The sequence below is a fragment of the Gossypium arboreum genome, chromosome 10 (genome assembly GCF_025698485.1).
Source record: "Gossypium arboreum isolate Shixiya-1 chromosome 10, ASM2569848v2, whole genome shotgun sequence".
Taxonomy (NCBI): domain Eukaryota; kingdom Viridiplantae; phylum Streptophyta; class Magnoliopsida; order Malvales; family Malvaceae; genus Gossypium; species Gossypium arboreum.
Window position 1 is genome coordinate 123,255,535 of NC_069079.1, and position 71,516 is coordinate 123,327,050.

General features: G+C 29.3%; 6 protein-coding genes across 8 annotated transcripts in view; 3 read left to right on the plus strand and 3 right to left on the minus strand.

Moving 5' to 3' along the window:
- The first annotated feature begins 17,023 nt into the window (after nt 1-17,023).
- On the plus strand, nt 17,024-21,598 carry LOC108486931 (protein TONNEAU 1b-like). Its single transcript, XM_017791100.2, has 8 exons — nt 17,024-17,259; nt 18,537-18,669; nt 19,055-19,143; nt 19,270-19,389; nt 20,380-20,507; nt 20,613-20,638; nt 20,723-20,876; nt 21,240-21,598. The coding sequence occupies exons 1-8, from the start codon at nt 17,173-17,175 to the stop codon at nt 21,289-21,291; spliced, it is 789 nt and encodes a 262-aa protein (XP_017646589.1). The 5' UTR covers nt 17,024-17,172; the 3' UTR covers nt 21,292-21,598.
- A 6,063-nt stretch (nt 21,599-27,661) lies between these two features.
- On the plus strand, nt 27,662-31,666 carry LOC108465932 (probable adenylate kinase 6, chloroplastic). Of its 2 annotated transcripts, XM_053019720.1 has the most exons (5): nt 27,662-28,149; nt 29,270-29,410; nt 30,807-31,079; nt 31,165-31,344; nt 31,472-31,666. In XM_053019720.1, the coding sequence occupies exons 1-4, from the start codon at nt 27,802-27,804 to the stop codon at nt 31,306-31,308; spliced, it is 906 nt and encodes a 301-aa protein (XP_052875680.1). In that variant the 5' UTR covers nt 27,662-27,801; the 3' UTR covers nt 31,309-31,344; nt 31,472-31,666. The 2 variants fall into 2 exon arrangements, with proteins under 2 accessions (XP_052875680.1, XP_052875679.1); XM_053019719.1 differs by having other exon boundaries at nt 31,165-31,666.
- Nucleotides 31,667-36,129: 4,463 nt separating this feature from the next.
- On the plus strand, nt 36,130-39,929 carry LOC108465692 (probable serine/threonine-protein kinase PBL7). The gene is made up of 5 exons (XM_017766073.2): nt 36,130-36,438; nt 37,177-37,370; nt 37,715-37,904; nt 38,023-38,414; nt 38,531-39,929. Exons 1-5 carry the CDS (start codon nt 36,324-36,326, stop codon nt 38,789-38,791), a joined length of 1,152 nt encoding a protein of 383 aa, XP_017621562.1. The 5' UTR covers nt 36,130-36,323; the 3' UTR covers nt 38,792-39,929.
- LOC108465693 (ferric reduction oxidase 7, chloroplastic-like) lies at nt 39,711-43,569 on the minus strand. Its single transcript, XM_017766074.2, has 9 exons — nt 42,967-43,569; nt 42,768-42,861; nt 42,489-42,686; nt 41,928-42,162; nt 41,423-41,750; nt 41,069-41,324; nt 40,711-40,966; nt 40,186-40,618; nt 39,711-40,086 (listed from the first exon to the last, which is right to left on the minus strand). Exons 1-9 carry the CDS (start codon nt 43,196-43,198, stop codon nt 39,917-39,919), a joined length of 2,202 nt encoding a protein of 733 aa, XP_017621563.1. The 5' UTR covers nt 43,199-43,569; the 3' UTR covers nt 39,711-39,916.
- Nucleotides 43,570-51,361: 7,792 nt separating this feature from the next.
- Nucleotides 51,362-60,621, minus strand: LOC108483313 (uncharacterized). Its single transcript, XM_017786638.2, has 18 exons — nt 60,026-60,621; nt 59,073-59,142; nt 58,046-58,660; nt 57,782-57,961; nt 57,551-57,664; nt 57,411-57,469; nt 57,107-57,173; nt 56,918-56,969; nt 56,721-56,813; nt 56,476-56,559; nt 55,954-56,360; nt 55,082-55,143; nt 53,850-53,919; nt 53,315-53,395; nt 53,120-53,221; nt 52,569-52,693; nt 52,235-52,352; nt 51,362-52,041 (listed from the first exon to the last, which is right to left on the minus strand). The coding sequence occupies exons 1-18, from the start codon at nt 60,118-60,120 to the stop codon at nt 51,853-51,855; spliced, it is 2,583 nt and encodes an 860-aa protein (XP_017642127.1). The 5' UTR covers nt 60,121-60,621; the 3' UTR covers nt 51,362-51,852.
- A 10,285-nt stretch (nt 60,622-70,906) lies between these two features.
- Nucleotides 70,907-71,516, minus strand: part of LOC108480476 (probable protein phosphatase 2C 38) — a 4,249-nt gene continuing 3,639 nt past the window's right edge. For both annotated transcript variants that reach the window (XM_017783493.2, XM_053020663.1), the window contains one exon: nt 70,907-71,444. In XM_017783493.2, the coding sequence (XP_017638982.1) occupies nt 71,214-71,444 (231 nt within the window). In that variant the 3' untranslated portion in view covers nt 70,907-71,213. The remainder of the gene's footprint in view (nt 71,445-71,516) is intronic.

A 71,516-nucleotide genomic window follows, 5' to 3' on the forward strand; every position in this document is an offset into this window, starting at 1 on the left:
ATAATTTAACATAATTAACTCAACTAATCAACTAACACACATAATTTGAGACATAAATCTAGGCATTCAAGATTTAGGCTGTAACCTTTACTAACAATATCAAGATTTTATTAACAATTTAAAATTATATTAATTAATTTGTATCTTATATATATTATTATTTAAATAACTGATTGAATAAGTAGTACCACTCATCAATTAGATTTCAGTTTAGTTAGAAAATTATCGAAAAATCACAACTTTAATAAATAACAAACATTATTAAGAGATCCTTTTATCATTTTATATTTCATGTAAAATCTAGAAAAATGCACGTAATGATATTTGAACCTAAAACATCATAATAATTAATATTAATTTTATCATTTTTACCAAATCCCATTTATTTTTTATAGCAATTTTAAATATATTTATTATATATATTTTAACCCGCATTGTAAATGTATCGTAATCTAATAATTATTAATTATACTTATGTAATTCAAATATTATATAATCTCTATAATTATCAATGTGATTGAACTTTGTACTTTTTTTCTTCTAAATTTGATAATATTAATGCATTTTACTAATAAAATTTCACAAAAGTAAAGGGAATGATTAGTAGATATGTGTTCATGAATAGACCTGTTGGTGACTCGGCTCGAAGGTTCGCCCGAAATGTGAGAGGGTTTGGGCAAAGATATAGGCCCGAAAAATGGGCTTAGACAAAAAAATAAGGCCTAATTAAAAAAAAGAGCCGAGCCTCGGGTAAGGCATTTTTTGCCCGGGCCCAGCCCGAATTCACTAAAGGAAAAAAATATGTTTTTTTTTTGTTTTTTAATATTGTTTTCTCCCTAATTTGCTACCATTTTACTATTATGTTGCTATTATTTTGTTGTTATTGTTTGGATATTGTATAAAACATATTTTATTGTTAATTTTGTTATTATTTTAAAGACATTTGTTAATTTTGTTATTATTTTAGAGGCATTTGCTTGTTAAGTTGCATCTATCTTAGTGTTATTTAAGTATACATATTTTTTAAAATTTATTTTCAATTTGTTAGAAAATATTTATTTTAATATTTTTAGTATTTTGATGTATTATATATATTTTAAAATTATATAAAAATAATATAAAATTAATATGGGCGAGCAGATTGGACCCGAGTTTTAACATTTTTATCTATGTCAGTTTGGGCAAAAATTTAAATCCATTTTTCGGGTAGGGACAGCTCAGGCCTAGCAAACGGACTTAAATTTTTAGTTAAACCCGATCTGGCCCATGCAAACTTCTATTCGTGAATCATGTCGGGTCTAACCTAGACCCAAGTTAAAAAAAATTTGTTTTCGGTTCATTCCACTCAAATGATCCACTTTCATTGTTCAAAAATTATAAAATAACTTTTTTATTTAAATTTAATTATAAAATATAAATTTAAGATAAAATTAATTTTATATATTTTAATATTTGAATGGTAAAATAAATTGAATTCAATCGACCTAAAATACATTAATCCAAGATTAAACTTAAAATAAATCGAACAGATTGAACTGGACAAATCGCCCTAACTTAAACACCTCTAATGAAACGTAACTTTGGATTAAAGATTATTCTAAGATAGTCAAACTTTGCATTACTTTAATCAATGAATAAAAAAGTATCTTTTAATATTCTTCATATTTATTTTGTGATTTAAATTTAAATTTAAAATTCATAATTATTTTCTTAACAATTTTTTTAAAAAAATCTACGCACTCTTTTTAAGAATGTACCATTACTGTAACACTAATCGTGTCCACATTAACAAAGATTAAAAATAAAGAAGGTAAAGAAAGAAAGACATAAAATATTACATTTAATAACAAAATTAAAAGAAATTGTGTACTTGTCGGCAAGGGTACGAGGTACAAAAGGCAGTTGGGTGACGTGGCTTCCTGCCCTCCTTTCGTACCAAAGCCTTAGCCTAATTTCTCATCTTTACGGTCACACATTTCCTTTGATTTACTGAGTTGCCATAACATGGATTTTTTTTTTTACCGCACGTGTTTTTAAAATTATGGGAAAACCCGTCCACATCACTCACTGTTTGTTTGGTGGCTTTTGTTAATGATGAAAGACAAATAACATGTGGATTTTTTTCCTTCAAAAGCCTCTCTTTTGTTTTTTCTTTTGTCTTTTCTTTTTTTTTTTTTTGGTAAAAGGGAAAAAAAATTTAATTATTTGGGTGAGTAATGAAGCTTGGAATTAAATTTTCTATTTTTTTCAAAAATTATTTTTATTAAATTTTTAATTTTCAATGAGAGAAATGAGAAATAACTATTCAGGAAATAAATTCAAGACAAGTATCAATTAAAAGAGAAATAATTTTATGGTCTAGCCCAATTAAAAGAGGGTACTTTTTTTTTTCCACATCATATGTACATTTGGACTAAATTTTCAAATCAAAGATGATGTGTTATCTTTTAATTGGACTAAACTCTAATTAGAGGTTTAACATAAATTATATTTATTATACACTTATGATCACCAACCCGAAAACCAAATAAGGTCAGGGTCGCCTACTCACAACCTGTCTAGGACCCACCAGATGGACGCGTGCAAGCCTTATAGTAAAAAACTCGCAGACTCAGCTCGCACATCAGAGGGTGTTCACAATTGGAGCTCGCTGTCTCGGCTTGCATATGCCCAAAGAATGTATAGTAGGTAGCCCAGGGCAATACATGTATTTGGCATGCATAAAGTCTACTAAAAACATCAATTCTATGAATAGTAGCTATGTATATAAATATTTAATTTTCCTTTTAATAAGACACGACGAAAATTACCCAACAATATTGTTTTTATAAATATTAATTCACATAAAAGAAAAAAAAAAAAAGTATCGATTTATAATTTTTTTAATCAAATGGTAGAGATAAAAGATTGTTTGGATTTAAACTCGATACATGTTTTCGAGAGGATCGAACAAAAAATTATTTTAATGAAGTCAAATTCATTATTATATTAGCTTATTATTTTTAAAATTTTAAAAGGTTTGAATTGAAATTTTATTATTAAGGCGAAAATGCAATTTTATTATTGTTTTAATTTATAATTCCAGATTTTTAAAAGGAATAAAATAAAATTTACCATTTAGGGGCGTTTTGAATAATTTACCACTATTAGTTGATAAATTGCATGTCTCAAGCATGTTATTCTTTTTAGTGTTTTTATGGGTGAATTTAGGAAGAAACTGATTTTAATTGTTTATTTTTTATTTTATTCCAATTTTTATTTTTTGATTTTTATACTATATTAATTTAAATATGTAAATAAAATTGTCAAAATTTTAGTAAAGACACACCAAATCTCCATCAATTATGAGGGATGCCCATGCAATAATAGTTTAAAAGCAATACTTTTCATTAAAAATTCATAAATTTTTTGTCTAGTTGCAAAAGATTTTTATTACAAATGCAGCCAAAATTTAATGTTTTGTTGATATATATATATATATATATATATATATACATGATTCTAAATATTTTAGTTTCATACTAAATAATAAAAGTAGTCAGTATTATATTAGTACCGATTATAGTGGTTGATACGTATTGTTATAATTTTTAATCTATACCAAATAATTTAGATTCTATTTTGATCATAATTATCGTTTTTCGATATGATTGCCTTATTCCAACTTTTGTATTAGTGCATACCAATTTGTACATGTTAGTACAAAATTTTAACGATCTAAATCGAACTTGGGTAAAGATTTTTCTCTTTTCTTTTTGCTCACTTGGGAATTTTAAAATTAAATTATTGTATATTATATGAACTTAAAAGATATTTTATGAAATAGAAATTTCTATATTCCTATTTTTTGAATATAGAAATAGCAAAAATTCATAAAAATAAGACATAATTGTAAAAAAAAACCCTCAATGTTTGGGGGGCTTTTAGGTTTGAGTCATTAATTTTTTTTTTTATTGACACCCTCAACATTACGATTTTTGTTAAATAGATGACATCATCTATTATATCGTGTGCTTATGTGGCATCCATATAGGCTACTATATTGACTGTTAAAATTAGACCGAGTTTTGAAAAAATCGTAATGTTGAGAGTGTTAATAAAAGAAAAGGTTAATGGCTCAAACCTAAAAGCCCCCAAACGTTGAAGGTCTTTTTGCAATTATGCCAAAAAAATAAAGCTTAAAAAAAACCCAAAGGCTAATATTTGAGAATTAACATTTGACATTAATTAATTTTATGAAAATTGAAAATAAATTCATAAAATATGATTCTCAATTAAATCAAAATCATTGTCATGATGTAATGTTCCCAAAAGAATAATTTTAGGTTTTCGCATTTGGTCCTATCAAATTGATTATTTTTCGATTTTTATTTATTTATAATTAGAATAATATATTATTTATAATCATACTTGTAATTATAAATATATTGGTATATTCTTAAAAAATTATGACTATAACATAATGATAAAAATAAAAGTCAAATAAAATAATTTTAGGTTTCCAACTTTCCTTTTTCTAAAAAAATTAAGTCAAATAAAATCTTTTGACTGAGTTTATAAAATAAACAAAATAATTCCTTCAACAATAATTGTAGAAGATCATGGAAATGGGGTTTTCCTTTTAAAGCGTTTACCAAAAGGGAAAAGGGAAGAATCCTTCTCAATCTAGGAACAAGCAACACGTCAAACTACTACTTTACTTCTTTAACTTAACCTTTTATTTTCTCCATTTAAAAATAATTTCGGGTTATATGAATATAATATCATTAACGGGAAGCCAATTCTTTCTAGAGAAGTTTTTAAAGACTTGTTTATTCAGAACGTGTCAATACTATATGGATAATTTAAGTGCATTCTCTAATAGAGTAAGAACACCTCATTGAGATGGATGCCCAGAAGGTAGTTCGTTTTACACACTTGAGCTCTCTATAAAGTTAAAATACAAGACCTTAATCGAAAACAATACCAACCTATTGAAGAATTCGTCAACTTCGCCAGTAACACTTCAAGATAGACATAATTGAAGAAGGAAATAAAGAGGTGAAGTGAGAGTTTCCCATACCCAAAAATGGAAAATAGAGGCCCACATGTTGGATTTATGGCACACAAGCCTTAGCTGTAAAAACTTAAGTTGGAATATATATTTGGTTGTGTGCCCAAATCCAATAGATATTGTCAGGCATTTTTTTTTTCCTTTTTCTGTTCATCAATTTTTATGCCCATCCAATGGGAAATGGAGAACCAAATTCCCAATCACCAATCTTTGTTTCTTGCCTTTTCTTTTCATGAAATTGTTATTATTATATTTTTCTTTATTCCTTATGTGGAGTAAATGCAACCTCCAATTTAAAAGGATTAATATTACTTTAATGTGGATATTTTAATTTATTTTAAATATATATTTTTAGGGGATTTTGCCTCTTTTAAATTACTCGACGAGGCTTTAGTATTGTTGTTTAAGGTGAAAGTTTTGTATTTTTTCGCTATTTAAATATGCGAGTCTTTAGTCTGAACATATGTATATGCTATGGGTGAATTTTGTTCGAATATTCGTTTGTTATGCTTTGAACATATATTAATTATTATACTATATTTATGAATATATTATATTTATAATAGTGAATTTTTAAAAAAATATAACATTTTTAAAAATAAATAAATAAAATTTCAAATTTAGCATAACCTTTATAATAATATATATTAATTAGTATAAAACTTAGCATCAATGTGGGGTACTCTTTGATAATAAGTAAATGACACTCCAAGGATGATGCGAAGGTATGAGAATTTAGGGGAGGAAATTCTCATTTTTGCTCATTAATTTTGTGAAAAACAATTTTATTCACTTATTTAGGTTTAAGTTTTATCGTAATAAATTATGTATGAATTTTCTTTTAAATTTATTTTCGTTAATTGTTTGATCTAACCATCTTAATGAGAAATGATTGTATGAAACAAAGAACGCCATCGTCATCTATATAATATTTCTAATCGTTTAATGTCACATCAATATTTTTATTCTGAAAAAAATTAAATTCAAATTAAAATCTTGAAATTCGAATAAAATTACTGATCGACATTAAACTATTGAAAAGGATAATATCCATATTTTATACAATCATTTCTCTCGTTTTAGTGATTTTGATCGAAATTGTTATATAAATAATATTTAAATAATAATAATTTCTCAATTTGGGAAATGAATCAAGAAAAGTAAACATATTTCTAAATTGCAAAATATCATTTTAGCCCTCTACGTTTTATATAATTATTTTATAAAATGTTAAAATTGTAAAAAATTATTATTATGAATCATTTCCTTTCTTTTCACTGTTTAATCAAACCATAATCGTTAAAATTAATTTAATTTTAATTAAATTTACTAATTTTAATCATCCAAATAAAAGATATTATAAATCAGAGCTCCTTTTATCACATTCTATTTCAGTCCCAGACCCAAATCAATCTCATGAATGTTCCAAGTTGGTCCCCTTTTGGGTTTACAGTTTGGACTTCTATATTTGTTGGGTTTTATCAGCCCCTTTTATATGTTATCATAATTTACTAAATTATTTACATCTATATCATATATTAAGTAATTATCTGAATTGATGTCTCGAATCAATCTGATTGATCGATAGAATAATGATGAGAATGTTTTTATTTTACAAACTAAATTGTATTATTTTAAAAATAAGGTCAAAATTGACGGAAATCGTCAGCCTACTAACGATCAACATTTTTTACCAACGTATCATATCACTTTAGATGATGACTCTATTGATATAATGTGACACTTTAGCGGTGATGTGATATTTTTAATTAAATTTATTTAAAAAATTTAAATAAATTCAAGTTAAACTTTTAGGGTCATTGATTTCTATTATGAACTTAAAAAAAGAAAGAAAATTAATTGGAAAATTCCCAATTTTATGAATTTTCATCCTCGTAGTTTAAACTGATTTTAGTCTATGACTCTTGTGCTTTTCATCCCAGGGGTTCAAATTGTTGAGATTTGCTTGGCAACTAGGCCTCTTATTGGAGGTTTGGTCAACCTCCATAAACTCTGCAAATTGCTTCCTCAGAAACCAAAACAGGACTGTGAATAAATTTTTTTATAATAATATTATTATAGTTTAATTTATAAGAAAAATTGAATTTTTTATTTTTCATAATTTTTATTTTTTTGAATTTTTTAAATAAATTTAATTCAAAATGTCATGCCATTGCTAACATGTCACACGGTGTTAGTAGAACCATCACCTGAGGTGGTATGCGACCATTAGTTAATTATCGGTTTCCATCAATTTTGGAGTTATTTGGAATCTTTTGCAATGTTGAAGGTGGATTTGCACTTCTGCCTTTGGATTATTTCAAAATGAGGCAACATTACATCATTAGGGAAATTAACAAGATCATTGTCAAAACTACTGAAATACAATTCATTAGTTATTCTTAATGATGGAATGCCATTTTCAAACACGAGTGAATAGAATTTTAATTTTCGGAAACAAAAATAAAAATGTCACATTCGGAATATTTATGAGTTTTAAATTCGATTCACTCATTTCAAATTTTTAAAGAATTATATTTAAATATCGAGTTTTGAGAATTAATAAATTTTATAGTGTCTCGACAATTTTTAAAGCTTGGTGGAATGTTTTCATTATACACATCGAGAATCCTAAATTCTCTTATGACAGGATTGCAAATATAAAACTGAGAGTTGGTGCGATAAAATAAACAAAACAATCCATCGTTAATAGAACAATAACATGCTTATTTTTTTTGCTAATGTTAATATGTTGAGAAATAAACTTGAGACTTAAAAATAAATTTTCAACACTCTCGAAACGAATGATAGATTTAACAAATAATCTTGGAATGGGTTTAGATGGACGGTGTTTTTGCTTGTGGTTAATGTAAAAATAGTAGCGACGGTAAGATTAGATACTATAGCGATATTGTAACGTGAGACAAAAAATAAATTAAACGCACCACACCGCACCGCACTTCACTACCCATTCAAACTCACCATCAGTGAACAAGTTTATAAGCAGTCAATCCTCACTAACCATCATTTCAACTTTGTTTTCCAACCATTAAATTGAGAAAAATATTTTAGAGTCAAGTCATTTAAATTTAGATTTTTAACTACATAGTTCAAAATTTTCATCAAATTTGATTAAGAGGTTCAATGATTCTTCCTAAGTACATTAATGAAGATTAATGATTTTATTATTGAAAGAATGTTTTTTACCAAATTATTTCTTTTAATTCATCTTTCTGAAGTTCTCAACTTCACCAACATATATTGCATCAAATATTAAATATAGCCTGTAAAAATTGTCATGTGTCGTAATCATATTTTTTCTAGGTCAAATTTGGGCCAAAGACGAGTGAAATTTGACCTAATAAAAGAGAATCCAAAATTAAAAAACTATTCTCAAACATCTTGTAATAGTATTATTTAATCGAATGGATTCTACGGTTTAAGTCAAGACTAATAAAAATATTAAAAATCATTAATTAAAACTTAATTTAAGCTTAATCCATACTTAACCTGAACAAAATATGAGTATTACACATAATATTATTAATGGTTAAAGGCGCATAAAAATATTTAACGATAATAAAACAAACATGAATCATACTTTAATTATTAAAAAAAAACACACATAAAATTTAAAGCTTAAGGACTAAATTTCAAATTTTGTAAACATGTTTTAACCAGTAAAAATGCTAAGTTATTTAATCTAGTAAATTTTTTTTTTGTATTCTTAATATTCGTTTTACTGTCTATATTCAACGTTCATGGTTGTCTCTCTCAACACTTTTTTTTAATGATTACTTAACGTGACTTTCGTTATTTTCCATTTACCTCTTTACATTTTTAGTAAAAGTATATCAACCTTGAATTTTCATTGCCTTCTAATTTATTTTGGTAAAAGATTTCTTAGCTCATATTGTTAATTTCAAAAGTGAGTAATTAAAGATAATTTATCACAACGTTAATTTTTTCATGAATTGTACATACTTTATCTATTGGTGTAATAATAAATTTAGCCCTCAAAGTTTACATATTCTATCAATTCCGTCTTGATTTAACAGATTTACCTTCAACATTTACACATTTTGTCAATTTAGTCTTGATTTAACAAATTTAGCTAGCAACATTTACAAACTATACCAATCAAATTATGTACAATTGACGAAAAACATTAGTGCCGTGACTAATTGTCCTTAGTTGCTTACTTACAAAATTGATAGGAATAAAGTTATTCCAAATTTTTTGAAAGGGATCAATTTGCTTAATATTGAAATTGAGAGGGAACGGAGAAATATTTTTACCATTTATTGTCATCAAATATGATTAATCTATTACCTAATAACATGAAACTGTTGAGATGAGATGTATATGCATTTGATTTTTTTTTAATAATTTCATTATAAGTTTTGATCATGTTTGTTCTTTTTAAGATAATGTCTAAAACTACTCATAGTCATTTTTCAACCCATAAATAAGAAGATAATGCGTTTCAGTACACTCAAACTCATGTCTTATTATATTGACAACAATACTCATGCCAATCGAAATAAGACTAAATCGACGATATATTTAAATTTTAATAATGTTGGACTGGTACTATTAATTTTACATTGTCATTTGAGCATGATTTTAAAATAATACATGCACATTTACTAAGGATTTTCGATTAAGTATCAATATTTTTTTTTCACTTCAACCCTTTTTTTTTCAATCGCGCTCATAATATTGCAAAAAGAATTGAAATAAAGCAAAAAAAAACGACTAGCGACAACATTTTTGTTGAACATGACTAGGTGTGTTTATGGGCTGGGTTTAAGTATGATATTAACATATTTTATGTTTGTCCAAGTTCGGTCTTGTCTAAAATATGAGTTTAAAATTTTGCCCAAACTCGTCCACATTTGTAAAAGACTAATAGAAACTCATTTTAGGCTCGTCCATATTATTTTTTTAATTTTTTTTAAAAATATTTATATTATATGTATATATATTGAAACTGAATTCAAATTGGGTTTTATTAAAATAAATCAAGAATACATAACTTAAAACATAATCTAAAATAGGAAAGCAAATGTGAAAGGGCCCAGAGATAAGTTTTTGACCCATGAAAACAAAAATAAAAAGACGGGTGCACAACCCATCAGCTATTATCAATCAAAGGAAAAGATTATTTTAATATTTAATAATTTTATATATTTTTTTTATTTATTTAATTTTTTTATATAATCATATTAATATTATTTTAATGTTTACGTTAGAGTAGTATTATATATATAGTATAGGTTTATTTTTTTAATGTGTTCTAAATTATATAATATATAAAAATAATATAATATAAAGTATTATAAACTTAAAAACAGGTCGGACTTAGGTCTTGAATATTCAAGCCCGGGCCCTACCTATATTTTAAATAAGCCTAATTCTTTTGCCCAAATCCATTTTTCGAATGAGTCTAAATTGACTCATGAATAAGCCTAAACCATAGTTATATAAACCTATTTCTAACACCATACTAGAATAACAAAATTATAAGAAATCCATAGAAATCGTAAGTGCGGAATTTACACATTCCAAATATGTATTTGTTTGGGTATGAAAATAATTTAAAAATATGGTCCAACTAATAAATGCCCAAAGTGTTGTATTATAAGGAAAAGATCAAATTAGTGCTTTTATTATCAAATAAATTAATTTAATCTTTATATTAAAAGATTCAAATAAACTCAAATTATAACATAATTAATATTTACTATATAAAAATATTTTTTCAATTACTGTTTAATTTCAAACAAAAGTTTTCATTTACAATAACATAAAAATTTAAAAATAATTTGTTAAATAATAAATAATAATTTTTAAATAATAAATATTAACTCTATTTTAATTTCACCTTATCTGTTTTTTTTAATAATATAAAGAATAATTTAATATGGACCTTTTAAATACATTCACGGGTAAATAAAAAAGGTCAAATTGTTGAGATTTGCCTCTCAATCGGAGTTTCATCACAACTATGCAAATTACTTCGTTAATATTTTAATAATTATTATTAATATTTTTAAATTTTTTATTATTTTTTATTTTTTTATAAATTTTAAATAATTTTATTTTAAATTTTTTAATAAATTTCAATGAAAATGTCATGTTGTTATTGATGTGCCGTTCAAAAGAGCCATCACTTGAGGTGGTATGTTATGTTGGATAAAAATGTTGACTGTTAATTGACTAACAGTTTCCATCAATTTTAACTTTATTTGAAATATTTTTACAACGTTAAAAAAAATCAAGGGCTAAAGTTACCGGAATATGATTTCGTTATTTTATTCTTAATGATGGAATGTCCTTCTCAAACACAAATGAATATAAATTTTATTTTGGCAATAAAAAATAAATTTGCCACAATTGAATTTTTTTTTCAAAATCTAGTTCACTCAATTAATAAATTCATGTTCATTTCAAATTGTAAGGGATCATATTTAAATATTAAGCTCTGGAACTTATAATTTTCGAACTCTAAAAACAACACGTAAATTAACCAAATACAAATTCTAAAGCTCTAAACATCATTCCTTACATACAACCAACTCCCGAAGCTAATCTTTAATAGTTCAGTCTAATGGTTCTCATCATTCGATACCTAAATCTCATTTCTTCTATCACTTAAAGGTGTACTTTGAGTATCCATAATAAGATATAATCATGTAAATGAATCAATCTCTCAAATAATTCATGATAAGGTTACTATATAAATTGAAAAACTTCGGTGCCCAAACAAAATGAAAGAATATCATTGACAGTCTACCAATAGCAAACACCAAGTTGGGGATAAACCCGATTTAAGCAATGAACAAGTGAAATAATGAAGAAATTGTAAAGATCAAACACTAATATTTTACGTGAAAAACCCCTCCGAAAAGGATAAAAAGCCACGGGTAAAGACTATTTCACTAAAATGGAAAAAACGGAGATAACAAAAGATGGAGATAAAACTAAACATTGAAGCCCATAACAAGAACCCTCAAAACATAAATACAAAATTCTCTAAAAGCTTATAAAAGCTAATACTTAAATGTGTAATGAGTTATTTTTCTAACTAGGGTGAAAAAAAGTCTATTTATAAACTAAATTTGTAGATCAAATAATATTAAAATAAACTATACAAAATTTAATTGAGAGAAAAAACCCGAAAAATACGAAGTATAACTCCACACACGATTTACACATGGGTTATTTTCACTGCAATAAATCACATGGATTTTAAGCAACTGAAAATCTTCTTGTTTCAATGCTTTCCAAAACTCAATCTTCATCTTGTAAACAACACAATGGTATTCTAAGATATTCATTCAATCATCATCATCTATAAATGACCAAATATGAATCACTTTGTGATCATCAGATAAAGGATCAAATCCAAATCCAATGGTGTCTCCATAAGCAGTTCCAATAAGGTGATTAAAATTTTCGAAGGTTGGTAGAATGTTTTCATTGTCTACATCGAGAATCTTAAATTCTCTTATGGTAAGACTACAAATACAAAATTAAAAATTGACACGATTAAATTATATTATCAACACAAAAATTACATTCATGATTAAATTATATTCATAAATTTTTTTCTTATCATGTATGGAGACCTCGCTCGGCCAACTTCAAAAATGACTTTGCCAAAGTGTCATATGGCTACGAACACATAGACTATACTTAATCTACACGAAACCTTATGTGACTCATACTTGTCTCATGGGATTTGAAGACTCGTAATCAGTATAGGAACTCTCTCATTCTCAACTTAAGAGAAAACTAAGAGAAAGGGATAGCTCCTCTTCTCTTTCTATTAAAAGACCATTTACAACTTTTAGCAACTAGGCTATTCGCCATCAACATCTAAAACCTATATTTGTGCATTAGCAAAATTATTTTAATATGTAAATGAAACTTTCCTTTGGGCTTATTTCTACCTACCAATAATGACTTTGTAGTTAGTCGGAATTGAACTATTTAGATTTTGAATTATGTAATTCAAAATTTTCATCAAAATATATAAATTAAATTTCAAATTTACTAAGTGTATAATAAGGGTTTGTAGCATATTTCAACCTAAAATTCTCACTATAATTTCCTTTTATTTGTTTATTTTAAAATATCAACTCTTTCATCAATAAGTAGTTGAGTGCAGTGATAACGCATATTACACTCCTAAGGAGAGAATGTACTTTAGATATGAACAATAAAACTAACATACATAATATCAAAATATATATATCAACTCTTTCTTGCTATACTAAATTGGGTAATTATTGAATAAAGTAGATAGGGTAAATAAATAAAAACACTATAAAATGAACCAGAAAGCACTATGACAAAAGAAATAAAAACATCATTTTTGAACTTGTGGCCATTTATTTATATAACCAACCTTACAAGTTGGTATCAATATTTTAAAAAGTTTGAGGTTTTTTCTGAATTTTTTTGACAAATTTTGTAACTTCATTCTTTTTTTTTACTTTATGTATTTTTAAATATAAAATTATATATATTTTTAATTTTTCAAATTTTATATAACTTTCCATATAAATTTTCTGATTTTTAAATTTTTTCGAGCTTTTTCTGAATATATTTGACATTTTTTTGTATTTTCTCTCTTCTTTGTGTTTTATGTATTTTTAAAATATAAAATAAATATTTTTAAATTCTAGCATTTTTATATAAATCCATATATTTTCTGATTATAAAAAATTGAGAATTTTTCTGATTTTTTTTTGCTATTTTTTTCTGATTTTTCCTGTTTCCTTTTTAAATTTAATTTTGAAAAATAAAGTTTGGGTGTGTGTCACATCACTTTTTTTGTAACAGCAACAGCAATTGAGGTAGCATGCCTGATATTTGGAAACTTTGGGTACTAAATTAATAAAAAAATTATTTAAATACCAAAGTGATAATTGGGTGTAAATATGAAGATAAATAATATATTAACCCTAAATACAATTCTTTAAATGGTCCTAGTCCTTATGTACTTGCCATAACCAATAAATTCTAGTACAATGCCATAGGCTAAATTCTCTTCAATTTTCGAGTAGTGATGTGATACCTTCAAGTCACAATTTCAGTCTTCTCAAAAAAAAATTCATCTATGTGTTTAAACCGTCAATGCGGTAAGCTCGAGAGCTTAGTAAGCACTTATGAAATATTCTAACTTTTCTTAACTATTAGTAGTTGGAGCCTTTTAGAAATTTTATTCAAGAGTTCACTTAAGTCATATATTAAGGAAACTTTATTCCTAATTTTTTTTAGTACATCATTTGTACTCAAGCCACTTTAAGGAGATTAGTTCATATAATTTATGTCCAATACATAACTAGGGTGGTTCCAATTGTGATCTTCTTGCTAATAAAATGCGCTTTAACTTATAGTTCTATAATTACCCCATTTTTTTAAATCTTTCATGATTTTTCATAATTTGACTTCTTAGTTCTAGTGGTTTTCTAATTTCAATTTTTGCGTGAGTTAACAATTGTTATGTAACATCTTACACCCAACTCGGACAATAAATTTGAATGCAGGACATCACATTCATTGTTGGAGAAACTCAAACAAACAAACATTCAAGTAGCGAAATCTATTATAAATAAATAAGTAAATGTAAATGCATGTAAACATGATCAATGGAGCCCACATACAAAAGTTTGAGGGCCAAAGCTACAAAAAAATAGGGCTAGGTTGTGAATCTTGAGCTGAAAAGTCATGTTGTGCTGTAGTGTCTTAAGACAGTAAAGCCATGTTTCGAGATATTCTTCCTTTGTTTAACTATTTCAATTTTAGAGTTTGTTGTCTCGAGACAAATATCGTCATGTCTCGAGACAATGATCCCTATCTCTCAAGACAATGCCACTTGTCTCGAGACCCTAGACCTATTTTCACTTAATTTTACTTCGATGTTTTAATGTCTCAAGACAAAGCCACCATATCTCGAGACTAGGCACTTAATGTCTCGAGACAAACATGATACCCTCGAGACTTTTACCCAAACATGCACAAAAATATTCTTGATGTCTCATGACATCACGAGACATGTTCTTGATATCTCAAGATAATAGAATAGAGGTGCAAAAATTAGCATACCAAAATGCACCAAAAGATTTCCTCTATGCAACATGCAACCAAACCTCCTCGCACATTTTAGCATAATATATATACCAGTCACAATATGCAATCACCATGCGTAAAAAGTAATTCATCCAAAATATCAGGTGTCAAGTAAATATCCATTAGTAACCATGCATGCTACATTGAAATATATGAATCAAAATTTACCCAAAAATAACCAAATAACCAATTAAGTAATAAAGCAATACCAAAATACGAAACCATTCAAAAACCTCAAAGCTTCAAATGCCAGATACATGAAGCATCCTAGACACCTAGGTACATGGCGTTTATTATGAAAAACATAAAAGAATCATTATTGAAACAAGACAAGCTGAGATTTGACTCCTAGATGCAGCGGACACTCTCGAATCAACTTCCAAAGAAACTTTTAGCCTACGCATGGTAACAAACAAAACCGTACATTAAGTAATGAAACTTAATGGTGCTAACATATCTTTAGATGTAACTGTACTTCTCCCTTAATTTGCCCACTACACTATTTTGGTGATTTTGAGCCTTTCAAAGCTTGTATATAATCCCGGACACCTTTGAACTCCTATAGTAACAGAGACTTGTATGGATGCACCTCCCCTTAGAAGCACTTGTATATATCTAGATGTACTTATAATTTTCCCTTAGTTTGCCCATTACACTGTTTTGGTGATTTTAAGTCCTCTAAGGCTCACATATGATCCTAGATGCCTCTGAACTCTTACAAATCAATTCTAATTAGATTTATCATGATTTTAAGGTTATACAATTGAATTTATCTATTTTCTAGGATTTTATAAAATTTATTTAAAGTTTAATTTCTTAAATAACATGAGATTTTTGTCACAAAAATATTTCGATAGCATCTCCCATTCAAATTGTATGTCAAGACGGGTGATGGGTGTTACATATAAAATTTTGTGATTTTTAATTAATTTCTAATAGTTTTTATAAATTTTAATCTTTTTATAATTTTAATGTTTTTAAATTTATTTTATAATTCCAAAATGTATCTAGACATATGAATGTCTAGATTCAAATAAACCTCGACAACTTTGTCCAAATTCATTTGTACTTATTTTAAACTTCCTTTTTATTTTTTGAAATTTTTATTTTTACTAACATGGCATCTGTTAACAACCATGTCAGTGTTGCCATTAAATACTAACGGTCAACATCAATCAAAGGGCCTATTAGGCTAGTCTTGTTAGTTCACTTGCTCAATTGGATGCGAAAAGTTAGAAGAGACTTAATTGATTCTTTTTAAAAGTTTAAGGGCTTGTAATAGAGTTAAAGCCATAAATAAATCTACAAGGGTATTATACTTTTTTCAAACTGGACCATTGAACTAGTCGTATCATCAATTTTTGTTTCAATCGGTTTAACTAGCTATTGCAATTTTAATTAAATAAATTATTAAAAATTCATAAAAATAAAAAAAATTCAATTGATTTTTCTAATCCAATTTAAATAATTCACTCAAAAATCAATTTAACTTTTAATTCAAATTGATATAACAATCAATTCTCGATCTATTCTAATCATATTTAGTCAATTCACTCAAAAATCAATTCAAAATTGATTTAATTTTTTATTCGAATTGATATATCAACCAGTTCTCGATTCTAACAATATGCATTTTATTTAAGTGAATATATATATTGCAAACAATAGGATAAATAGATTTTTATATCAAATTTCAAACAATTGTTTTTAAAATTGGATTTTAACGACCCTAGTAAGTGTGAATAATCTATTAGAGGACTAGATCAAGAAAATGAACGGCCAAGATCACACCTTACCGTCCACTGGATCCCACATTCACCAGAATTTATTTTGGTTTTTTGTTTGTTTTTATTAATTTGTGTTGCTTCCATCTCTGGCAGCACCCAACTTCTTTTCTTTTTTTCCAGACATTTAAGAATAACTAAAAAAGTAGGAGGTTTTTTTTCCCTTAATTTTCTAGGGAAACAAACAATACCATGGATGATTACACGAGAGAGATGATGGATTTGAAAACCCTGGTTACTCGAACCCTAGAGAAGAAAGGGGTTCTAGCTAAGATCCGGGTAAGAAATAATTTTTTCTATTTTAGCGCTTTTTTTATCGGAATTTCATGTTTGGTTCTCGAGAATGGATGATGAAAAACGAAACTCTGCTGATGACTTGGGCTTTGTTAAGTTAAAATTGAGTAAAAAGATCCTCTTTTGGCGTTGGATCTCGTGTTAATGGTAGAAACCTAGGATTTGTTTTTGAATATTTTGTTTCAAATTTGTTACTTTTACGAATAATTGAATGGGGTAAAATTGTGTTTGTGGATCTTTTGGTGTAAATTTGGGACCCGAATGTTAAAATTTCATGTTCTGAAAACATTTAGGTGTGAATTTTTTGGGGGTGAAATTAGATAATTGGAAATGTTGAAGAAAGTATTTAGGTGGCATTTTGGTATACTGGAAAGTTTGAATATTTCTCACTGGGCTTGTTTGAGAAGCTGGTTTGCTGTTAATTTTATTGAATTGTAAGCTGGAAAGTTTTAATTTTCAGTGGCTTTTTTCAAGGGATTTAGTTAAGTTTCATTAGTATGCCCTTTAATTTCAGGAAAATTATGGATAATTTTTTTTGCATTAGAAGCTAGAGAAAGAACTTCTTAATTTGCGTCCAGCATTTTGGCTGGGGATTTGTTGGATCCTAGAAAAGTAGTGGAGTTTTTGGAGGGGAAGCTAAATTTGGGATTTGTGCACCATTTACTTGCCAAGGAAAAGGGTATGGTTCATTTTGAGTGATTGAATAGGGGCAGGATGCTAGATTAGTATCTACTACCAATTGTACACATTTGTTTCAGAACTTACAAATTTGTAAGTGAGCTGTTTCCATACCCTGATTTTGCAAAATGTTGAGCCTAGTTAATAATGCATGTTGAATTCATTCTCGGATTTGAACAGGAGTGCCTGAAAATAATTTTCCTTGTCTGCCTCTGTTTAGGTCTTCTAGACATGGGGGAAAATATGTTTGGAGACTGGGGATTTTTTTTTTTTAATTTGGTCCTGGGGAAAGGGGTGTTTTGGATGGGAGGCAAGGGGCATAAGAAGTGCAAATCTAACGAAGGCATTAACGTATCCTGTATGTGATAGTGGTAAGACTATATGAGCTGAAGTATATTGATGGTGTTATTATCTTGAATGATTGTTGCTTGTGAAGTGTGCAGATTAATAAAGCTGTTTTTCCTTATGGTTTTCTGTTTCTTCTTTTCTTTTTCTTTCTTTTAATGTTAATGTACTTGGTATTTCCGTTTCCAATGATCAGGCACTCGAATAACTTGTTCTTTTCCCATTTATGTCACTCCTAGGCTGAACTAAGGGCAAGTGTCTTTGAGGCAATAGAAGAGGAAGATCGAGTAATTGAAAAAGAGGAGAGTTTACCTCCTGCATTATTGGGAAGTTGCAATGATCGTGCTAAACGACTTCATGCTTCTCCTTCTGGTCAGTATAGTACTTTTAGCCTCGCTATATATCATTACATGAAGTTATTGAACAACATGCTTTTTCTGCTGGCCCTCTTTTATTTAAAAAAAAAAAGAGAGAGATTAAGCTAGCATCTATTATTTGTTCTTTTTTTCTTCCTTACTACATGTCTAGGAGTCCTCCCTTCCCTTTATTTGGTTGTTAACTTTTTTGGTTGCATCAGTAACTTTAAAGTCTATATCCAATTTGATATGTCATCGGCGTACCTCGAGTATAGTCTTTAACTATTCCATTTGTAAATTGTGAACTCATGCTCATGTTGCTTTGTCATGTCTCCAAAATCTTCTTAAATCTGCATTTTGTGATCTCCTTAATAATGTGTACCTTGAATTTCCAAATGCAGGAAGATTGTTAACTGCACTAGTGTGTGAGTACTTAGACTGGGCGCAACTAAACCACACTCTAAAAGTTTACCAGCCAGAATGCAATTTGGTAATCAAGTAATTTTCAATATATCACGGTCCTGATCATTGCTTTATGGTTGATCACTTTATTGGTTTTATTTCTTTGAAGCTTACATGCTAATCATACGGATATTTGTTCTTCTTTTAAATGTAGCAAAAAGACTCCTGGAAAGCTGAGTTGAAAGACTTTAGTGTCAAAAATGGTTATGACCTTAACAGAAATGGAGATAATCCTGTCCTTATGGATGTTCTTGATTGCTTCTTGAAGTTTGAGGTTAGTTTATCACTGGTGTATATATTTTCATGCTACTGGAGGTCTTTTGACTTGTGAAGTTTGAGTCATTTTAGTCTTTCTGTCTGAAGTTCGTATGCCCTTTTTGTGTGCTTTTTAGCTGTGATAAGTGTTATTTGGAATCTTATTTAATGCATTGGGAATGATGATAATTCTTTTAGGCTAAGCTTTAGCTTTGCCGTTGTTTGATTCTTGTCATATCACCTTGCTTCTTTTCTGGTTTGACATCGTTTTAAGATACCCGATGTGATAAGATGAGTCTTTGCCTGAATATCCTGGAATGAGCTAAAGGGATGGGTGTCAAATACCGTGTGGAGAAGGATCTGGGTTATACTGTAAATTGGGTGCAGAAACAGATTTTGGGTGTTTTTTCTGTAATGGTTCTCAATTAAAAGGAAAAAGAAATTAGCAAATCTTTCTTTTGTTTGGAATGGGGCAACATGAAAAAATCAATTGTAAATCAAGTTTGCGGAATGCATCGATGTTAAAGGAAAATAGTGAAACCTATGGTTCTGTGTTGCTATATATCTTTGGCATAGAACATGATCTTTGATGCATAATCTAACAACAAAAATATATTAACGGTAGTTTGAGTGTGATGAGTACAGTAAGGGTCTTTATACCCTTTAACAACAGGAGGACTTGGATGTGTGAAGCCAAGATCAATATCAATCAGGATTATCCTAGCACTTGGGGTTTGAGGGTTTCTTTTCAAGGTTGTGAATACGAAGCTTTGTTAAGAACTATTCATTTTATTGTAATGTAGGCATGTAGTTTCTGCTTTACCAGGATGTTTGACATGTTCAGAAGTTGAGTTTCGACTCTTACCATCAATTTTTTCGGTTTGTGTTTGTTAAGTTAGATATCTCCAATGTTATTCCACATCATGATGACATCTTTTCTATTTTAAATGGTTATAATAATTTATACGCGTGGAAAATATGCTCATGGCTACCAATCACATTTTGTCAGAACTTAACCCAAGCAAGAGGAAGTGGAAGGAGATCACAAGAAATTGAGTCCTCGTCTAGTTCAGAGTCTCGTAACACAAGAAGACCCTCATCATCTACTGTTGCTGGGGGCTTGCCTCCATTGGGAAGGTGCTGGACTAATGCCTTATCCCCCGCTTCTTCATCTTTATTGTTTCCCATTTTGCTTTGCAATACTCCTAAAAGCTGACTAGTTTTAGCATATTTTTATGACAGGCCAGTCCCTGCCTCGCAGTCATCTGGTAAGTGATTATCTTATATATTATTTTAACAATTGCATATCTTCTTAATTGTTGTTTCCATCATCTGATAAGTTCGGCAAATAGATAGGAGAGCAGGCTCCTCCATGTCTGGTTACAGGAAAGAAGAGTATAATTGGAGATATGATGATGACCTCCCAGAAGACGTGATTCGAGCTTCAGCTGCCCTCGAAAATCTTCAGTTGGACAGAAAGGCCAGGAATCTAACTTCTTCTTGGCGGTCTGTTTCTCAGCGCTGCTTAAAATGAAACTTTGCATACTTATTCAATGTTCACTAGGAATTAACTTGGATTTTATGGAATTTTATATATCTTCGTGACACCTTTTAGGTGAAACTTCCCATTAGTCGATATTGTTCTGATATTTGGCATGAAAGCAAATGCTTCGCCTTTCATTTGCTAGTAAGATGCATGCATCTCACAGAGTTACTGAGTATTGGATAAATTTCAAATTAGGTTGTCGTAACGAATAAGGTTATTTTAAATTGTATAAAACAAGTCACCTTAGTCACGAAACCATAGAAATATACGATCGTATACATGAAATATCTAAAGTCGTATCTACTTAATCAATTTGGTTACAGGCATGCTGGGGATTCAGTCAGCAGGGATGACGACAAGGTTGATCATATGTAGCTGAATGACATCTATCGCAATCCGGCAAGCCTAGTTTAGTGTGTATTTTCAAGGTTTCACTGATCCGAGTTTTTCTTAACCACAAAACGGGCAGAGTGAAGTTATCATGTAAGTTTTAATCTATATATAATTGTGATGTGATATAGGTCCTCACTTTTAAGCTTTCTTTCCTCTCTTTTCACTTATTTGTTTTTGGTAGACCTTTCATTGTATGTGAGGTTTTGTATGGGGATTTAGATCAAACTATGTTTTGCAAGCAAGCTGAAAAGTCTTACGATTGTTGATGTTTAGTTTTTCCTAAAAACAAGCAGATATTGTTGTAACTTGCAAGTTACCAAAACTGAAAAGTCTTACTCGAAGAACGAACGATGGATACAGGAATACCTGATCATGGGCCGGGTTTTCTGTCCAGGCCCAAAGATTTATCTAAAATTTGGGACGGTTTGGACAAAAATATTAAACCCAAAAAATTAGCTTGGGGAAAAATTAGGTCCTTTTAAAATATGGGGTTGAGTTTAGGCTTGAATATTCAAGGCTTGAGTCTGGCTTGACCTGTTTTTAAATTTATAATATTTTATATTATGTAATTTATAACACACACAAAAAAAAACTTATACTAAATATATAATACTATAATATAAAAATTAAAATAATATGAAGATGACTATATAAAAACTTTTAATAAATAAAAAAATATATGAAATTATTAAATATTAAAATAAAATAGTATAAATAATTTTTTTTAAAATAATATGAGCGGGCTTAAAATGGGTTTGGATTAATTTTTTGTAAATACAGGCAGTTTTGGGCAAAATTGTAGATTCAATATTTTGAGTTGAGTCGAGCTTAAGTAAATATAAAGTATGTTAACATCATGTTTAGACTTGACTCGACTTAGCCCATGAGTACCTCTATATATAAGTATGTTGTCGACATTTTATTTTCAATTTTGAAAAAAGGAAAATTCAATGTGCTCATAGGATCATAATCCTAATAGAGGCACTCTTGTCTAATGTACATACGAGTGTTGGATAAGAGTACTTCAAGGTTTGGAGTAACAGAGATTAAACGCATTCAAAAATTGAACCCGGGCATAAGTTAAAATCATTTTGAAAAATGAACTTGGGTTTAACCAGCAAAGGAAATTCAATGTTTTTATGGATGGGTGTTTTTTAGGTATATTTTTTTTTATCTCAAGTTATAGTATCTAATTTCAATATCATCATTATTTTTACATTAACCGCAATTAAATGCACCGCCTATTCAAAAAGTCCTTAAATCATTTAAAATATGTATTTTGAATTTTAACATTTGTAATTTTTTAAGTGATATGTTATAATTTTTGTATTTTTCATAAATTTAGAATTTAATTTTTGTATTTTTATTTTTAAGAATTTAGTCTCTTTACATTTCAAGTTTTTGGAAATAAAATAAGTATTCACTTAATAGTTATGTAACTAAAAATTATTATAATGGATTTGAATTTAACATGATACTTTTAACAATGCCAGAGTTGAACTTAAAATTTGAAATTTGAAAAGTAAAGGGACGAAATTTCAAATTTCTTAAGAGTACAAAGACTCGTGGTAATTAGGTTAAAATATTTTATTTGTCTTTGTACTTTAAAATTAATAATTCAAACATTTTACTTTTTAATTAAAATATCTACTTAAATCATCGTTGTTGAAAATTTATGTTAAAATTTTATTTATTTATTTATTCATTTACTATCGATTATGTCATGTAATATGAAGATAGTTTAATTAACATGTCAAATTAATAAATTTTAACAGGAAATATAGAAAAAATGTTAATAATTTTATTGAGATTTTTAAATAAAAAATATTTTAATTTTGAACTTAGAAATTAAATTTTAAATTTATATTTTGAATAATCTCATCATAGGTTCTCGATCATATCTACTCTTTTAAGACAATACTTAGCATTATAGCCTCTCTTCAACCCATAAATAGGAGAATAATGTATTTCAATATACTCTCACTTACGTACTCCTGTATTGACAATAATATCTATATCAATCGAGTTAAGACCTAATCGATTTTTTTATAATGTTTTTGTACTCAGATAAAAGGAATCATTTGAATATAGTTCATTTCTCTTGGGAAGAGGATCTTAGTCGGCCTATTCTGTTGTTTCTACTTGGAAAAAAAAGGAAGGGCAATAAGCTAATCTATGAAGGCATGTGGTGCTCAATGATCACACGATTAAATATACAGTCCAATCGGATTCAACCTTTAAATAAAGGTTTAAGTTGTTTCTTCACCAAATTATTTATACGATGAATATAATTATTTGTGTATATAATATACAAACATAAAATAATGTTATTGTTGCATAAGAAATTTTGATTGAATCTGAAATTGATATTTTGTAAAGGCAAAGTGTTTTCAGAAAACTATTTTAAGAACAGTTATTTTCTCTTCATATGGCAAACGATCAAGATCAAGAAATAATATTCCCAAGATTCAATACATTTATTCGAATAGAACAATTCGTAAACTTGAATAAAATCCAAACACATACAAGAAAGTCTTAAAACTCAATTCCATGTCTACATATTAAGTACCAAGAAGTATATATGTGCCTCTTTCAAAGGCCACAACGGGTTTATAAATAGTTATACCTATTCACATAAAAACACTTCAATTACATATTATAAATGTGTGTATATATATATGATTGTTGTAATAATAAAAATTTTAGTATATATTTTATTTGAAAATAATTTATATAAATAATATATTTTATTTTATACTATATTAATAATTTATAAAATTAAATTAAATTAACATTTTATATATAAAATTACATATTAAACTAAAATTCACGTTTAATTTCAATAATTAACATCCAAAACTTACTTTAAAAATAGATTAAAGACAAAGAAGGATTGGATTTCCCTTTTGCAGAAACTTTTGTTTTTCAAGTGGAAGTGTGTGATACTGCAATTTTTGTTTGGTTCTTTGGTTTGAGAACCAAATTTGTCAAGAAAGAATATTCAGACAAAAATAGTCAAAATGCTAAGAAGTTAGGCAACTTTTACATCAAACACTTCATCTCAATATAATAATTTTTACTATTTCTCTGATATTTTTTTATTTAATTGTAATTTTAACAATTTATATTTTATTTTAAATAATTTCACGGAGTTAACATAACTTTCAACTCTTGACCCGAACTTAAGAAATTAAGATTAATGTAAAAATATCATTACATTTTTATAAAATAAAAATAACAATATATATATATATATATATCAACCTCCTAAATTTGTTTGTGAATTTTATTATTATTATTTCAATGACAAGTATAATATCTATATTGTATGTAAAGCTAAATACCATTGTTTTTAAACAAACAATAAATATTATTACGGTGAAAGGGTGATTTTGAGGAGGTGATTTGGGTGTTGAGTGTAGCATCTGAGTGGAGGTACTACATGTAATTTGTGTAATATGAGTAATAGTGACGGTTGGCTACTGCTATAATTGAGGGAATGACTGCAGTATATCGGCTTGTAATTGGTTTGAGACTACGTTTGAGCTTATGGATCTTATGCTTGTTTATCTCTATTTGTCAAAAATGATTTGAGTTGGAGTGACACATGTTTATTTATACTTACCATACCAATTATTGAGGACTAAATATGGAGGAAAGGAGATAGAAATTCACCCAAAAGTATGAAAAATCGCGAAGAAAGGAGATAGTCGCTAAGAAAGTTTAGGGAGATAAAATTGCTGGAGAGGAGAAATGAAGCCGGAAAAAATTGTCCTTGCTCTGGAGACATAAGTGGTTCTTTTGTTAGATCGATAATATGATTTGACGTGACTGAATTACAGGGTATGTGAATGACAACTGATAATAATCTTATTAATATGTTATTAAGTTATTTTTATAAACGACGTACTCTTAATTTTAGATAAAATATACATAAAAAACGAAATAATTTCTCTAATGGAATAAATAATTGGTGAGATATTTTGTAGCTTAACAAATTTCAGTAATTGTACAATCACATACACACAATCTTTCTTTTAAAATAGGACTAAATTGCAATTTTTCAAAATCTTTACTTTTTTCAAGAGAACCCTCATACCCAACTTTTGTTTCTTTCTTTGGATTAAAAACCAAATTGTCAAGAAAGTATATTAAACAAATAGCCAAAACAAAACCCCATATTTTGTAGGTAATTGCTAAGAAGTTAAAGGCAATTATTGTCAAACACTCAATCTCAATATAAACTAATCAATAAATCTTGATTTGCATTTTACTTATTACAGCTAATTGTGAAGAAGACTTTATTTATTTTACTATTTACTCAATCAACAAAATCAAAATTCTTTTAAATTGTTGACGAGTGAAGTCAGAATAATTTTTTGGGGACAGTCAAAATTAAATTGTATATTTTTACGATAACAAAAATGTAATTTCACCATTTTAATATCTATATCTTTATAATTTTTAAAGGATTAAATCAAATTTTATCATTTTTAAAGGACAAAGTGTAATTTCACATTTATTAATTTAAATTTTTACAAATTTTAAATCTGCTTAATGGATTTTAAGGGGGCGGGGCGGGTTGAATTTTGGTTAGAAGTTTACTAACTAATAAAAATATTTTAATTTAATTATATTTAAAAACATATATATATATATTAATATAAATAACTTTTATTATTTATTTAATGTTTAATAGAATTTGCCTGAGTTTAAAATTAGATATAAAAAGCTAATTGAGTCTTAGCTTTATTAGTATAAATATTGTTATCAATGCAGGAGGATGTAGGTTATGAGTACGTTGAAGCATATTATCCTCCTATTTATGCATTCGGGAGAAACTATGAGTAATTCTAACCATTGTGTCAAAAAAGCAAATATGTTTACAACCTATAATGAGATTGTTCAAAAAATAATTATAAAAATATCAATACTATTATTAATAAAACGATAATTATTCTACATTTGACTAGTCTAATAGTAAAATTCCACAAGTGGGCAAGGCGAATCCATAAATTTTTAAGAATGAAAAATTAAATTATAAATTTTGAAAAGTCAAAATATAATTTTATCTTGTATTTATTTATTATTTCATTATTTTATGAAGAGACTTAATAGAACTTTTTCATTTTGGAGACCAATGTGTAATTTAACCATATATTAAATTATAATTTAAATATTTTTAAGAGCACGTATAGCAAATTTTCCATTTTGGCCCTTGTCTGCCCCCTTTAAATTTGCCCCTACAAGTGGATGTAAGATGTTACTATATATTATTATATACAAGAAAAGACATATGGACTCCTAAACCCGCTTGTAAAGTCTTTTTTATTGATAAATAATAATTTTTATATTATAGGGTAAACTACATAGATAGTCACCCAATTATAAAAAATTACAATTAAGCACCGAAGTTACATAGTTCGATCATTTTAGCCATTCTTGTTAAAATCACAAATTGCAAGTTGACGTGATTGTTAAAAAAATGGTATAATGACAAATTTAGTCCTCGATTTTTAATTATTATATCGATTTAGTCATAATTTTAAAAAATTAACACTAAAATTTTACAAATATTCTCAATTTGATCCTAATTCTAAAAGTTCAAAGAAATATGTAAAATACATAAATATTTTTTAAAAAAGTATTGTTGAAAATTTAAATTTATATATATTTTTAAATTTTATAAATTATTAAATCAATATAAAAGTTGAGGGTTAAATTTGCGATTATATCAATTTTTTAATTGCCACATCATCTTGCCGTATGTGATTTTAACAGGAGTGACTAAAATGACCAAACTATGTAACGTGGGTATTTAAATTACAAATTTTTTATTTTAAGTGGCTAAAATGAAAATTTTTAATAGTTAGATGGCTATTTGTGTAGTTTACACTGTACTATATATAAAACTTTTGACTTAATTAACGTGTAGTGTTACGATTCAACCAAACATAAATTCAATTGAAAAATTATAAAGTAATTTTTTAACAACAAATATTATTAAAATGTTATTCATATATTTTAATGAATTATAAAAAACTTTAAAATAATCAATTTTAAAATATATTTGCTAGAAAAATAAAATCTTAACAACAACGTAATTAACATGATTCGAACCCAAATTATGTAAAATTATGTAAAATTATGTAATCAACACGATATTCATTTTTATTTATTTATTACACAGTAAATTATGTAAAATTTTCTTTACGTGTAAGACATAATTTATTTATTTTTATAAAATATTCTAAGCAAATTTAAATACGAAATAAATATATATTTATTTTAAATTAATTAAAACAGAAAAATATAAATAAATAAAAAACCCTCGTGGCAAATTATAAAACGTCAAACTCTTTCACATTCTCCACGTTTCCTCAGTTAAAGGAAACATAACCAAAAAAGCTTTTCTTTTTCTTCTTTGTTTCCAGTGTTTTTATTTTCAATTTTTTTCCCACAGCCAAACACTCTCCCTTCCCCTTTTCTCCCATGGCGGTTGTTAGCCGTTGCTCCAGAGCTGCTACGGCTGCGACAACAGCGAACGCCACCACCGCCACAACATTCGCTTACTTAATTCGATCTCTCTCTCCTTTTTCTTCTTCTTCTTCGACGTTCGATCCCCAAAATGACCTCAACAACCGTAATAAACCAGCCGTTTTAGGGACTTTGAAGAGAGAATCGAAGGGTAGAAATGTCCAGTGGGTATTTTTAGGTTGTCCTGGTGTTGGCAAAGGGACTTACGCTTCACGGTTGTCGAATCTTCTCGGTGTTCCTCACATCGCCACCGGTGATCTTGTCCGAGATGAGCTCGCTTCCTCTGGTCCCCTTTCTTCTCAGGTCTAATCTATTCTGTTAGGTTTTCGTCATTCGATTTCCTTTTTACAAAAAAGTTGAAATTTAATGAATGCATGTTGAAAAGAGAATATATTTGACCGATTAGTTTAAATAGTTTGATCCACTGCTGTTTTAGAGAATTGAAGGTTCAGTTTTCTTGTAATTCTTTTATCATGTTAAGTGGGATAATGTTTTTGAACGATCGAAGCTAAAAGTTTTGATTTTTAAATAAGTGAATGCATAAATTTCTTATTTGGATCATTATACTCGAGTATATGTTACATTTTAACTTAATCAGGTCCGTTTGATGAACAATTTTGTGTTTTGTTTTAATGCATATTGATTTTTATTTTTATGTTAAAGTATATAGGTAGTACCTTTAGAATTAAGTAATCTAGTCCATGGAGTTTGATGGCTGCAAACAAAAAAAAAAAAAAAGTACAATTGTAGCAATCTAGATGCTGATGTGGACTTCGGGAAAATCTAACAATACAATGGAACTATTAAGAACATATCTTCTGTCGGATTCCTGAAGTTCAAATCAGCATTTTAGACTGTTCCTCATTACCATTGTTACCAATTTTGTAGTACTTTTAGAATCAAGTAATTTACTCCATAGAGTTTGACAGCTGCAAAAAGAAAACAAGTAAATTTAATATCATTATTAATGGAAACCCATTTAAATGCTGATGTGGACTCGTGAAACCTGATAATACAAACCTTTAAATTGAACTAACTATTAAGAACATGTGTTTTGTCAGCATTTTAGATGGTTTTTCACAAACATTGTTATCAATTTTGCTTGTTTGCACCAATATCAGATCAGAAGAAGTAAATTACTCAGTTCTATATCGAGACCAAAAGCAATTAGTAAAATTAATAAGCAAATGGATCCATGATAAATTCATAAAGGAAATGCTTTAGAATGTTACTTGTTAGGACCTGTAATTTTTTTGTTTGATTTTAGCTTTAATTGGTTTGTGTTTTTATTGGAATTTGAAAGTCATGATATTTTTGTTGTTTGAGGAAAGAAATTGGAGTTGAAACATCATTGTTGTTTCCTTTTTATTTTTATTTTTTATTACTCAAATTTACTTTTTTTTTATACTATTACACTTGGCAGCTAAAGGAGATTGTTACCCAGGGAAAATTAGTTTCAGATGAAATTATAATAGATTTACTTTCCAAACGTCTTGAAGCAGGAGAAGCTAAGGGTGAATCAGGGTTCATTCTTGATGGTTTTCCTCGGACAGTAAGACAGGCAGTAAGTTCTTCATTTGATAATTTTCTGTAATATTTGCTTTCAGCTACAGGTTAATTTGACTTCACTTACAGGGAAATACTAATGTTAGTAAAGGCAGTGGTAAAAGAACTGGTAGGAAAATATACCCGTTGGGTACTAAATTGATCCCTTTGCATATCTATTACTGAATCTTTTTCTAGAAGCATGTATAAATTCCAGTCATTGTTTTTGGTTCTAAAAGCTTTTGTTAGTTTCTTAGTAATTTACTCACATGAGGCCTGGCAATTTGTGTATGTTCTTGTTTAAGGTATTTTTCTTATTAGTTTTTGACAGGCTAATAAATTTTGTTATATAGATTGACATTTTTTGTGTTTTCGTGTTTCTTTGTGTTTCTTTTCCATGCCATGTTCCATACCGTGTTTTTGTTGACTTTTTCGTGTTATGGAATCTATCATGTCCAGAATTGCCAGGTTACACCTATGCAACTTCTACCTATGTTCTCAATGATTAATAGATTTTCCCCTCATGACTGTAAGTTGGATGGTCAAGCATTTTATTCTTTTTTTTTTTTTTGTGTGTGTGTGTGTATACACTCTGAAAATAGCATTTTATCAGAATACAACTTAAGAAAAATATGCTGATTTCATATGGTCTAAGTTGCTACCTTGTTAAGAAATTTTATTGGTTAAAATATGTTTTTAGTCTCTGTACTTGTATATAATTTGAGATTTAGTCCCTTTACTTTGAAAGTTAAAAACTCAATCTTTTTACATTTTCTATTTAAAAATCTTAGTCCGATCATCATTGTTGTTGGTAGTTTTTGTTAAAATTTGTGAACTTATTATGTTTATTTTCTGTCAATCATATGATGACAGCCTAGTCAAAATTCAAAGTTGACAATTTTGACAGAAAATACTTACAATTTTAATGATTTTAGTAAAAGAGTAGGATTTAATTTTTAACATTTTAAGTACAGGGACTAAATCTCAAATTTTTTCAAAGTACAGGAACTAAGAACATATTTTAACTAATTTTTTTCATCAAATTGAAAGCTTATTTTTTTTTAATATGAAATTGCATCAGAGTTGTTTTCAGTTTCATAGCAGGCAATTGACTTATAATATGAAGGATTTTTCAACTACCTTTTATAAATAAAAACAAAAGAGAGCGGTAGTGGCAGTTGCCACTGAATCCGTGCCAGCTGCATGGCAGATACATTTTACTTTTCAATGAAAAGATTCTCATTTTGTACTTTCATGCTGTTTTGGTGTTCTAGCCCCCCCTTTTTGGTATATTGTCAGGAAGCATAATGGTTGCACTATTCTGTTTATCATGTAAAATAGCTCCATGCCATTTTGACCAATTACTAGTAAATCCTAACCCTTCAGTCTACTATTTTATCATGTTTATTTCCTAGGAAATATTAGAAGGGGTGACAGACATTGACTTAGTGATTAACCTGAAACTTCGAGAAGAAGCATTGCTTGCAAAATGTCTTGGAAGAAGGATTTGTAGTGAGTGTGGAGGAAACTATAATGTGGCTTGTATCGATATCAAGGCAGAGAACGGGAGGCCTGGAATGTACATGGCTCCACTTCCTCCCCCTCCTCAATGTGCATCTAAGCTTATTACTCGACCAGATGATACTGAAGAAGTTGTTAAGCAACGGCTCCGTATATACCAGGCGATGGTAATTCCCATTCCTGTATTTTTTAAATTGCATTCCTAGAATTTAGTTATCTATCAACAGGATTACAAATTTTATTTTCATACAGACTCGACCTGTAGAGGATTTCTACCGCAGTCGTGGGAAGTTGTTAGAATTTGATCTTCCGGGAGGAATCCCAGAATCATGGCCAAAGCTGCTCTGTGCTTTGAATCTTGAAGATCGCGAGGACAAACAGTCCGCAGCTGCATAATGTCTTGCATCGTTGTATCATCTGAAGTAATTGCAGGTAAATTCGGTCATTCTTTGCATGCACAACACGTGCATACATATTTATTTCATAAAAGAACCCGGAAAGAAGAGAGAAACATTGCATATGCAAATAAAGCTAAACATGTTTTGTACTTGTATTGCAGAGAATATGTAAATTAGGTAAGTTATTGTTTGGGAGATGCGGGGCATTGTGTTCTTTAAGCTAACTATAATGGTTTTGCTTTGAAACTAGTATATGTATATCTGCTTAATGCCAGTGCCATTGTCATTTTGCTGTATATTTGTGGTATGTCGAGCGTATAAAAGGGGATTTTATCATTGTGGGTTGAATTATAAAACTATGACTTGATAAGCTGTGGTTTGAACACACACACACATATATATGCGTGAGCATGTTGCTAATGTGTGTGTGTATATAGAGTGTTATTCAGCTGCAATGGAGGTCCATGAACAGGCTTTTAGGATGCTAATATACACTTAAAAGTTGCTTGATCAATGAAGCAATTTTCTACTATTTTTAAAGAAGATGAAGTAAGGTCTTCTGTAGAACAATGGCTGTAAGAATCCAGAGCTAGTCCGTGTCAGCTTTATTACTTAAATTTTGGGACGTACTGGACTGGCTAATTAAATTAGGAACCGGTGTTTTGACTAGTTCAATCGGTGGCATAAAACCAAATATAAATTAAATCGGTAAAAATATCAGTTAGAACTAAAACTGTCAGTCATAGGGGTAGAAATGACAGAATTTCATTCTGATTCGAGTATATAGGCCATGTGTTTTTTCATTTCTTTGAAGAATCATACTTGGGGTCCTGTGGGACACTGATATTTGAAGCAACATGGAGTGGCTTTTCATTGCTTTCTTAGAGTTGATTCGGATTTTCCAAACTTAGTTGAGATTCTATGTCAGCTTAATAGAAAAAAAATAGTTGAAAAATTGAAAATTAAAATAAATATGGAATTTTTTTGAAAAAGACCCAATGGCGGCACTTCAGATTTGATTTAGAATTTTTACGTTTTGTAAAAAATATAATTTCATATTTAATTTTTGTTTTTTTTTGAGAAATAATGATTGTTGTAAAAGAAAAAGTGTAGTTTTTCTAATGATGAAAAGTTATGTTAGTAGTATTTGATGGTTTAATTTTCAAACAGATGGGCAGTTTAATTAAGAATATTAATGGTTTTTGAATAAAAAATTTAGATGGTATAATAATTTTATATTTACTTTTTAATAAATTTTTTTAAATTGAGTTGGTGTGACTTAATTTTGTATCATAAAATAAAGTAGTTGTTTGATAAATTAAAAGTTATGTCTGATAAATTGAAAGGTTAAGTATTTAAAAATAAATAGTAAATTTAAGTATAAAATATGTTTGGTAAATTATTTGAAATTAAATAAAAGTATAATTAGATTGTTTGATAAATGATAATATAATCTTAAATTAAGTAAAAATTTGAGTTCAATTCTTTATTGATTGATAAGTAGGTCTCTATCATTTTCTACACTTCTTTATTTAAAAAATTCAAAAATTTTATCTCCTAATTTTTATTGTGGGTTATCAAATATGTTTAAAAATATTAATTTAATTTTTCAATACTTTATCAAGCAGGTTAAGTAATGAATAATTAAGCTATAAAATATGTTTTGATTTTTTTTTGGAAAATATGATTATTGTTTTATAAATGTAATTTTAAAATTTTAAAGACAAATTATTTAAAAGATAATATTAAAATAAATAAAATAAAAATATTTGAGAAAATTTTACATTAATCTATTTATCATTTTCCACACATTTTAATTATTTTTTTATAGATTATCAAATGAGCTTAAAAGAAGTAAATAACTGAAAATAATGGTTTTATTCTATTTAATTTTTAATGGGTCATTAAACAAGACTTAGGTCTAGAAAATTGAATTATTTTTTTTAATGAGTCATCAAACAAGGCTTAAATCCGGAAGTTAATTATAGTATAGATATGAAGACTATTAAATGAAAAAAGTGCTCACATTAGGATTAAACCTTTTAAAATGGTTATATAAGTGCTTAACATTCATAAAAATGCTGTAATAAAGATTAAAATGGTCAAATAAAGATTTTAACATTTTTAAAGTACTTAAATAATGGCTCAACTTTTTAAAAGTGCTCAAATAAAGGCTTTTCAAATTTTGTATATCGGGTTTTAAATTATGTTCTAACTGTTTTTTTTTTTCGTTTTAAATATTATCTTGTGCTAAACACGTTAGTATTTATCTAATTTTTTCAATAAATTAAATTAAAGTGTATGAAAAATTCATTTAAGTTTTTTTATTAAAAAAATTAGACCCTTAATTAACCATTTTTGAGGCACCCTAATTTTAGCATTTACATAGGCTAATAGCAAGGATCATAATGTTGACTGGTAAGGAAGCTACTCTGCTTTATATATCTTCTTCATAACTCTAATGAAGACTCTCACATTCATGAATCATGGTGCTCCTGCTTCTTCCCTGTAATTGAAATTATTACTATTTGTTTAAAGGGGCATTCACATGTATAAAAGTGTTTGTTTTACTGTTTTCTCCCCATTGTGATTCATCGACATATATATAAGATACGATCTATTAATGTGACATGTTATGAGTAATTAGGTTATATGTGTAGTGACACGTTATCCCCTTTAAAAGTTACACGTGTCTTAATAAAAGGCTCACCAGATCATGACAAACTATTGGGGAGTTACCCAGCCTCGCCAACTAAGACAAGTGGCGAGCACACGTGTCGGGCGAACTTCGTTTACCTGGTGTGCTCTGTATTATTTGTATAACAACTCTCATTAACTTTTAATTTTAAATGTAATATTTGGTAAAATTCACTATTATTTTAATGTATTAAATAATATTATTATTTATAATTTTCTTAAAATACCATTATAATAAAAGACCTTTTAGGTAAGGGTAGGAGACAAAGACCAGCTCTTAGATATGCAAAATATAGAAGGCCAACTTGCATTCCCACTGTGTTTTGTCTTTCCACAACTTTTCACACAATGACCAAATTAGGTCAAAAATATTCAAAGACTTATTCTATATATTAAGGAGAATTATTCAAACCCTCCTGGAAAAAATTCTATAAAATATTCATTTTTTTTAAAGATTTGATAACGTTTATTTATTAAATGAAATTTAAATAAACCAATCGTACCCATATTAATTAATTATTATTTTATTTATTTTATTATCTTCAATTTTATATTTAATTAATTTAAATAAAAATTATAAAATAGTTAATTATTATTAAATTTTAAATTATTTTTTAAATATAATCATATATTAAACACAATATATTTTTAATTAAAAATTTAAGTGTTTAAATTACGCATACGGATATAGTTACAATTACAATTATAAGGAATATATCTAAATTTAATTATAAATTTTAATTTTAATTTTAATTGAAATCAAATATATATATTTTATGAAATAAGTAAATATATTTAATTTTAAAGTATTTCAATATGTAATCATATTTTTAATATTTTATAATTAATAATAAGGAAAAATCAACAAATAAAAATACATATATAAATAATAATAAAGATATAAATTATTTTTATTTAAAATTTTCTTAATAAATATATCTCAATGGTTTTAATCCAATTTTCTCAAAGGACATTCTTGAAATTATAAAAATTAGTGTATTTTAAAATAAAAATATTCACTTAATAATAATATAACTTAAAAGTTATATTATAATTAATTTGAATTTAATAGTATTAACATATGAACCCGAATTGTAAAATCTAGAAAATAGATGACTTGAAATAAAAGTACAAAGACTTTATTTTAAAATTTTCACATTTTAATCAATTTCAAAGTTTGATAAATTACATAAATAGTCACCAAATTATCAAAAAATTATTTTAACCACTCAAAATAAAAAGTTTACAATTTAAGCACTCAAGTTACATAGTTTGATCATTTTGTCATTCTTGTTAAAATCAATAATAGTAAACTAACGCGACAGTTAAAAAATTAGTATAATAATAAATTAAACTCTTAACTTTTACTTATTATATCAATTTAACCATAATTTTAAAAAATAACCTTCAGAATTTATAAAATGATTTCAAATGAACATATAAAATAAATATAATATTTATGTTAATATTAAATAAAAAAAATCCCCCATCACGCCTACCACCGCGTCGCTCTCCCCCTCTCCATCTCCCTCTCTGATGCTGCTGCAAATTCATATTGGGGTTAAAGTTGAAGAAAATGGAAGCTGTTTTAGAGAAGTGCAATGAGTCTAGAGGCGAAAGAGGAGTGGTTTTACAAGTTGATTTAAAAGGATTGATTTTGGATGGGATCTTAAGTGATCTTGTTACTTCTTTGGTTCTCAAGTTAACAAGTTCAATGGAAGTTTATAGAAGGAAACTGTGGTTGATTGGAGCTGTAGACAGTGTTGAAATATATAGAAAGTTTTCTGATAAGTTTCCCAATATAGAAAAAGATTGGGATTTGCAATTGTTGCCCGTTACTTCTTCTGATGTGGCTTACCCCAAATCCAGTGGGTATTTTTACTTTGATTACAAGGCTTCAATCATCTTTCATATGGATATGAAACCATGGTTTTTTTTTTTTTTTGTTTAAAAAAAGTTGGTTCTCTCAATATTGCCACTTGATTTTGCCGTTTGTGATTTTAAAAAATAATAAAATAATAAAATTATGTAACCTAGTGTTTAAATTATAATTTTTTTATTTTAAATATTTAAAATGAAAGTTAAGGTAAACATCTCCTTTAGGGCAGGATAGTAAAAAGGACATAAAAATAGGACAAGATAAATGTATCCTTAAAAAATATAAAAAGACATTTGTTTCCCTCTCCCCATGTTTGGTCTGATTTCCACCTCCTTTCCTGGCTGTCTTTATATTCTGTGTCTCTCTCCTCCTTGTTTTAGTCATCTGTGTGAGGTAAGAAAGAGAAGAAGACAATACAACTAATAAAAAGTTTTCATATGGGTTGGTTCATTTGTGGTGGAAATTCAAACCAAAATGAAAAGAAGAAGCTGCCTATCAACAATAACACCACCACCACCAACAACTTTGATCATCAGATCCCATCTACTTCAGGTTTTTCTTAAAAAACCCATTCCAAAAAAAAGAAAGATTTGATCTTTAAAAAACAATTATTGTGTGAATTCACATTTATTTTGGCTGCAATTTGATTTGGGTTTGACCCATTTGTTTAATTGTTTGAATTTTTTTGTTAAATTTCTGGGTTTTCAATGTTTAAGTCTGATCTGACTGGATTTTGAGAAAAAAAAGTATGTTTGTTGAATTATTTGTTGGAAATGGCAACTTGGGTTCGCTTGAAATTGTTCTTAGGTATGAAAACTATGAGAATTTTGGACATTTTCAGCCCATAAAGATGAAATTTTTATTGGATTATATATAAATGTTTTAGTTTGGGATCCATAAAAATGTTGGACTGGTAGATTTTAATTTCTGTTTTTTTTTTCATTTACTTTCTCTCAGTTTAATTTATCTGATATTATAGAAACCACTTTTTATTACATGTTTTGTTAATTATTTTGTAGGATTTTATAATCCAATAGTTAAAACTATGTTTTTGGTTCTTCATGTTACTGTAGTTTAGGTTAAAATTGTCTTGAAAGAACATGGAAAGAAAGAATGCTACTAATGAAACAGGTTCTCTTTGTTAGCTATGTTAAAAGGATATATATAGAAGCTTGAATCGTGTTTTCGCGGTTTTCGTTGATATCGTTTATTAATATGAGAAGGATAATAAAGGCTGTTTTCAGCAGCATTAATATAGAGTTTTTTTTGTTTTTTTTCTTGTCATGGTAGAGAAACTGAAAGTGAATTCTGCACCAAATACTAAGAAGGAAGCTACTAAAGATGGAGGGTCGGATCACATTGCGGCGCATACTTTTACGTTTCGTGAATTGGCAGCTTCAACAAAGAATTTCAGGCCAGATTGCCTTCTCGGTGAAGGAGGTTTTGGCCGAGTGTATAAAGGGCGATTAGAGAGCTCTAATCAAGTATGTGTGTCGTAAGATTTTAATTTTTATCAAGTACAAGTACATGAAAAAGCATCACTTTCCATATGCTCGAAATGGATCATTTATGTTACTGTTTTTTTTTTTTTTTTATTACCATTGCGTTAGACATTTAGTATGTATTCATTAACAATTTTGTGATTTTGGTGATCAACTTTGAGCTCAGATTGTATCCAATGGTCTTATATGCCTTCAGTTGATAATAAAACTACTAATTTTGGTTGTTTTGATTAGATTGGTTGGAACTTTTAGTTTTGGAAATCTATGTTCCTTAACCGTCCAAAATAATTTCGGTGGACGTTAACTGTGTCACCTGTTTTTCGTAGGTTGTGGCAATCAAGCAGCTCGATCCTAATGGACTGCAAGGGAACAGGGAATTCCTTGTTGAAGTATTGATGTTGAGCCTGCTTCACCACCCTAATCTTGTCAACTTAATCGGATATTGTGCTGATGGAGATCAGAGACTTTTGGTTTATGAATACATGCCATTAGGATCTTTGGAAGATCATCTACATGGTATGAACAGCAATGCTCGTCTTTATACCTTTGTCTATCACATCATTGAATGTCATACTTAAGACTAAAATTTTCAATTCGGATTGTTGATTGTTTTTCTTATTTGCTTCTATATCAGATTTACCTCCTGATAGAAGGCGACTTGATTGGAATACTAGAATGAAAATAGCTGCAGGTGCTGCAAAAGGTTTGGAGTATTTGCATGACAAAGCTAGCCCGCCTGTCATATATCGAGATTTAAAATGCTCAAACATTTTGCTTGGTGAAGGCTACCATCCGAAGCTATCTGATTTTGGCTTGGCTAAATTAGGCCCTGTTGGAGATAAGACTCATGTATCGACTAGAGTAATGGGGACCTATGGATATTGTGCGCCTGAATATGCAATGACTGGACAGCTTACACTGAAATCAGATGTTTATAGTTTCGGGGTTGTTTTGCTTGAAATCATTACTGGAAGGAAAGCTATCGACAACTCGAGAGCTGGTGGTGAGCAAAATCTAGTTGCCTGGGTAAGATTCCCATCTCTTGTTTGCCATATATTGCTAACAATTCAAAGACACTTTATATTGCACTGGCTCGTGTTAATAGATGATTCTCTTTGTAAAATTTATATGTTGTTTAACAGGCTCGTCCACTATTTAAAGATAGAAGGAAATTTGCGCAAATGGCCGACCCATTACTTCAGGGCCAATATCCGGTGAGGGGTTTGTACCAAGCTCTAGCTGTAGCTGCAATGTGTGTTCAGGAACAGCCCAACATGCGGCCGCTTATAGCGGATGTAGTCACTGCCCTCACCTATCTTGCTTCTCAAAGGTATGATCCTGAAACTCAGTCGGTTCAAGGAGCCCGCACTGCTTCTTCCACTCCGAGAATGCGAAGGGAATAATGCCAAGCTAAAGGGAGAAGTAAACCATTACTCATATGTCAGAATCGAATCTGTTGGTAACTGATGATCAAGATTAAAGACCAAGAACCAACAGGTTCATATGTTCGAGATTTACTGCCGAGCGGCCACAAGATGGCAATCACTATGCAAGCGGTATCCCTACACCCTTTTGTCATGTCCTATTTTCTCTTCATTTTTGTCCAAATTCATTTTTTTAATGTAAATTTGAGCTTGAAAGCCTTGTATCTAAAATGTCTTTTTAATATAGAAACGGGTGTCCCTTTAAAGATCATTCAATTATGCTTGTTTTTATCCAAAAAAAAAAAAATTATGCTTGTCAATATTGAACATTGCTAGATTATATAGTAATTTATCTAGTTGCTAGCTTTTGCTTTCAGTAGGCATTTTTGTAGTTTCTTCCCCTTTCTCCTTACCATGGAGAAAGACATGCGTATTCATATCATATTCTTGTATTTTACTTTTTATATGTTAATAATTCTTATTATATAGGTTTTAAGGTATTTGTCTGCTTCTTATTACTTTTCTTGTGTCGTTTCATGGTAAAAGTAATGGAGACTCCTGTACTAAGAGTCAATTTATATTTTGGCCTTTCTATTAAAAAATGAACAAATTAGTCCTTACGTTAGATCAAAGATTGAATTAATCTTTCTTTTAAAAATTTTATCTATTTTTATTATTAAAATTGATCTTTGTGCCTCATTATGAGGTACATGACACACCAAGCATCATTTTGTTGTTATAGAGATTAATTTATTTATTTTTTAGTAAATAGAAAAAATATAATCTGATTCTTAATAAGGGTTTTTTTATGGTACATTTATTATGAATGCACATGCTTCAACTAGATATACAAATAAAATCTTGATTACATTATAAACTGGGTAGAATTGCAGGCAACTTACTAAAATTATCAAAATAATATATTGATTCCCATAAAAAACAGAACCATCTGTCATGGATTTGCAGATTCCTTTTCTCCACCTATATATTACGTACATATAGCATCTTCATCTCTCCATACATATATATACATATATATACATACATGATATACATATCACTATGCAAGTAGTGCTAAGAATTAAGAGGGACTAATATGAATTTTCATAGATCAAAGCTATGACTGTTGAAATGGAAAATGGTGTCATGTTTTTGTCTCCTTATGTTGTGTGACCTGATCTCTTTAGCAACACTTGATTGAAGAGTTGGTGGACCACAAACTAGCACACCTACATCAACATTCCCCCATTTCCTGCTTGTGGATGCAAATATTTCTGCATAAATGAAGGGGAAAAAAACGAATCAAACCTGAGACTCAAGTATCAATGTTGTATACATATGTGTTCAACATGGGGTTTTATCATGGAACTAACCTTTGAAGTCTGGTCTGGTACCATATTGAATGATGGTTGAACTTTCGGGATTGTTTTGAGTCAAAACTTTGTCTTCAACAGGTCCATAACTTGGAGTAGATTCAACCTTTATCCTGTCGATATCTTCATCTTTGTCATTCGCAGAAGCCTTTTTATCCCAGAGATGCCATAAACCGATCACAAGACCACCAAAGATAACAACACTCATGACCATGCATGCAATGAAAAGAAGGCCTAGGTACCACCAGGTAGATACATTGTATGGCTTTATGTAGAAAATCCGTAACAGTGCCATTAACACGATAAATCCGACTGTTGATATAATAACGTATAGGCCAGACCATACGTTGTTTCCAGTGCCAACCAACGGCGACATGCTGCGGCCCGAGAAAGGGCAGGAAGAGCTCGATGCCACATGAACCTTCCCTTCTTCCTGCAGGTAACATCAATGGCAGATGAAATTTAAGAAAATGGTAATGGTTATGTTTGAAAGCAAAGGAGGAGTTGAGCATAAACTGGACATACCATTGAAGGTCCGGATTCTCGAGTGACATAAATATCAATCTCGAGATTTATTTTGTTGGAGAAAAATGGGCAAATTGATTCCATGTCGATACTTGAAAGAAGCGGAAGTTCATCCGACTTTTTGACGGCCCAAACAACCAAAATCTTTCTTGGTAGACATGGTTTTCCATCACTAACGCGATGGAGGATATCACTTAAGATCGCTAAGAATGGCGAAATCCCAATACCACCTGCAACTAAAATCAGGTTCTCATACCTGCAAAAACAGGATCACCACGTCAAGTTACATATGAAGGTGACTTACAAGTTTAATCCGGACATGAGAAAGTGAAATATTGAAAGGTATGGGAGTATGTACATCAAGTGGTATGGTGTTTCATGCCCGTAAGGTCCCTCAACGGAAGCTGTGATTGTGGTTTTTGATAGTTCAGGCTCGGACATGCTCAAGATACTGTCTCTCAGCCTCGCTGTCCATCCCCCAAGGACCTTTATGAGAATAGCTAGATGATGTTTACCGTCTAGAGGACTGGACGAAACACTGAAAGGATGCCATTGCAACCATGATAATTCTCGAACTTGAAGAAAAATAAAATTGAGAGCATTGTACTGCAAACCTGCGTATTTCAATCCAATAAAGTGTGAGAAAACAGCAATGTCATAATAGATTACATCCCAAGGAAACCATAAATTTGCTGTGAACATATATTCTTACTTCGAGGTTTTGAGAGGACCAATTCAACTGTTCCACAGGGAAGGCACTTGGCCGAAAGCACGTCCACTTTTGTTCGTGATTGGCAGAAACGCAGGAAGCGGTCAAGCATGAAAATAAATATCGCGCCGGCAACTATGCTAAAAACAAAATCACCGACGTGCAACGCCAAAAAGACGACGAAGACTACATATAGTTGATGGGTATAGAAGAACAACTCAAAGTAGTCTTTCCTCACTGGATGAAGCGATGTAACCCACATAAACAAACCGGCTAAGAGGCTGATAACTCCTGGTAAATTAGCAATACCAACCCTTTTCCACTCCAATAACTGCATGAAACAATCAACACCAAAAACAGTTAGTCACTACTAATGCAGAGGGTAAGCATCTAACACAGGTATATTGATTTGTTTTTAAATGAAGTGTCCAAGTAACATAGCTGGCATCTACGTTAGATATATAAATATACAGCAAGCATAAAAGAATGAGTTAAACCCAAAACTCACTTCCTTCACAAGAGTTCCATTCATTGCCCATCCAATTACATAGAACAATCCATGTAGTGTAAAGAGCATCATGGTAAGATGTCCCAACCATACATGATATCTTGTAGCATGCTCAAAAGGGATGTCTATAAGACGAAGAAGAAGCGAACCCCTTGAAACAGGGAGGAACAAAAATATCAAGCAGAGCAACCCCAACATCCCGCATCGAAGTCCCGTAAGTTCCAACATGAATCGACTGAAAAAAGATGAAAGATGATATTAGCCCTCTATGAACAAACTACGCTAGTAAATGACAAGTTTCAGATGCTAGTAATGGAACTAATGAAGTTGGTAAACATTGGAATCACATCTAATGCATCCCAAAACTATTTATAAAAACTAGAAATCGATAATATAGGCATCTATGTAACTCAAACACGGGATCTGAGTATCAGACATGAATATATCCATGTATTAGAGCGCTTTTAGATGATCATATCAACATATCCTCAAACATTATGGTCCCAATATACATCAGACACAAGTACATCAAGAAAAACGAAGAATCAAAGGATATTTTACCCTGTTTCTGAAGAAGAAATGTCAAAAAGGGTCAAGAGGCTAATGTTCCGCAAGGTGTAAGCATACATCGCCCATATGATGAAGACAACAAAGAGGGTTATCCCAATGAACTCAGCTGCAGACACAACCCCAAATGGTCCATCCACAAGAACAGGGAATGTCCACAAACGAAACCTTGGTTTCTTTGAGGACTTACTCCTGTAAACAATGCCAAAATTTTCAAATCATTAGAACATAAATACATACATACAAGACAAGTTCAGGTGGAAAATGACATACTTCTCGAAAACATGTTCACCAGAGATGATCAGATGAGCTACTGCAAGGATTGCAATGAGAAGAATTGGAGCACTGAATACCAAGAACAAACTTCCTGGAAAACAAAATTAAACATTGAGTAATAACAAAGCAAAGTATAATATATATGTATGTGTATGTACATGTATATGTATATGTGAATGAAGTAAGATAAACAAACCTGAAGTGCCGAAAACAGATCCGTTGGTGGCATTAATAATTTTCTCAACCAATTGACTACCAATTTCTCCAGGATATAGAAAAATAACACCAACCCATGCAATGAAAATCACCCACATTACAATCTTTAAACCCCATTTCACTGATGATTTCAGAAAATATGAGTGTTTGACATAACCAGGCTCAACTTCATCACTGAACAGAAGAGGGTTCTTCAATGAGTTTGAACCCATGGCAAAAAAAAAAAACACTTCACAAATTCTTGGAAAGGGAAAAATTGGTTTTCTTCAATTTTTCTCCTCTACCAAACCCTAAGACTGTATAAATAAAATAAAATTAAAAAGAAACAAACTTTGTGGAACCCATTTCTGGGTTTGATGCAAATAATGAAAATAACATGGAGGAATGATCATTCAATACATGACCACAGATGAATTGCCACCAGAAAAAATAATTTATTTTTCAGTAGAGTAGAAGTAAATAAAGATGTAGACAGGTTGAAGTAAAGAGCTAAACTTTTTGGGGGTAATTTACAAATTTTATTTGCAAAATGATAGATTTTGGGGGGGATTAGATTCTTGGACAAGTGTGCAAGGAAAAAGCTGATAATAATTGATGATGTGAGATAACAAAATAAAGAGTGGAGAGACAACATTGTTTACGTACCACAAACACAAACTTCAATATACATCAACACGAAATTGACTTTTTTTTTTCATTAAAATCAACCTAAAATTTTAAAATATTATAAAAATTATGCTTGAAATAAATAACAAAAATTGATCGAGTTAAAGAGATTGTTACCACTAATACGGAATTGATTTTTTTCATTAAAAGGAACCTAAAATTTTAATATATTATGAAAATTACTCACTTTCTTAATTATGTACGTAAATGACTTGAAATGAATAGTAAAAATTGATCGAGTCAAATAACATGACACACCAGCAATGAAGATTAAAAAATTAATTTTTTGATGGAGCTATAGAGAATGACATCAATAAATATTAAGATTTCTCAATAATTGGGGGCCAAGAAATAAATAATGGTGGTTGAGACTTTCTAAATAAATTAATTTAATAATTGAGTTCATTTTGGAATTTGTATTTTTTATTCATTTTGGTTCTTAAATTTGGATTCGATCAATATTATGTGCCGTGGCGAATCCAAAGATCTAATTTTTGGGCCTAGTAAAATTTTCAAAAATTGTAAGAGTTTAATGAGAATGTTTTTTTAAAAAAAATTTAATGGGGTCTAATTAAAATTTTTATGAGATCAATGAGAATTTTTAAAATTTTTAAGTGAGGTTAATTAAAATTTTCAAAAAAAATAAAAAAAGTATGATGAGAATTTTTAAAATTTTGAGGGGCCTAATTTAATTTTCTAAAACTTTCAAGGGAGAATTTTTTGGGGGCCAAGGTCTCTTAAGCCACCATAACGATCTGCCTCTGATGATATGGCCAGTGTTTTTGGAATAGAACTGGATTGGTCAATAAGATCAATTAGACCAAAAATCAACCACTGTATTGGTCTAAACAAAAGATTGAACTGATTAAATCAAAAACTGTTTGAATCTAATAAAAATTAATAACTAGAATAAAAACTAGTAGTTTAATAATTTATTTCATTTTTTTATGATTCTTTAACTATTTATTTAATTGTTGTTAGTCTGTCAGTTGAACTGATCAAATCGATTGAATTAGGAACTAGTGGTTTGACTAATTTAACCATCGATCCGATTATTAGAATAATGTGACACTCTAAAATTATACCACATCATCACCTAAATTTTTATGTAATTTTTTTTTTAATTTTCAAGTGATGATGTGGCACAATCTAATAGTACCATGTCATCATATTTTTATATTTTTCAAGTTTAGGGATCAAAATAGACTTAACTACCAAATTTAGGGATCAAAATTATATTATCCTTTTTTAATCACATAAACTTTAACAAAAAAAAAAAGAGTTAGTTATACTAGATATAGTTATGACTTGAATTTTAAATTGCTCTTCAAACTTCAAAAATTCTAATTACATTTGAAACTAATAACGTTATACCAATCATGTCCTTTTATTAAAATTGTTAAAAAATACGTCAAATTTTATGTTGCATAATTTAAAACAAATATTTTAATGAAAAGTAGAACTTCATTGCAGAATTTTGAGTAGTTAAAATTTTAAAATAAAGTAAAATAGAAAAAAAAAAAGAGAGTAAATAATAAAACTTTTGTAAACTTTCGAAAATCTTAAAACCTAAATTTATTACAATATTTATTTTTATAATATTCGCTTTTTTTTAATCTATTTTATTTTAAATTATGCCGCATAATATTTGACATCTCATTTAATGGATAAATTAACTATTTTAATAATGAAAGGACATTATTGATACGACCTCGATAACTTAAGAATGTAATTAAAATATTTTAAAATTTTAAGATTAAATTAAAATGAAGTTATAGTTTAAGAATGTAGGGAGCAATTACCTCAAAAGATAAAATGAAAAAGAAGAAAGAGCATGGGTGTCAAAATGAGGGATCACAAATTTTGTGTGAAGCAAAGTGGCTTTCCTTTCATTGTCAAATATTATGTCCATATCTCACTAATGGTGAAGGGGAAATGTTGTTTTCCATCAAAATCATCCTAAAAAGTTGTTTTTTCCATATGATTGTTTTCAACTATATATGATTTTTTTTTACTCGTAAATAAAAAGATAAACATGTTTTTTCTACTCGTAAATCATTGCTTTCAATGATCTCAAATTCATGTTTTTTTTACTTTAATAATAATATCGATACCAATTAATGGTGAATTCAGGGGGACTGGCAAAAGCCACGACCGCCCTAAAATGGAAAATTTTCCTTTAGGGTCCTTAAAATATTAAATGTGTAATGGTAAAATTGTACTTCGCCCTCCTCCAAAAATTATAAAAATTTGATTTAATCCTTTAAAAATTATAAAGATATAAGCTATTAAAATGATAAAATTATATTTTTACTATCGTAAAAATTACAATTTAATTTCAGCTCCTAAAAAAATTTTAGTTTCACCTTTGATACCAACCAAGCTAAGACTCAATGACAATAAAATTTTTAAAAATTTTATCTCTTTTAACTTTTTTTATATTTCAAAATTCATGTTTAATAATTAATACTGCTAAAATCATTTTATTAAATTAGTTTTTCTAATATTTAAAAAAAATACTTACTTGTAACTATATACCACCTTGTAATCAACATTAATTTAAAAGAATTTTTTTTTTATAATATTACTAATTGTATGTGTTTTTTTTTTTTTTTGCAAAGCATACACTTTGTTGACTTTGTTCCTTGCATCATAATAATTTGGAAATGTTGGATCTAGGGTCGTTGATTAATGATTGCTCTCAAATTAGTTCTAGTTTTCAGTTTTTTTCTATCCGTTGGATTTGTTGGAGCAGGAATGAAGCTGCTTACACTTTGGTGCAAGTGACTTTACGTTATGCGAACTATCCCGAGTTTGTTAGTTGTTCATTTTCTGTTCAGGATATTTTAATTGCCAGTTTTTCTAGCGTTCCATGTGAGAACGAGGGGAGATAGGTTGGGTGTATTGGGTATGCATGTTGGCTTGGGTATAATTGCTCTCCCGTTTTCTCTTATGATTTATGGTTATTTTTTTAAGATTTTTGAAAAAAAATATTTATATTATTTATATTTAATATTTTTATATTTTTTTCATTTATTTAAATTTTATATTTAAGCATATTAACATTTTTTTTAACATTTACATTATAGTATTATATATTACTATAGATTTAATTTATATATATATATATATTATAAATTACATAATATAATATATCATAAACTTAAAAATGGATTGAACTTAAATCCTAAATGTCTGAGCTCGAGTTTAACTAATATTATAAACGAGCTTATTTTTTTGTCTAAATTTATTTTTTAAATTTATTATTTTTCTTCAAACCTTTTCGAATTTTGCATGAGCGTTCGAGCTTGGACGAAAAACCGGACCATAACTTGATCTAGTTAGGAGAGAGTGTAAGTGACACGTGTCACATATTATACCGTTTTGATATTTGCCCAATACACACCTAACGCGTGAACATACTTTTTCAAAAGGAAACATAAAATCATAACACTGGACCATTGTCGTACACATTCCAACATGAGCCACTATTTTTTAAATCCCAAAAATTAATTTTTAGAAAATTGAAAAAAAATATATATATTTGGTAAAAATATCATAGAAGCCCTTATATTATAAGTTAGTTTGTATTTTATCCCCTTTACTAAAAAATGGGTAAATTTGTTACTGTACATTAAATCAAAGAGTAAATTTGTCATTCTGTTAAAATTTACATCCATTTTTACTGTTAAAAATTGCCATTGTACATCAGCATGAGGTACACGTGCCGCGCCACGTGTCACTGTTTGGTTATTCTATCATCTATGCTAGTTTTAATAGTATCGTAAATTATTGGGATGAATCTCAAAATTATATATGAACTTTGATTTAATGTGCAATTATATATATGAAATTTTGATTTGATATAATTTTTATAAATTATTAACACAATTATTGATACAAGACCATTTTATGTTTATATATTGCATACAAAAATAATTATATTTATCTAATATAAAATTAAATTTATATTTTTTTCTTTAAATGCGTATGAATGAATCAAAATTAAAGTTTTATGTATAAATTTAAACCACAGTCAAGGCTTCATGTTTATAATTACACCAAATAGAAATTCACGTGTCGAATTACAAATTGAATTAAAGTTCATGTATAATTTTGAGATTTACCCTGAATTTTCATATCATTAAATCTAAATTTATTTTAGTTAAATCTCACCATTTTATCTAAATTTTATTTTTGTGGACCATCAATAAATGATTTATTGATGGACCAATTTAATGAACATAAAAAAATTGAAAACTGAAAAATAATCTAAACTCATGGAGTCTTCTTTTACAATTTTTACTTGGAACGTGGCATGCAAAACCATGAAAACTTTTGTCTAACTCAAATTACTATTTAATGATTTCAAAAATATTTTATTTAAATTTAATTGTAAATTACATAAATATATAAATTATTTATTAATATAGAATAAATAATAATCCGAACAAGATCGTAACAAAAATTACCTCAACAAGAAAAATAAAAATTTTGAGACCTTGATCGACCTAATCCATGGATAAATCTATAAACAATAATTTTTTGTCATTATTATTAAAAATAAAGATGATATTGTATGATATTGTCCCGTAAGGCTAATAGTTTTATACCCTTTCGTATCTCTTTGTACACTTAATATATTAACGACTCAACTAATGAACCTATTATTCTATTCATACAGATCATGCATGTCAAATTTGATGCAAATTAAAAATTTATAACTATTTGTTTTAGGTAAAAAACTTTCAATCGTTCAATAAATGTTAATATATATATATATAATATTTTAGATCGAATGATAAAGATATCGAATTGGTTTAAAATTTACATATATGACAAGAACAATTATATTGATAAATTCAACAGTTAAATAGTTAAAATATTAATCGTATATTAGATATGTAGTATTTAAATATATCATAATATCTCTTGGTTGGGTTTTAACTTAATTGTCACCGTTGATATTGCAATAACAAAGATGACGTGGGTTTGAACGTGATTAAACACGTTTTTTTTCGATTTAAAATTTTGATAAAATGTTATAAATAGAAGTAAATATTATATTCATATAAATATAATTCCTAGTTATTTAGCTTTCTTTCCATATTATCAAATTTATTAGCATAATACCATAACTAGTATTATCAAATTTATTTATTTCAATGGATCATATACATATATATATATATATATATATATGCGCTTTTGAACTTTTAAAATTATACCTTTTATGTCAAGTCAATTTCATTTGATAATGAACTTTTAATTAACTTCTGTTTTAGGTAATTTTATGGGTCATTTTCTGATTTTAAAATTCAGATGGATTTTGTTCATTTTTGTGATGACAAAATTTTTGAGAAATTAAAAATAAAAATTTTATTATGAGGATGACAATTTGGGATTATCATTAAGAATATTCACGAATTTTAATTTCGTTTTCACTTCACATCATATATATATATATATATATATATATATATATATATATATATATATATATCGTATGTATTCTAAACTATTAAATTAGTCACTTTTGTTTGTGTCGGGTTATATTTTAGTCATTTACGTTATCGCGTTATAACATTTTTGTTATTGAAATGTTAATTGTCGTTAACGGTGTAACTATAAGTGGTGTGACATATTAAATCACCATTTCAAATAAAAATGTTAGGTTAATTTATACAACAAATTCATATATTTTTTTCGTTTTGAGCAATCTAATTTTTATATATTATTTAATTTAAATTTAAATTTAATATAACTAGATATATAAAATTTTGTTTTTAAAATTCTAAAAAATCTACATAAATGTCAGCCACTATTGTATAAAATTATTTTAAAGAATAATTTCATTTATAACGTATTTTTCCTATGTTCTTACTTTCAATTAATTCATTTATTTTAAAGAATAGTTTAATATAACGTTTTTTTTTCCTATTGTATAAAATTATATAATGTTTTTATGAAAAAGTTTCGTAAAACACTTTATAAACATCTCTACCAAAACTGGCAAAGTCTCAACTAATTACTCTTTATTAAAAGTTTTATCCAACTTTTTAAGATCTCAATAATAATTAATTTTTTAAAAATATAAAATTCAAATCTAAAATGTTTTTTAACCCACATGGTTGTGCGATAAATTCTAATCATTTTAATTTTTAATAAATAATTAATTATATATAAAATATGAGGGTAAATTGCACTAAAAGTCAGTAAACTATTAGTAAGTTTATGTTTCAGCCATTCAACTTTAAAAGTTACAAAATGGTCACTTAACTATTCGAAAGTTTTCATTTAAGTCACTGGGCTGTTAAAATAATTGTTATATGGCCTTTTTCTGTTTGCACTAACTGCACCAACTGAAAACTCCTTTTTTTTCATATAACATATTTGAACATTGCGAATTTATGAATCAAAATCTAAATAACTTTCTTTTTCACTCTCCAGCATGAACTATTAGATCGACTTGGATATAATATGTTATCAATCGTCGAGCTGTCACTTAGAGCTCACTAATTGAACTTCATTTAAAAAATTAACAGTTTAGTGACTTAAATAAAAACTTTTAAATAGTTAAGTAACTTAAATGAAAACTTTTTGAATAGTTCAATGATCATTTTATAATTTTTTAAAGTTACATGACCAAAACGTAAATTTACTAATAGTTTAATAACTTGTATATAGTTTACCCAAAATATTAATGTAATATCATAAAAGTCATTTTTTTTTCTTGTTAAAAAGAATTAGTGAAGTCCGATTTATTGGGATAAAAATAAGTGGGGAGCATCAATTGACCCACACCATCCACTCAATTCATGCTGGATATGACGACGACATGCAATCAACAAAACAACGTTGGAGTGTCCTGATTCCATAAACGACGCCGTGTACGGTCGACCCAAATTATAACTGCTTTCTAACCGTTGGTTTATTTGCAAATTATTAATTAAAAAATTTTAAAAAATAAATTTTTTTAAAATTAAAAAATTAAAAATTACAAGATTTTAGCAAGTAACCACCTGCCCACTACTGGCAGCTCCTGTCATGGGCACCATCGGCACTGTCTTGGCAGAACTAACACCTCAAAACAATATATCTATATACTACCCATAAATCAAATAATACCTTCAAATATTTGTATTTATATTTTCAAAAAAGAAAATTGCATTCATTTTTATTAATAGAACACTCTAATCTATCATATAAATTCATACATAATCAGTATATTAGATATAAAAAATTTAAATTATTTTTTTCTTATTTCTTTCTTATAATTTCTTACCAATTAATTTAAGTGTAAAATATTTTCTTATGCAAGTATAAGAAAAGAATACCAAAAAATATTACAGTTAATGTGATTTTTTTCTTTTAAAACAATTATGTCCACCTTAATATTTGATTTTTTCACAATAACTTTTCTCAATTTAATTTCTCAACTCGAATTCAGTTCGATAATAGACACTTTGACATTATACCACATCATCATTAAAAAATTAATATATAATTAGAAGAAGTTGGTATACAATGTCAAGTGATGATGTGGCACGATATTAATTTGTCACATCATCACACCATAACGAAACGAAATTAAAGTTCAGGAATCAAATAAAAAGATTACAAAATTCCGAGACTAACGTTTAGTAAAAAGAAAACGTTTAAATGCCAAAAATGAACTTAATTGATATATTTAGGAGCCAAATATAACATTAACCCAAATATTGAATACGGCTTTTATCAAGTGAGCTGTTAGAGAGAAGACTGTACAGAAACATACAACATACAATGAACTAGGATTTGAAATATCTATCAAAAACAACCATTACAAAACTTCACCATATACTTTATAGTTGATTCCCTTTGTATCTCTCGTTTCTTTTCCTTTTTCGATACAAAGGCCCGAAACTCGAGACCCGGATTTGCAGGAAATCACTCCTTAAGGATGATTACACTTGTTCTTACATTCTCCTTACTTCTACAAAGTATTATTCGTTATTACCATCTAATAATGGAACAAACAATTAATGATTATGGATATCACCTTGGTTTCTAGTAAAAAATTATAAAGATGCAAACTACTGGTCTCCTGAATTACCCCAATGCTAATTAAATATCTACTGAGGCCAATGAATAGAAGAATTGAAGGCAGCAAAAGCTGGATATGAATGCTGAGTATTAACCTGACAAACCGGCAATTCTCTCACTCCTTATGTTGCCCTTCAATGTCGTTTGTTCCCTTGTCATCTGTGTCCTTGCCGTTCAGTTCCTTCTCATTTGTGTCCTTGCCGTTTGTTTCCTTGTCATTTGTGTCTTTCTGCTGGATTTCGGTATTCTGACCCTCGTTAGATGGCTTCCCATCATTTGGGCCATCAACATTACCGGGCTTTCCCTGTTTTGTTTATTCAACCTTGGATTAATACATTAGATAAAATATTGATATGGTGAAAAGAACAAAATGATAACTCTCATAATAGCTTTTCCCTTAGCTTCCAATTGTGAGCCAGCCCATCAGTTTAATCCAGCAGAGCAATCATCTGATCATCAAAAAACTTGAAAGAAAGTAAATTTGTGAAAAAACTAACCTTGTTTCTATCACGCCAGCCGAGTCCAAATGGTCGAGAAAGTATGCTAATTTTCCGTGCAGGGATTTCTTGTTGAGGCTCTTGATTGCTGCGTGCTGATGAATCAGGGTGTGATGATCTGCAATGTTATATTTATTAGAAGGGATTTATAATCAAATTGGCAAATGTATATAGCTTCTGAATTGCATTCCAAGCAATGACAAAGGATATAAATCAAAGAAAAACAACTAGTTATTGGGTGACCCCCGAACCCTGAACAGACCCAACTGACTGACTAAAAATATTTCACCCATGAGTAAAAGGATTTCAAATTGGCAAAAGGTTGTTAACGCACCGTGGAGAAGGTTGGACTTTACTTTGTCCAGACTGGTACTGTAAGGTAGCCTCTAACATTGATTCTGCCATTACCACTCTTTTCTCCATTTCAGCAAGTGAAGCAGTGGCCTCTTCATACTTTTCCTGTATTTGCATAAATTTTGAATTTTTGTGATATGGTAAAGACATAACATGTTCTCGCACAGGGAAATGCTTCATAAGGAAAAAAGAAAAGAACATGTTCTCGCATATTTTCTACACTTGAGTACATCAACTAACATCGTTTCGAGTAAAGTCCCACTGTTCAATTAATTACAGCTTTCCAAAATATTTTCTCGTTTGCAACGATTTTAAGCAAAATTAAGATACGTTGAAGCCATTAGTGTGCTGCCTGCAGCACTGGTGGAAAGATTATTTATTTAATGTAATTAAAAAGGACCTATAATTTCCAAACCATAGAATTGAATATTGGCATTCAGTAAAACTAGAGAACCAAGGACTTATCACTGCGAGCATATATTTACTGATGAAAGTTACACAGCAAAACAAGAGTTTGATCATAATGAGTACCTGAAGCACTTGAACAGCATATCTTTGTGCAGCTGCATCTTGTTCAGCAAATCTGCGAGCATCTTCTGTCACCCTTTGATCTTGCTCTACCCGCATTAGGACCTACAAAATGCGAGACAAATGCTATAATAATCAAGACATGTATAACAAAAGAAGAAATCCTCCATTAATTGAACATGAGGAAACAAGTCAAACCTGAAGCATTGCATTTTCTTGTTCCTGCTTCTGAGAAAGGGCCATAAGAAGCTCAGCAACCTCTTGCTCTAATTGCTCCACCTAAAGATCAGAAGCAGATATAGCATATGCAAAATGTTCATCTTAAGAAAACACCTAGCAACTATGAAGTCAACAAAACACCAAACATTCAAAGCATACAAGTTACAAGTGAACTGCCCAATGTCCTTCACTGATTCAGGCATGAGTCATGACAACCTTCCAATGCAATTTTATTGCAAGTTCTTGTAATAACATTAATCAAATTGTCTACTTTGTGGTAAACAATGATAGAATGCACACATAGAATCCACTAAGAGGCCCAAGGTTCCAGGAAAGCCAAGCAAACAAGTTGCGGGCATTGGAATGATTTTTAGTTCAATAATGGTCCTAAGAATAAGTTAGAACATTGGCTGCAAATTCTGGCAAGGGAAAACGGAAAAAATTGCAAGAACAACAATCATATCTTTCTATTCATGCCAAAAGAACTGCCACTAATGAAGATTTTCCATTTTACCCTAGCACTTAATTGGCGCCGATTATCCTGCTTTACCATCTCCATCAAGGCCGTTTCCAGCTCCTCAGATCTGATACAAATTAGAAAGACGCAAGATTGTTGGTTGCATTCATCAAGCTTCCACAGAATAAAGATTATTTTAAAATAAAAAATCCACGAATTCCAACGTAAAATAAAAAGATTAAGCATGTGTTCATTTCACTGAAAACTTCCGAAAAATGATTTTTGGAAGATTGATGGATTTTCTAGAAAAACTAAAAGCTTTTTGTGTTTGTATGATTCAACGTAAAATAATTTTTTTGAAAGTTGTTCCCAATGAAACAAACACACCATAAATTACATTTGTTACAAAATATTGTCGCAAGCATTAATTTGACAATAAAAATTTATCTTATAATAATCAATGCATAAGTTTTTAAATTTGAGATTACATGAATGAGAGTGAAAAGTAGTACATTCGAGCAGGAAAGGATAATTGAAACTAAGCAAGATTTAAACAAATAGTCATATTTTGTATTATAAAATATTTATTACTAAAAGTATTTATAAATTATAATCTATATCCATTATTAAAGTATTAATGTAAATAATTTTCTATAAAATATTTAGCATGTTAAAAAGTATTATTAATGTTAAAATTTAGTATTAAAATAAAATTGCAATATCAAATAATTTTATTAAAATAATAAATTATATTTATTATATATATTCGATTTATTATATATTATTTTAAATATAAATATTTATTTTAATAATATTAAAAAATTATATTTACAATCAATATTTTAATAGGTTTAAAATTAGAATAAAAAATTATTATTAATGTAATTTGGCACGATTCAAGATAATTTTCATCTAAAAATCATATTACTCATATGGGAACTCTTGTCCAGAAATTGTCTTACCCTTTGGAAGACAATTTCATCAAAAAAGACTTATTTTCCGTTAACCAGTAAGAGTCATTTTCATTGGCCAAGCTATCTTCCATTAAACAAACACAAAAAAATTGCAGAAATTACTTTCTATAAATCATTTTCCATAAAATAAAAACATCCTAAGTAGGTAGGCATGTCCAGTTTATAAGCCATTATGATGTAGCTTAGACATGTCCATGTATAAGAAAGGTTAGGAGGCAAGTTAGTAATAGATCTTAAACCAAAAACACAAATCTCGCTCTCTATTACACGGCATATATCAAAACATGCAAACCATAGAGATAATATAAATTTAACCTGAGGACAGCTGATCTTTTCTCTTCTAGCAACCTGCACAACTCAACTTTTAACCACACAACCTGCACACAATTATTTATAACAAATTAAGAATATGAGAACATCACAAGAGGCCAATAAAATCTCACAATACGAGGGTTTAGGTTTAAGGATTATGGTTTAGGGATGATAAATTAGGGTTATTGATCAATTAGTGTTTATGATTAGGGTTTACAGTTTGGGTTGACAAATTAGGGATTATAAAATAGGGATTTTGTCTCATGAATTAGGTTTTATGCTAATATAAATTAGGGCTTATAGTTTAGGAAATAGGGTTATGAATTAGAGCATAGCCTCCCATGTCTTTTTGCAACTACATATAAATCCAACAAGCAACATCCTTTCAAAAATTTTTGTTAGGTCCACAGAATCAGTGTACTCAATGAAACAAATCCACTCAGGCAGATCAATAGATCTAATCATTGATAATGATTTAATAAAAATGGTATCTATATCGCTCTAAGAAATTGACACTAGAAAGAGAGTTCATGTCACAATCTCACATATGCATGCAATATGGAAATTTTCAACTAACCCCTAAATCCGAACACATGATTGAACATGAATCCTTCTGAAATATCTTTTGTTAAATCTAGGGTCACTCTAGCCATTGCATTAAACCAGAAAAAAACTCAGGACATAAGATTAGAATTATGTTATTCAAATTATATATTATATTTCCACTTTACAGGGCAAACAGCACATGCAAGTGATCATGTATATATTGTATTTTGTCTACAGGCCAAGGAACAAAGACTCATCAACTCACAGAGGAAATGCAACATTAAACAACTGCGTATAGTGTTCACAGAAAGGGTAAATGTATATGGTACCTGCTCTTGAAGATCTGGAACAGCACCTGTGTCAGCATCTCCAGTCAGACTAATAAGAACTTCGTCAGAGTTTGTGGAACCAGACTCAGAATGAGAGAGATCCCCATTTGCTTTTGTCTTATTTGTTTCCATAATCATGGACTTAGGATCCTGCTTAAAATTATATAGCTTAGATGCTAGGCCCTGAGAATCCCTCCAAGCTTGAAGCCCCTTTGATCTTTCCTCAACTGCAGCTATTACAGCTGATCGATGCTTCTCTCTTAAATCATGTAGTCTTTTCTCATTTACATTTTGATAACCCATACAAGCTGTCAATACAAGTTGGCTGCTGTCGAATGTTGAGCCAGCCAATGACTGTAACAAGGTAACAGCATCTCCTGCATCCTTAGTTGTAACCAGTGCAGGGCCTGTAAGAAAATTAAGTTACATTGTGTAGTTTAAAACAGCTTATTTGTCACTTTGGACTTCAGGTACCATAAAGATATCATTAAAGTCAAAATACTCGTGTCTTTCACCCCATACCATATAACTCCATTAAAGCAAGTGCTGTCCTAAAAAGCATGACACGATTTCCTTCATAGAGGAGCACATCCCAGACTCGAAGCACTGTAATGAAAAAGTACAGCAGGAAGCTGTAATTAAGCACTGGTGATACCAATTATTAAATCAGTGCAGCATCGGTAAATTAGAAACAAAAGCACCAATTATGACAGAAAATTCCAATGATAAACTGTTCGACTGATAGAAGACACAGCATGAAACCTAACCACTTTCCCATGGAAGCATGTTCATAAAAATGGAAAGGAACCACGGTCCAGTAACCCATGCCACCTGCACTCCCAGATAATCAAGATGATTGACTGCAGAAACATAAAAATGTAAATTATAAACTGCCAAAAAAGCAATGGAAAGATAACATATATGAAATTTCAAACAAAAAAGAACAAATATTGAAAAAACAGACCCAGTTTGGGAAATCTCTCGCGCACCAACTCCTCAAAAACAAGTTGGTCAACCTAACAAAAGGCCATGAGTTACCAGGACAGTTATCTAAAGCATAATTATTCCATCAATCATTTAACATTCTCATTTAGGAGAAAGCAGATAGCATAAATCAACTAATAAGGAGAAAAAGAGTTGGACAAAATATTACCTGAGACTCAATCATTTCCTCTGAGTAATAGCCATCAAAATAGTCATCAATAATGCCCATCAAAGTCCTGAAATGTATACCACAACTTAGAAAATAGAAAACCAACAGTGCACTTACCATAAGATTAAATGCTATGTTTGCCCATAAAACTTAGAGGATCCCACCAAATAAACATAAGAAAGCATGTAAATAATGTTTCTCCAACAAAATATGCTCAGATCTGTAACCTTAGAAAAAAAAATTCAACAGATAGAAAGAGGAATAATAGATCCGCAAGGAAATTCTCAACCGTCTCCAAACCTACCAGAAGGCATTCTCTTCGGGCATCAGTAACAGTAACAAGGCAGCAAAGAAATTCATGGCCTGCATGAGAAAAATACTTATTCCAAAAAAGCCAAAACACATGAAGCATGACTGTAACTAACATATTTCAGAGCCTAATACCTGACAGTAGCCAACTGAGGGATTATGTCGAGCATAAGCTGTAAGCAACCGTCTCAAAGCATTTCTACCATCATCGTCAAGGGCAGGGTGACCTGGGAATGTTCGAGGCAAATCCTGTTTTTAGAACCACTAATCAATTAGGAGACTCAAATTAATAACACAAAACAAAAAGGTAGCACCAGTGGCAGAAGAAACTAAAACTAGAATTGAAAAAACTGCCGATGAAACAACCTTCTCAATCTGCCCCTTCCACTTCTCAGGCCCACCTATGGACTCAGTAGTTGAACCCTTACTGTCTGATTGCAAGCTCTGTTGTTCAGTGTTGTTGCCACAGTTAGTTTCATTAGCTAGTAGATCCTGGTAATAGTTATCCACTCTGCGTGCCCTCACACCAACAAAGGCTTGCCAAAGCTGAAATGTCCATATTCATGAGAGAGGAAGGTAGAAATTAATGTGGAAAATAAAGAGAGAATGACAGTAGATCAAATAAAGTACCTCTCCCCTAAGAGCCATCGGTACTCCACCACGAACAAGAACTTCCAACTCTTCCTTCCAGGGAAATAAAGATTCTGTAGGATCTGCATCATCAGCACCACCACCCGTTCTGGTACTTCCGCTGCCACTTGTAGGGGAATCCTGAACTGGGTCAGATCTCTCTGCATCATAAAATTCATCATCAGAATCCTCCTCTGATGCTCCCTTTGGGGATCTAGCATCTTCAGTAGGAGTTAACGGCTTTCCTTGACTGGTTTTTTGCTCATCTTTTGATAGAATGCCTTTCTTCTTTACACGAACACTCATCATATCTTCAATGGCCCGAAGCGACGGTCTAATTTCAGTCCATATTTGGATCTGATGAACTTTTTTCTCTGGTGCAGACTGAACTTTCTCCTTTTCTGTATCATTCTCAGACAGATTATCAGAACCAGACTTCCTTTCACATAAATCATCTCTTTCAGTGCCCTTCTTTACTTCACTGTCCCCATCCTCAGCAGCATGTGAGGTCTCCTTGCCTTCCTCTGAAGGTCTCCCATTGACTGGCAATTGAGCAGACTCGGCTTGACGTTCCAAGAAATCATTCCACCTATCTGATCTTTCCTCCTCTTCTTCCTAAAGTCATGGGAATAGGCATTTAATTCATCTTAGGTGAACTTATTTCCATTGATCTCCAGTCGGTTTATCAGAAACTAGTTAAAGCAACTAAATCAAAGACCCGAACTATTGAGCTTGTTGTCATTCAAGGCCCATAAGAATGTGGGAGAGAGGTAGGGAAAAAGAGGTACTACAGGAAATATGTTCAGTCTTAACAGAATTTAATTGCTTAAGGTATTTTCAGTTTCAGAAAATAACTCTGCAACACATCAACCATTTCTAACTAAGTCAGAGAGTGAGACAAATTATTTGATATCCACCATGATATATGAGTTGGCATTTTATCATACTTTCCCTTTTACGCAGCGGCTGAAAATAGATGATTTAAAATAAAAAGGCATAAAATCAGGAGACTGAGTCAAGAAAATACCTTGTAGATATTAGCATATTCTCTGTACCTTTGCACATGCTGAGGTCTCACCGCAAATCCATATGCATCCCTGTCAGTAATAAACTCTTCATTAACCTCCAAATTTTTTAAAAAAAACCTTCATAGTTCACACTAACAACATATCATTCCAATACATACACAAACAAATTATAGAAAAAATTCCAGTTAAGCAAAAACAAAAAAAAAACCCTTAAACTACTTCCGATCAGCCTTCAACAATCACATTCCCACACTGATTACCACAACATTCTAAAACAAAGACTAGCTTAAACTTATCTCTAAGATTATCAAATTCAAATCGAGATATTGAGAAATGAGCACAAACATAAAACCAAAAGCGAAATAACATATAATTTTAACCAAATACAGCTCAAATAACCCGTAATCCTTCTCCAACCTTACCCTGTTACACCAGTGGCCAGTGGTCACACAACAAAATATAGTCAAAACTAAACTTCTCTACTTTCCAGTGTCATTCAATTTACACCAATTTGCTCAAAAAATCAAACTACAATACATGAAAAAGAAAAGATATCAATAAAAGATCATGGACTCCAACAACGTTCTCAGCAAAAGCTAACATAAATTACTAGCGACCAGCCACCACATTCCTCGATTACTAAACCAAATTGTGACCAGTTCAATAAGATCTTGAATTGACCTGCAATCGGCACCCAAAGATTGCGGAGTTTACACAAGCAAACAAGACATGTTACTATTTTTCCATCCAAATTTGTTCTTAAAAACTAAATCACATTTCAGATCATCAAATCCAAATCAAGAAGAACGGATAAAAGATTCGCGGTCAAAAAGAAGTCCAAAAAGTTTGACTAAAAAATAAAAGAAAAAGAAAGATCTAATCAAAAGATTCAAAACTATAACGGATCAGATAAAGAGAGAAATCGAAGGGACAGTTGGCGAAAAGAGCATACCTCTTGTGTTCGAATGCTATAACGGGGTTTACGCCTTTGTTGGTAGTTGAAATGGTGGCGGCGGCGGCTGCGCCGGTGGAGGGGAAGGATCTCATTGCTTCCTGCTGACGTGGATCGATTTGATTGGTCCGTGAGAGAAATTAAAGGAGCGATGTCGGTGACGAACGAGAGGAATTTTCGGGCTTCTGCTTGAAAATTAAAAAGGATAAAAGAAAGAGAGGGAGTTCAAGTGTGGCTGTTTGGGAGAAAAGAAAGCGAGGGAGAGGGAGAGGGAGAGTGAGAGAAAGGAGAGTGACGATGGTGGAAATATATATAAAAAAAAAAAAAAGGCAGGCGAGAGATTAATATTAGAGATGGAAGAAGAGGGACAAAGAAGGCATTGATTGATTTGGGCAATTCTTTCTTTGAAAATTATAAAAATTAATTAAAAATAGAAAATTTAATGAGTTGAATTGAAGCTTGGGAAAATGAGTAAAACGGAAACTTTTGTTTAGGTGGTAAGGTAGAACCAACATGCGACGAGCGGTTTGTAAACAATGGCTGCTATTGGTCTATTCAGTAAGTTTATCAGACAATTTAAAGCAAATTTTTTTGCCAACGTGGCCTTACTTCGGTTCCATTTTTTTGAGAGTTTCATCATATATAATTATTTTTAATTATTTTGATTATTAGTGAAATTTTAAAATATATATTTAATTTTGTTGGTATAGAAAATCAACAAATAAAAACACAAAAAGTAGAAAGTGATTGTGATAAGGAGGCCGATTCACTTATAATAGGCAGAGAGCTAGAATAGAAGTGAGAGAAATACGAGGCTATAGAATGCTTAGGGTAAATGGCTTAAGGGAGGTTGGAGAGGAAAGGGGGAAAAAGATCCCTTCTATGTTGCATGCTAAGAGCTTTACTTGATGGTGCCTAATTGTGTGGCTAACCAAGTAGTAGTTCTATTATATGTTGTGATAATAGAATGTTGATAATAACAATGTATCGCAAAGAAAATAAAGAAAATAAAGCACATAGATTTTACATGGAAATCCGTTCGAGAAAAAATCACGCGTAGAGAAGAGACGACTACCTCTATTTATAGGTTTGTAAAATCATATTATAATCAAAGTCAAATAGAAATAATGCAGTAAAGTTAACAAGAATTTGGGTCATATATCTTTAACATATGTCGATTATCGTCAAGTATAGTACTGTATAGACCAGCTTTAATATTCCTTTTCCTAAGCTATTACGAGATTGATATAACTCGATGATCCTTTAGTAATCTCTTTGAGGAATACAAACAAACCACAAAAAGCGAGTGGCCTTAGAAAGAGTTCAATGAGTAGCCCAATGAAAAGTCCAACGATATCCAGTCGATTGGTACGAATGTAAAGGGCTACCTATAGGTGTCTCTTAAATTACTTTTCATGTTGAAGCTTGTCTTAACCGAAGTAGAGTATAACAAATTTATAATGAACAAGCCTCCACAAATGTCCAACTAATTTATAATATTTGAGTAACAATCAATCCAATCCAAACAAATAGTACTTACATAGGTCTAGTGTGGGACTAACAAAATGGTTGAAGATACAATTAAGGACATCTCTCAACCCAATCACATGCAATGAAATGTCATTGCTTTCATGTGGTCTCATGCTATCAACAGCCTAAAAAATCAAATTTCTCTTAATATAACCCCTTTATCCAATAAAAACATATACAATTAAATTATATTATTAGTCCCTGTACTTTTATAAAATTAAAGATTTAATCATTATACTCTAAAAGTTAAAAATTCAATCGTCATATTTTTACAATTGAAAAATCTTAATTCAATCATCATCATCGTTAATAGTTTCCGTCAAAATTTATCAATTTAACATGTTTATTTTTCGTTAATCATATGTCACATTATACGATGACAGCCTAATCAACATGCCAAGTTAATAATTTTGGCGAAAAATACAAATAATATTAATGATTGAACTGAAGTGTTTAAATCATAAAAGTAAAAAGACTTAATTTTTAACTTTTTAAGTACATGAACTAAATTAGAGACTAATTACATATTTTAACTAAAATATATACATATTATTAAAAAATCCTCTTTAAATTTTACTATTTATTGACTCGAGTTTCAAAGTATGTCTCAAACATAAACCCTAAGCATTTATATATATATATATATATATATATATATATAGTGTTATAAACTTGTTTTAATTTATCTAAAATAATAGATAATATATTTCTTATTTATTTGATAAGTTTGTTGTAATTTATTTGTGATCTATTTAGGATGAGTAAGGTGTACTTACGGTTAAAATTTCAAAAACATTTTTCAAATAATTCAATTTTTGAATAATAAGTTATACTAAATAAATAGTTTTTCAAAACAAATTATAAGAAAATTAAAATTTCTAATTTTCAACTTTTTAAAATTAATTTAATTATTAAATTATAAATTTACTCCTCGTTTTATATTAACAACAACTTACATATTTAAATTAAATTTTACAAATAAGTTATATTAATTACATAAAAATATTTAAACATTATACTTTATATATCTTAATATTAACAACGAATTACATAAATTATTATTTATATATTTGTATCAAAATAATACGGCATCATTGTAGTAACAGTAAAGACAAAAAATATTTTCCATTTAAGTCAATTAATCCATCAATTATGAACTTTTATTAATTTACAAGTGTTATGTTTATATGTAACTTTAATCTCTAAACATATAAAATAAACATGTTACGTTAAAAATGATTTTTTTAAATTATAAAAATATAATATTACAAATATTACAAAACATTATATAAATTATTTAAAATATTAAAAGTTAATTGAAAGATTAATAAATATATAAAAATTATAATGACAAAGTAAGGGCATGAAAAGACGTGGAAATGATGTGAATTATTAAAGTGAGCGTTCGATCGAATTAAATCTAATCGAGTAAAAAAATTTTGAGTTGACAAATTTTATTTTATCATTTTAATTTTATTTGAATTTTTTTTCCGAATCAAATCGAGTAAAATTATTCGAGTTAAATATGTCAAATTAAAATATTATTATAATATAACTAATTTCATATTAGAGCACATAAATTTGAAGTAATATATGTAATAGCCTAAATTTTCAGTGGTGTTGGAACAGTGATTCGAGATTACTAAATCTGACAAATGAGTAGAAAATATTAATAATTTAGTGAATATAAGTTAAGCGTGAAGTTAGGAAAATTTTTGAAATAGCGAATAGTATACTAGAAATAAAAATTAAAAAAAATTAAATTAGAATCGGAAACGAGATATCGAGAGTTTGAAAATTTTTAAAACGAGCCATAAATATTTTTATAAATATTTATGGAGTGTTAATAAGTTAGTATTAAAGTTTCGTCAAGAAATTTTAAAGTTTCGATAGTTAGTTGAATAAAAAGGATTAAATTGTAATAAATGTAAAATTATGGGAAATGATTAAATAGCTTAAATGATAAAAGAAAGAGGGTTTAAAAGGCAAATAGACCCAAGTTCTATTTGGGCTGGACGGCAAGGTGTATGAAATCAGCAGGAAAATTGATGAATTAAGGGCAAAATTGGAATATTACAAAATTTACTTAATAAACTAGGACTAAAGTGGAATTATCTAGAATTCTCATTATTTTTCTGCATTCTCATCAGAAAAAACACCATATAAGAGTTTTTTTAAGCTGGTTTTTCATATTTTTACTGAAAGTAAGTTCAATTCTTGATTATTTCTTGAATTTTTTGTGTTTTTATGACTTTTACAACTAGGTCCACTTGTTGAATTTATTAGTTTTTGATTCTATGAAAGAAATTGGAAGTTGTTATGAATATGTGTTGGAAGTATATTATGATTTAGCATGGAATTAGAGTTTTAAATTGTTTATATGCTGATTTTATTGAAAGAATTGAATAGAAAGTGAATGTTTGGGACCTAATGGTGAAAGAGTTTGAAGTTAGGGTTTTATGTGGAAATTATGAATTTAAATAATTTTTAAATAACTTATAATGTCTAGGTAAAGCATTAATTGGGAAAAATTAGCTTCATTGAGGGATTAATTGAGTAAGGACTGAATTGTATGAACTGTGAAATTTGGGGCAAAAATCGAAATCAACATTTGCACTAAAACAGTTTTGGACAGCAGCAGTAGTCTAACTTTAAAAAATCACCATAAATTGTAGAAATCGAATTAGAAGATGAAAAAAATATGAAATTAAATCTTATTGAGTCTAGTTTCTCATAGAATAAACGGTGTAAGCAACGGAATTGTAGATCATGAGATATAATAGATTTTGTGAGACAATGTCAGAATGATTTCGGGTTCCCCTGTTCTGAATTTGGAAAATCATAAAAAATTGGAGAAAAATAATTAGGGGTTAAATTTATATTTTTAAAATCCTTAATGAGTCTATTTTCAATAGAGATAAACATGGACATCATCCAAATTCTGTACGAAAAGATAATTAATTTTTAGTGAAAAAGGGTCGGAATTGTCAGACAACAGAACAGAGGTGTCTTTAAAGAATAAACTGTACTTATTGGCTAAACCAAAAATTCTAAAAATTTTATGATAAGAAGATATATGAGTCTAGTTTCAGGGAAAATTAGCGGATCCTAATTTGGAGTTCTGTAGCTAAAGATAAAAATAATTTAGTGATTATGATACTGATGGACAATATTGAAATATACATAAGTAAACAATTAAATTATAGATAATATTACTTATAAGCGGGTTGAAGATGAAGTCAATATTGATAAGTGAATGATTTTACAATGATAGATCGAGAACCCAAGCAAGTCGAGGAAAAGAAAAAGTAGTGATTAGTCCCGAACTTTCACAAATTTTACAAATCGACCTAGGTAAGTTCATATGGTTGAAGTTTAATGATTATATGTAAATTTTATGAATTATATAATGTATGATGAAATATATTTATTGATGAATAGAGAATAAAATAACAACCCGAAAATCAAATAAATGATCAAATTGAGCGGAACGTCGGATTTGAGTACTTCTGATCAGTGACAAGTGATAAGTGGTAACCTCAACTACACTTATCTGATCAGTGATAAGTGACAAGTGATAAGTGGTAGCTTTAGCTACACTTATCTGATCAGTGACAAGTGATAAGTGATAAGTGGTAGCTTTAGCTACACTTATCTGATCAATGACAAGTGATAAATGTGATCAGTGTAAGACCGTGGCAGGACTATGACTTCAAAAAGTGATAAGTGATCATACGCAAGACCATAGTTATACTATGGCAAAGTGAAAGTGAAGTACTCAATTTTCCGTAACCGTTCGCTAATTTGGTTGAAGAATGATATGTGACAAACGGGCCCAAAAGAATTAAAGGAAATGGATGAATGGTAGTAAGTTTATACAAGGGAACTCACCAATGACTGTGGTTGACAGGTAAACTTAATAGTTGTGTATATTGTATAAGTGTATAAATATTTGGTAAGATTTATGTTTTATGCCTATGAACTTACTAAGCTTCTATAAGCTTACTTAAATGTAGTCAATGTCTCTTGTAGATTGACGTGGAAGAATACGGAGGATCGGATCATCACAGAGGATCACACTATCCAGATTATCTCTGGTAGCTTTTGTAAATTTCCTTTTTGATTTATATGGCATGTATAAGGTTTGATGATTATATAAATACTAAGACTTGTTTAATGAATATACATTAAAGTAAAGAATGATGAATATGTTAAATAGTACAATTATAATAGTAGTATAATTTGGTATCAAATTGATTGAAATGAATTGGTTGGTTGGATTGGTTTCAGTTTTAAAATTTGCAGGGAAGGTTAGATATTTATAAAGGGGTTATATTGAGCAAAAAAAAAAATTTGGGATTTTGCGAAAAAAAATTTCCTATGGTTCGATTTAATTCTGGTTTGGTCTCAAAGTATGTTTTGGGCTTTGGAGGCCATCTAAAGGACGCCATAACATGTTTTAGTAAATGAATAGTATTTAACTCGTATTAATGGAAAATTAATTCGGTAAACTCCGATAATGCCTCCTACCTTATTCCGGCGACGAATACGGGTAAGGGGTGTTACAATATATATTTGGAAACTCTTTCAAAGGAAAATAAGAAAAAAAATAGAAAAAATATTTTAGTATGATAAATTTTATTTATTTAAGTCTCTAAATTATTATTTTAGAATTTTTATTTTCCTAAATTTTTTATAAAAATATAAATTTTGAATTTTTATAAATATTTTGATTTTTAAATTAGTTTAAATTGTTTTGTAGTTGTTGTTGAGAGAGAAATTAATTTGTTTATTTTCAAAATTGACAGGAACTAAAGAGGTATTTACACTAATATATTATTTGAGTTATTCGAATATTTCAATTTGTAAAATTTAACTCAACTCGAATTACTTATTTAAATTAATTTAAAAAAATCGAATAATTTAATTTAATTAATCAAATGGAAGTTGGTCCAGCTCATGAAAAACAGAGTAGCCGCTCCTCCCATGTTGTCCAATCCGGCAGCAGTTGCATTGACAAATCATTGATGGAAATTGCGGACAATAAGGCACGGCACCGTCTGTATGAAAATTCAATTTTAATTAACAAGCGTATTTTCATGTTTTTTTTTTCTTATGAATCTATTTATCTAACAGAGTTTAATATAAACATATTGTGCAGCCAAATTTATAATAATATAAAATTTATTTGCAAATTTTTGGAGATGATTCTAGCTATATATGTAATTTTCAAATTTCCCAATCATCATGAATAACTCAAGGATGTGTTTGGTTAAATAGAAAAGTGGAGAAACAAAAGGAGAGAAAAGAAAAAAAATTGAGTTGAGAAAAAGTAAGGAAAGAAAATAGAAGAAATGATTATTTTCTATTCTAATACATAAAATCGATCATTCCAAATTAGAATAATGAGAGGAGAAAACATGAGAAAGATGTGTATATTATTTCAAAATTATATATTTTTTAAATTTTTTTTACCCTTTTATTTTTCAACCCTACCATTAAATGGATAAAAAAAAAAGAAATTTTCTTTCTATTTTCTCATCTCTCCTACCAAACACAGATATGGAAAGAAAAATTATATTTTCCATCTTATCCTTCCAATTTTCTTTTCTTTCCACTCTACCAAGCAAATCTTAAGTGTTTTAGTAGACATGGATAAGAGTCGGGGCCTTCAGAAGCTTTAAGGTTTCTCCAATGCTAGCAAAAGAGTCGATGGTCTTTAACGAAAGATCCAAATCTAATAGTTTGTCCTCTGATTGTATTACTCAATGATCTAATTTAAGTGAAAAGAATGAACTGTAAGCAAGAACCACAAGGTTGGCTGAATGCAAAAATCAATTTTAGTTGATTAGGGCTTAATTTGGATGGGCGGTGTGTTTATCTCCGGTGAGGTTAAAAACAGCGGTGGCGGTGAGATTAGTTACTGTAGCGGTGAGATTGGATACTGTAGCGGTGAGATTATAAACAGCGGTGGAGTGTGTGTTTGGATTCAAACGCAGCTGTAGCGGTGAGGTGAAAATGAAAAATGACTATTAAGGACATCATATTAGAATTGATATATAATAGAAGTTTTTAAATTATTTTACTTATATAAAATTATTAAAATATGTGAATTTATAAATTTATTTAATAAAATATTAAAATGTATCTTTTAATATTTTATTATAAATATTTTAATGAATTATATAATCAATTTAAATTATTTATTAGATAAAATGATAATAATTTTTAATTTTTAATTTTTTATTATATAACCAATGTTTAAAACGAATAAAATCATCAGATTTTCTTCCTTTGCCTTCTAAAAATTCTAAGTTATGTTCTCCATTCTTGACAGTAGCTAAAAGCTTAAACTTCAAGCATTTTTCCTTCATATTTTACCCGGGTATAATACGTTGCTGCTGGTGCTCTGTTTGAAATTCTTACTTTACCCGGTTAAAGTGTGTTGAAACTCCAACATAGATAGCAGAATTTGGCCGCCAAATCTGAAAAAAATAACAGATTGATAAAGAAACTTTAAGGATAAAATGGTAAAATAATAAATGGAAGTTCAACCAGTGAGCTTACTGCTGCTGAAAGCTCCAGTTGATTTTTGGGATAGCAGTGTGGTGAGAATTGATTTTGGTTGCACTGAAACACTCAACCAAACAGCTTCCCAGTGAGGTTGGGAGTCCAACTGCACCTCACTGGCTTTAAACGGTGAACCAAAAGAAGCCTAGATTAACCAAGTCTCAAGAAGAAAAATATGGTTGCAAATAACATGAGAATTCTCGTGTGTCATTGAAACACATATAATCGCTAATTAAGTTTCACATTCACGTATCAAAATCTGTTTTCTCATATCACAAACATAACATAAACAATTAATTCACATGTTTTATTTAACATCGAATTCATTATGTATTACTGAAACACATATATCACTATAATACTTTTACTTTCACATGTCAATTTTGCAATCGTTAGTAAATCTCAAAAGAGTTCAATAATTTCGATACATTGCAAAGATTCAGGCCAAACACAAACTCTCAGCCTATAACGAAACTCTGACAATGAGAACTTTAGAAAAATATACAAGAACTCCAATAAACACATCACATAACCCAATACTCCTCTGCTAATTCCCTCCGGACCCCTTTATCACCAAACCCCCATCTGTACTCCCAACCCTTCTCAACTCCAAAATCATTTCATTATCATATATTATAATATTTATTCACATATCAAAATTTTACACACTATTCAATTTAGTCCTATCCTCAACAATTTCACTACACTACATCTATTCACTTTGTAATTAAAATTTAATTGATATCTTCACTTTACTTCAATCAACTTTGTATTAAATTCATACTCAAACATCTTAATTAAAATAAACAAACTTGAATTCAATTAAGTACTTACCTGTTTTTTCACTTTCATATACTTTCATTCACTTTCTCCTTCAATCGAGTAATTTCCATGGTAGAATATTATCTCATAACACTCTAGGATATGAATTAGGCTATAATTTTAAGTAAAAACTCAAGAAAAATGCATGAAATTTTTTTCTTTCTTTCCTTTTTTTTTTCCTCTTATTTTTGTTGTCCCAAGCTGCTGCTGTTCTGCTTCCATATGTTTAGAAAATTCTAAACTTTTCTTTTTATTTCAATTTATTCTATATTTCACCAACCAATCAAATTTCACCACATTTCAACCTTAATATCTCTCCAAATATCAATTAAAAATGGAATATTTTCATTTAAGTCCCTCTTCCATAAAATGGAAAAATTACATTTTAGTCCTTATACTTTTCCACTTTATTCAATTCAGTCATTATCTCAATTTTCCAACTTCACATATCAATATATCCCCATGTCACATTCATACATTCATAAAAAATATTTCTTAAAATTTTTCCTTTTTTCCAAAAATGGTAAATTTACACTTTTAATCCTTTAACTTTTAATTTTTACAATTTAATCATTTCTAAATTTCATTATCCATACTTTCTTTCTGAATAATTAATTCACCTTTAAAATACTTTTCCTTTCTTAGAAACCAAAATTTTGGGTTATTACAAGTTATATGTATGATTTTATTGTAAAATTAACTCTATTTCCAAGTGAAATAAAAATAATAAATTTTAGTTAATAACATCTTCTTGTCTTAAATTTTAGTAAACTTAATTCTATTTTCAAGTAAAATAAAAATAATAGAATTTAGTCAAGATATTATTTCAATAAAATTTTAAATTTTATTAAAATAATAAAATGCCAGTACATATATAAAACATTAGAATGTAATAGATTTTAGGGCTTAGAGTTTTATTTTACCTTCTAGCTAGAGGGAAAGTCGATACCATCCTACAATTGTAAAATCACAAGATAGTCTTGTATTTCCTCATTCTCCGCTCTGTACACCTTGCATGGTGCACTACGTAGACATGTCAAAATGGCAAACCCCCAAAAAGGAATCAGGTTATGCCTCTGACATTAAACCTTTTTGCTTTATTAAAAGAATCAATTCGGATGTTAAAAAATTAAAATAATTAAAATTCATAAATATTTTTAATATATATTTAAAAAATCAAAAATCAATTTTTTAAATATATCTCAATTTTTAATTCAACTGACCAGTTCAGTTTTGTTTTGTCAAAACAAAAATCTCGATTTAGTAATTCCTTAGAATTCATCAAAAGCGAGTTCAAAAAGTTACTAAAGAATATTGAAAAACAAAATAGTGGTCGAACTAGTCGCGCCAAAATAGTGGTCGAACTAGTCACGCCATTGATTCGCTAGTCTAACTGATCCAACTAGTTCGATTAGTCCATCCGTTTTATTCAATTAAATAAAATATTAAAAATTTATAAATAAAAATAAAAAATCTGATTCAATAACCCAATTCAATTGGTCTATACTATTTCCCAGATCAATTGATCTAATACCTTTCTCTGAATCAATACCCAATCAATTTCTAGTCCAACCTGACAGGTCCATTTCTAGTCCAACCTGACAGGTCCAGTCCAATTCACACAACCATAAAAAAAAATAAAAATAAAACAACAACAACAACAAAAAATATTCTAATATTCCCGAACCAAGAGCTCGAAGAAACACCTCAATATCGACCATGGTTCAGTGACTCGATCAGCAGTGCCTTTAACCAACTAAAGTTTCAGAGAGCTGAGAATATGAAAACCTTCTTAACTACTAAAAGGTGCCTATGTTTAATATTGACTCTCTGCAAAAATCCATATTGTGCATTCATCTGATATTGTCATTCGGGTTCGGATAAAAGCCGGATCTCCATAGAGTTCGATGTTGGGAGATAAGACAAACCCAGAAGAGATAACATTTCTTGCACTCAAAGTCACACGAAACAATCAATAATACTATATATGTTAATGAAATCATATCTTTTCAATTATCATGTATCAGTTAGCTGAGTGAACTTTCAGAGGAATTCTCTGAAAGGCACTCTCTAACTGGTAACTGACATCTATCGATAATTCTATCATGTATTTATGTAAACAAGTTGTTAAATTGCGTGACTATACATCGGAAAAAGGCAAAACAAAACAAAAAAAAAAAAATCGTTTCAATTTCTTCAAAAAAGTGTTTGTTAATACAAAGAGATAATGTGGGGAGCAAATGATAAAAGTTTAGGACCTGTCGCACTAGCAAATGCTGTGTCCGGAGACTCCAACACCACCACGGATTGAAACCAAGGGTCCCTGCCAGTAGCTTTGGCTTATCAGATGGAAATCCAGAAACAAAACTATAACTGTTATATCATCGTGAAAATGTCTCCTCACTCCACGGTCGATCTTTTTCAAGTCCGAGTATCTCATTTCTCTCTTCTTAGATGCTTCGCGTAGAGCAGCTTTGACAAGCTTTCTGGCAATACCCTGTGTAGTAGGCATTTCTGATAAGTATATCCCGAAGCAATTCGATCATCAAAAGAAAGGTTACTTGGAAGT

Bases quoted from the DNA above. Each gene is read 5' to 3' on its own strand.
- LOC108465932 (XM_053019719.1), top strand. From the start codon at position 27,802: ATGGCGGTTGTTAGCCGTTGCTCCAGAGCTGCTACGGCTGCGACAACA. The intron at 28,150-29,269 runs GTCTAATCTATT...TACACTTGGCAG, and splicing joins CTGGTCCCCTTTCTTCTCAG to CTAAAGGAGATTGTTACCCA. The intron at 31,080-31,164 runs GTAATTCCCATT...ATTTTCATACAG, and splicing joins TCCGTATATACCAGGCGATG to ACTCGACCTGTAGAGGATTT.
- LOC108486931 (XM_017791100.2), top strand. From the start codon at position 17,173: ATGGATGATTACACGAGAGAGATGATGGATTTGAAAACCCTGGTTACT. The intron at 17,260-18,536 runs GTAAGAAATAAT...TGTCACTCCTAG, and splicing joins GGGTTCTAGCTAAGATCCGG to GCTGAACTAAGGGCAAGTGT. The intron at 20,639-20,722 runs GTAAGTGATTAT...TTCGGCAAATAG, and splicing joins CCCTGCCTCGCAGTCATCTG to ATAGGAGAGCAGGCTCCTCC.
- LOC108465693 (XM_017766074.2), bottom strand. From the start codon at position 43,198: ATGGGTTCAAACTCATTGAAGAACCCTCTTCTGTTCAGTGATGAAGTT. The intron at 42,687-42,767 runs GTATGTCATTTT...CATTGTTTACAG, and splicing joins GGTGAACATGTTTTCGAGAA to GAGTAAGTCCTCAAAGAAAC. The intron at 41,325-41,422 runs GTAAGAATATAT...TGAAATACGCAG, and splicing joins GGTCCTCTCAAAACCTCGAA to GTTTGCAGTACAATGCTCTC.
- LOC108465692 (XM_017766073.2), top strand. From the start codon at position 36,324: ATGGGTTGGTTCATTTGTGGTGGAAATTCAAACCAAAATGAAAAGAAG. The intron at 37,371-37,714 runs GTATGTGTGTCG...TGTTTTTCGTAG, and splicing joins GATTAGAGAGCTCTAATCAA to GTTGTGGCAATCAAGCAGCT. The intron at 37,905-38,022 runs GTATGAACAGCA...CTTCTATATCAG, and splicing joins TTTGGAAGATCATCTACATG to ATTTACCTCCTGATAGAAGG.
- LOC108483313 (XM_017786638.2), bottom strand. From the start codon at position 60,120: ATGAGATCCTTCCCCTCCACCGGCGCAGCCGCCGCCGCCACCATTTCA. The intron at 55,144-55,953 runs GTACCATATACA...AATTGTGTGCAG, and splicing joins TTCCAGATCTTCAAGAGCAG to GTTGTGTGGTTAAAAGTTGA. The intron at 52,353-52,568 runs GTGCGTTAACAA...ATAACATTGCAG, and splicing joins AAAGTCCAACCTTCTCCACG to ATCATCACACCCTGATTCAT.